The 72,089-nt window shown below is 39.7% G+C and overlaps 2 protein-coding genes across 2 annotated transcripts; both read left to right on the forward strand.

Annotated features, from left to right (window-relative positions):
- Window positions 1-3,865: 3,865 nt before the first annotated feature.
- LOC116790534 (diencephalon/mesencephalon homeobox protein 1-B-like) lies at window positions 3,866-6,312 on the forward strand (the record flags this gene model as incomplete). The annotated part of the gene is made up of 2 exons (XM_032695593.1): window positions 3,866-4,129; window positions 4,218-6,312. Coding segments are annotated over 2 exons (1,206 nt in total), but the record flags the coding sequence as incomplete, so codon positions are not given.
- Window positions 6,313-8,538: 2,226 nt separating this feature from the next.
- On the forward strand, window positions 8,539-32,480 carry BMS1 (BMS1 ribosome biogenesis factor). Its single transcript, XM_032695149.1, has 23 exons — window positions 8,539-8,631; window positions 9,060-9,302; window positions 9,667-9,857; window positions 11,240-11,319; window positions 12,843-13,031; window positions 13,527-13,669; window positions 14,912-15,033; window positions 15,554-15,750; window positions 16,454-16,590; window positions 17,145-17,998; window positions 18,775-18,876; window positions 19,807-19,964; window positions 20,495-20,576; window positions 21,499-21,575; window positions 22,596-22,778; window positions 24,309-24,497; window positions 25,140-25,320; window positions 25,842-25,900; window positions 28,218-28,340; window positions 29,368-29,515; window positions 30,398-30,573; window positions 31,082-31,243; window positions 31,954-32,480. Exons 2-23 carry the CDS (start codon window positions 9,127-9,129, stop codon window positions 32,188-32,190), a joined length of 3,966 nt encoding a protein of 1,321 aa, XP_032551040.1. The 5' UTR covers window positions 8,539-8,631; window positions 9,060-9,126; the 3' UTR covers window positions 32,191-32,480.
- Window positions 32,481-72,089: the final 39,609 nt, after the last annotated feature.

Raw genomic sequence — 72,089 nt, forward strand, 5'->3', positions numbered from 1 at the left:
TTTTACTGCCAAGCCCATAATTAAAGCAGTGGTAAGTAATGGGCTGCAAAAGGTGTACCAAAAGATAATTAAAGATGCACTGCAGATAAGCAGAGCATGAGCATCCTTTTTATGAGGTGTTAATGTCTGAAGACCAACTAGTGAAATAGAGCTTGCCTCCTTCAGGATGAAAGTTCTGCTCCAACATCAATAGCATTGTACTGCCCTAGAAAATGTTTGATGTAGGAATTTCTTAAAGGGTGTTTGTCCTAAGACTCCCCAGGCAGGCGCCTGTGACAGCCCATGCTGCACTGGGTAATTCGGCATCCCATTCATGCTAGCAGGATTTTGGGGTCACCTTTGCAACTCCTCACTCAAGAAGGGCTGCTCTGGAGGGAGAGAAGTGAGGTTCTCCCAATGCCCTGGATTAAATAGATGCAACCCTTTTTTTTGAGAAGCATTTTAAAGAGTAATGTGACTAGTCATTGTATGACAATGATGTTGTCTCTCCTAAATGCACTTTACATGCATATCTTCCATTTCTGTTCTATTTTGAGTATATTCCACATGTGATTTGGACTCCTCTGCAGATGTACTTATACCACAACTGGCATAAAGGAACTTTGACAGAGTGGGTTTCCACACTTGGACTCTACTTCAATCTATAGCAAAATGCCATGGATTTTTGTGGAATTCTGAAGACAATCTATGAACTAAAGAGATACTGGTTTTGTTAAGCATGCTGCTTTGGGTATTCCTGCTTCTTTCCCCACACTCATCCCATTCCCATATTTGTGAAATGAATCAAAAATAGGTGGCAGAATACTGTTTTTCCAATAGAGTTTAGAGAGGAGATGTGAGAGCTCACAAACAGTTGTTTTGATTATCACTGACATGCAGCAGCTCAACGATGCCAAGGGAACTCGGGCAGCAAGAGCTGGTCAGTGTTGTTGCCTGGATTAGTGTTTGCGGCAGAAATTAGCTCTTGTGTTAGGCCAAGTCCATATGTCTCAGCAGAAGAGGGGTAAGAGGAGGGGGAGGAAAAGATTGCTATCTTCTTTCCTGGAATGTCACTTAATAACAAAACTCGCAATCTCTTTCAATTAGCATTGCAAAGAAAATCTTTGAAAATGAAGGGTGCAAAGAGGCTGCCTGGCAGAATGCCTGAAACAATAACTCCGGGAAGTGTGAACTGCTCTCTCCATAGCTAGAGGATGTTAACAAAAGCCTAGTCTATTTAACCCGAGCTAATAGTGGTGGACAGTCACTATTAGCAAGCAGTGCAAGTCGGTGCAAGCCTCTGCTGGCTCCTTCTTATCTCTTCTGCACTGGTTGTGTCTATAAGGTGTGTATGTGTGAGTGGGAGGAGATGATTTCCCTGTTCTTTTGAGATCGGTATTGCAGGCTGCCTGCAGGGGCAGCTTTGTGTTGTAGTTATTTCTATGACATGATGTTTTCTGCTGTGAAAATTGAAAATCCAGAAAGAAAACTGAAGATATTTGTTCTAGTTTTCCTTGTGGTCAGACTGAATGAGTGAAGTCTCTGTGTACCCTAGAAATATCCTTGGTATCCTTGATCCAGTTTATCAGGAACCCCATGGACAGTTCTACTAGAATTGCAGAGAGATGGAAAAGTCATATGCAATTCCATACTTTATTGTGCCAATTCAAATCGAGGCTCCCCCATTCTCTCTTACCCTCTGCTTCTCCATCCCATGCTGGTGCTTGTCAAAAACTATGCTGGCCAAAAAGAAAACCGTTGTTTTTTTTTTTTTCTTTATGCAATGGGCAGCTCTGTGAGCTCTTGGCTCATTTCTAGGCAAGTGTACACTGGAGATGGTATGTACAGGACTGTGTGCAAAGCCATGTGGAGGCTTAAAGACAGGTAGAGTTGAACTCTGCATGTTCAGAAAAAGAAGCAATAGCTGAAGTTGGCTTTGCTGTAGAGAAGACTGTCAAAAAAACTATGCCTCCAAGCTTTATGTCTGCTTGTTGTGTCTCAGCCTTTGTCTACATATGTCTCTCAATAATAAAAGTGAAATAAAGCCAAAGGACTAGTAGCACATCTTGACTCCACCTACAACTGCTGAACCACTTTGTCACCTGACACTTTTTTCCTTTCTCTCACATAACAATGCTCACTTAAATACAAATTTTACCTTCTATATGGACAGGAAAAACTCCAAACTATCCTGGAACTCTGGAGGAGAAAAGAAATTTTGTGGGATATATCTGTGCTATGACAGTTCAGGCTTATGGGGATACTATGGTAGAAGAAGGGGGAGAAGTACTGAGAAATTGCTTCAAGCTGTTGTTTCCAGATGTTTTGGACTACTTGGTGCTATCATCCCTCTAGAATTCTCACTGTCTTCACATGTACTTCTGCTTGAAAATATTATTAAGGTAAAGTGATTTCTGAGGGCATTTACCTTGCCTTATGGACAGAGTTGCTAAAGGAATCCAGTCTCTGAAGTACTAGATTGACAGGGGCTGGCTGTCATCCCTATCTGCAAGGTCATTAATTTTTTGTTGTGAAGCACTGCGGTGGTGTGGGTAATGTTAAAACCCTTGTGCAGCTCAACCCGAAGTGGCTGCATGGATGGTGGATACACTGGTCCCTGCAGAATGCAAACAGTATGTAACAGCTCACAGACTTTGTCCCTGTACCCTTTAACTTCAGAGCAAGCTGGACCGGGTCCCAAATCTGAAAAATGAATGGGGACATGGTGAGATGAAAAACACATGAAGTAATGATGTTGCTGTTCTTGAACACCCTCAGTGATAACCATTAATGGCCTCATTTGACAAATTATTACACTGACTGATTTGCTGCTGTTCTGACATCTAATCCTTTGCAGCGTTGCAACTGTTGCTCTCTGTAAGTCCTTTATGTCACTCTTGGCTCTCTTAAACAATATTTCTGGACTCTCTTGTAGATTAATATGTCCGTCATGATTTCACCTTGGGCTGATAGCACAGACCTTGCTTGTTCTGTACCTGACTTGGATGAGCAGAGCTGTCTGGAGAGAAAAAAAAAAGCTGCCATAGGAAAGGAAAACCTTGTGCTGAGCTCTACAGCATGCACTTGGGAAGGAGCCTGCTCCATCTCCCCTGGGTGACCCCCGAGGGTGCTGGTGGAGGGCTTTGTCCTTTATTGTGAACAGCGGGTGTTAATGTAATGTCTAGTAAAGCCACCAGCATTTTATTTACTGCAGTTAAGTCGATGAGAAATGTCCCATGGATGGAAATAGGAGCAGGGTAACCAAACGGGGAAGACAAGGACTTGTCACTCGGGTGTAGTAAGAGCTGGGATGGTTTCCCGTTGGGAGAAGGGCAGTGTGGAGGTCTCCCTGCATCTGGAGGAGTACTGGGTTTCCAGCAGAGCTCCGGGCCCACGGTACAGAGAGAAGGAGAGCACTCTTAGAGAGCTGAAGCAAAGGTTCTTTCATTGAATTATCCACTCTCCATTTGAATTAAAGAAAGGTGGATGGGCTGGTGGTGGCAGCGGGGGCTTCGCTGGGAGACGCTTTGGCTCCTTGTATGGGGCGAGCCCTTATTATGTGTATTTTGGTGATGGGATGACAATGGAGGTGTGGGAGACGGCTCTGAGTCACCCTCGGAGCCCCGGCGGCCCCGGCCCATTGGCGGGGCCGGGGTGGGTGGGTGGGGGTCGCTCAGGGCCGGGGTGAAGGACTCATAAGGCGCGGAGCGGCCAGAGGCGCCCCACCGCCCGCACACGTCGGCCCCATGGAGCTCGCCAGCCTGACCCCCGCCAGCCCCGGACCTGCCGGTGAGCAGCCCTGGGGCGCGCAGAGCGGGCGGGCGGGCGGCCATGGGCTTGGTAGCGGTGTTGGTGGTGGTGTTGGTGGCTGTGTTTGTGTCGGTGACTGTGTCGGTGCCGGGGCCGTTGGGGCAGAGATCCGCCGCCCGGCCCCGCTGACCGCCTCTCCCCGCTGTCTCCCCCAGGAGAGCCCCGGGCGCGCCCCGCCGGTCCCGGCGCGGGGCGAGAAGGAGGGCGGCGCAAGAGAACCACGTTCAGCAAGGCACAGCTGGAGCTGCTGGTCCGCGCCTTCGAGAAGGAGCCATACCCCGGCATCGCCCTGCGGGAGCAGCTCTCCGACCTCACTGAGATCCCCGAATCCCGGATCCAGGTGAGAGGGGCGGGCCGGGAGGACGGGCGGGCGGGCAGCGGGGTGGCTTCCCGGTGGTCCGGGCACTTAGTCTCTGCCGGTCCCGCAGGTGTGGTTCCAGAACAGGAGAGCCCGGCAGCTGAACCACAAGAAGAGCGAAGCCGCCGCCTACCCCAGGCCGGGCAAGGCAAAGCCGGCCCGGTGCGGCGGCCAGGAGCGGCCACGGGCGCCGCAGGGTCCTGGAGCGGAGCGGAGCCTCCTGTGCCCGCAGCCAGGCCTGCCAGGAGGGAGCCAGAACTTCTGCGGACAGCCGCCGTCTTACTCGGGACAGCCGTACTCAAGGCTCGACATGCATTTCAGGAGCTTGGATAACACTTTTGGAGCTCAGGGTCAGACCCCAGCTCACTTCGGTTTGGACTGCGTGGGAAAAGGGGTCCCACTAGGTGCGGAAAGCATGGGGAGTCCCCCTCAGTTCTCGCTCCCTGTGCAGCAGGCACAGGACTATCCGCACCTGAAGAAATCTTTCCCTGAAAACTATTACTCAGATGCGGATGTTTTCCAGACTTGTATAGAAGATCACCAGTACCTGGCAGCTAAAGAGAACATGTACAGGAGGCCTCTCTTTAACTACATCAGTGCTAACCAGGGCCTGGGTGTTGAGAACTATTCATGTATCAAGTCAAACACTTCTCCCTTTGCAAAGGGCTTTGCTTTCAGTTATGGTGAAGGGGAACCTAAGCTTGAGCCGGAGCAGATGAGGCACAGTTCACCTCTGCTTGAGGCTAGTAATGCTAGTCCTCCTTTGATACTTCCAAAACATGAAGGGGGGTATCAAGGGACACTTGCCACTCCAGCCACATCATATGGGCAGCAGGTGCTGGAGACAGTAAATGACTACAACTCTCATTGGCTGGGGATGAGAAATGAAATTTTGGGAACAGGGTTAGATTCGCTGTTTGAGAATGAGCAAAATGCAGAGCAAGGTGAGCAAAAAAGTTTCCTTTTTGCTTTTGGTAGCCAGAGTTCAACCTGTCATTTGAGTCACACATGAAACTGGCATGCTTGCCTGATGAAGAATTAATGTGATTTTTTGTTCAATTGGCAGTGTTGTCCTAAGTGACTAGAGGTTTTGCAGGTCTAAGTGTGGAGTGCTTGCTCTGAGTTTTGTGCCCTGTCTGGAAGGGAAAGAAAGATAAGCCACATAAGTAAGGGCTACAGGAGAATAAACTGCCAAATGTGTCCCATCCCAGGGGAACTGTCACTAAGCTGCTTGCAGTATTCCTGCACATTTGGTTATTGGCAGCCTCATGTTAACTTGCATGCACAGACTGATCTTCACAAGTACGTCAATACTGAAGATTTTTCTGTGTTCAGACTGTGCTGGATTAATTCTGCCAGGAGGATTGGGACTATGGTGTTGCTTTTGTGGCCTTACTGCACTGAGTTTTGTTTCTATTCTGGTCATAATTCACTTACTCTAACTTAAGAAATCTGTAGAAAACAGACTTATTTATAGCTTTTAGTGGAGAAAGCATTAACACGAGAAGGGGACAAGCATGGGAGAAACAGCATTGGTGGTGGCAGGGGATGGCTCACTGGGTGTGTTTGCATTTTAGGTGTGCTCCTGATAGAGAACACAGATGTTTTTTCCTGGATACTTAATGTGTAGTGTTTTCATTTAAAAATGACCACACGTGTAGCCTTTTAAAGGGCAATATTTTTGTGACTTCCTTTTGTATAATTTGTTTGCAGGTTGTATTCTTTTTTTTTTCTTGGTTGTTTTCAAATTGTAATTTTCTATTTGCCAAATGAAGGTTTTCTACCTTCATGAACTTGTAGCATTGCACTCAGAGGAAAGAAAAAAAATTAATTTCATCTTTGCATTTGCACATTGAGCCTGGTTTTAGAACTCTCAAGATCCATGGCTGTCTAGAAGACCACTGTAATCATGGAAGTGTTCTTCATATGTGTCTCGGGAGACTGCCATGTTTACATGTTAAAGCAATATCAGACCTACAATGCTGAAAACTCTACAGTAAATCCTTTTTTTGTGTTTAAAACGTGGCTCTTTTATATTTTAAGTATGCCTAGATCTAAATACATATGTTATTAACTTAATTACTTTGTTTATAGAACAAAAGAAACAATCAAAATAAAACTTAACCACAGACCGTTATTTTATTAATAAAGTTGATATCCCTGAAGAAGCTGTCTATGGAGATGTGTATACAAGAAGTCCAGAAAATTAGGTCTGACTTTTGTCAGTAGTTTTTAGCTGTGCCTGTAACTTTTCTGCCTTGACCTGAAGGAATGTGACACACTCATGTATCACAAAAGAACCATGGCTTCAGACAATAGCTGCAAGGCACAAGAAGTTGCATCTGAGAGCAAAGGCTAAAGAGGTGTTTATATTTATGATTGTATATATGACTCCTTTAGTAAACTTTTTGAAAAAAAATTTCATTAAGACTCATTTCTTTATTTACATATACCTCTCCCTCATAAGACCTTCTTAATGAGAAGGCACAGACAGAAAAGTAGTAATTTTACCCATGAAAAAGACAAGAAAGTGGTGCTCAAAAGTGTGTAGCAAAACAGTCTTACTTCATGAAGAGTGAGCTAAAGAGGAAGAGAAAAAAGGACATCTGAAAGAATAATACACACCATTAACCAACAAGGCTGGGATTTGGTTCCTCCCTGGGGTCAGTGGGCACCTGGCAGGTAGCACAGGGTCTTGCCATGGTATCCTCCCTGCTGATCTCAGTGTGTGGTAACCAGCACCCTCTTATCTCATGGGGTCTCAAGCGAGGAATGGCAAGGTCACTGTTACAGGTCTCAGGTGAGGCTGGTCCCTGCAGTGCATCCAGCTGTTTCCCTGTCACTCTGTAGGCATCTTCTGTCAAAGCTGCACTGAGGCAGCTGTGGTAGGTGTTTGGTGTTGAGCTGTCAATCCTGGCTGCTCTAATAATACTGGGTATTCCATTATAACCCCTTCATCTGGTATTCACCTTCCCTTATCAGGAAACCCACATTTCTAACGCTGAAGTCAAATACACTCTGAACACTTCCTGTGAGCAAGTACTACAACAAAAAAAAAATCATTTTTCATCACAGAGCTACCTACTGCTCAGAGTAGAGCTCTTCTGTAAACTACTGGTTTTCTTTATTTTGTTACAAGTTGCTTTTAACACACCTATCCAGCATACATTTCACAAAGAAGAAAAATCTGTGCAGAGTCATTGGATGCAATACTCTTGTGATGTTCCTGTATACTTTCTCTCCTTGCTGTGAGGTAGAGAATGCCAGAACAGAAATTATATACTTATTCAACACATAGGAGGCACTTTCACAACAGTGGTATCAGTACCTTCCCCTGGACTTGCATGTCAACAGCATCTCTGCTGTCATGTTAGTACATGATGCTAAGAAGAGATGGGGCAGGAACCAGGTGTGTTCAGTATTGGACTACTCTTCTGCCTGCAAACCACTCCTGTTTATATGAGAAGAGAGGATTTTGCATGCTAAATATTGAAAACTGTATATTGCCATGTGGCAAATCACCCCAAAGGAGAAGGCTCTTCACTTCATTAAGCAGGGTCTGTACCTATAACTCTCTTCAGGGGGACTCACCTTCAGGCATGGGCACAGACCTGAGATAAAACAATGACCCACTTCTCACCCAGGGTACCTTGCCCCGGCATGTCTGGTCCTGTCCCTGTGGGTGGGGGGCTTAACGCCTGCAAAAAATCCCCATCCAAGTGTGTTAGTGACAGGATGAGAGAATGCAAGCTGCGCTGGGAGAGGTTTAGGTTGGACATAAGGAAGAATTCCTTGGCAGAAGGCATGATAAGGCACAGGCATGGGCTGCCCAGGGAGGTGTGGATGCCACCCATGTTTATACCAATTTAAGGACAGACTGAACGTGGCACTGAGTGCCCTGGTCAAGGTTGTCAAGGTGGTGTTCGGTCACAGGCTGGACTCCAAGACCTCAGAGCTCTCTTCCGTCCAGCCTGGATGTTTCTGTGATTCTGTGGCTGCGTTCGAGTTCACCGCACTTAAAAGCTTTTCATAGGCTTTTACCCTCTGACCTGTTTGCCCTCCCACGGTCCTTGGCAAGGATCCATTTTTTTATCTTTTTCACACGCATTGCTGGGGCCACACCAGCCGCTTCAGACGGGGGCTGCCCCGAAACCCGGGGAGGCAGCGGACGAGGCTCCCGCGCCTCGGTGCTGTGGGGCCGGCCCCGCCGGGCAGCTACCAGGGGCTTGCGGGGACGTCATTTATTCACAAACACGGGAAGAGGGGCCGCTTCCCGTGGCTGGTTCCCTGCTCCCTGTTCCCGGCTCCCGGGGCCGGAGGGACACCGCGTGCGCCGGCAATAGCGCTCCGCCGCCGCCGCGCCCGGAACTCGGCGCGCAGCCGCTGTTTCCGGGGGAGCTCTGGAACGGGCCGGTCGGTGCGAGCACACGTGGAGCGGGCGGCGGGACCGGAGCGGACCCGGCCCGGGCTGACCCCACAGCGGTGTGAGTGCGACGGCATTGCACAGCGGGTGGGACACCACTGCACAGCGGTGGAGGGGGGACGCCATTGCCCGGGGGTGTGGGTGGGACAGCACTGCACAGGGCAGGTGTGCGGTGGCGGCTCGTGGGCAGCGGCCCCGTGGGAGGACCCTGTGCCGCCCTCAGGGCCCGCGGTGTGCCCGGCATCCCCGTGCCGCGGGTACGGGCCGTGCCCCTCGCCCGCCGCCCCGCCGGGGCACTGCGGCCTGCCCGGAGCCCCGCGGCCCCGGCGCGCAGGGCCCCGGTGCTGCCGTGCGCTCTCAAGGCCGCGCAGTGCGAGAACGAGCTCCTTTCCCGAGCTGGCCAGGTGATGGTGGCACGGTGAGCCCTTCTCCCGCAGGTGTGTTTTGTGTGTGTGCTCTGTGTGCTCACTGCCTGCTCTTCTGTGCCAGCTAAGCCCGGAACCACACAGAGGAAATCTGCGTCTTATCGGTTGTAAACAACTGCTGGAAGAGTGAGATGGAGGAAAAAGAGAAGAAGAAGCATCGTGCGAAGCACAGCGGGCCAAAGGCAGAGAAGAAAAGGAAGCGTTATCTCAACAACCTGGGAATAGGAGATGAGGAGGATGCACGGAAGAGAAACCCCAAAGCCTTTACGGTGCAGTCTGCTGTGCGGATGGCCAGGACCTTCCATCGGTAGGAAGTGGGAATTGGTTATAGAGCATGCAGGGTCAGCTGGATGGACAGGTGTCGGCTGGGGTTACTTTGTTGCTTTGTCTGGAAGGCATTCTAATTCTAATTCACCAGGTTGTCTTGTAGTCTATGCCTGTGTCAGAAGTGTGATGCTTTCTGCATCTGTGTTACACGGTACAGCTGTGTTGATCAGTGATAAAAAAAAAGTATAGCTCCTTAGACTCCATGGGAGTTCCACATACATATTAGTATCTGGGCTGAGGGTGAACCTTTGTTTCCAAGATTTTGCAAATACTGAAGGCTTCCAAAGAATAAACATTGCTGTTTATTACGTTCCTCTATTTATTTATTACAAATTTCTTCTCAGAACTCAGGATTTGAAGACTAAAAAACATCACATTCCTGTGGTTGATCGCACTCCTTTGGAGCCACCTCCGGTGGTCGTGGTTGTAGTCGGCCCTCCCAAGGTTGGGAAGAGCACTGTGATAAAATGTCTCATTAAGAACTTCACAAGGCAAAAGCTGGTTGAAATCCGGGGTCCTGTTACAATTGTTTCAGGTGAGAACAAAGAAATGGAAGTGCATATTTTGTGCTCCTTATTTGTCTTGCTTTTAGAGCTAGGATGTGTCCATGTTCTCGTAATTTTTGGTCATTTTGAAAAAATCATTTGGATGTGTGATCAGGCATACTTACAGTAGATGAAGAGTGAGATTTAGGCTTTGGGGGATTTGTCACTCTAAGCTTGATTTTCATTCTGCTGGAATCCCAATTCTCTTTTGGATTTTTTTGTTTCTGCCTTTCTGACCTTTTTCCCCATTTCTTCCACCCCCCAAACCTTTCAGAACTTTGCCTTTTCTAGTGGGTTCTGTTTTCCAACTGTTTTTCTCTGGCTTCATTTTAGCTCTAAACATGTTTCATACTCTTTCAGTTTCGCTGTCCTTGTGTACCTTTCTTTCTTAAGCTAAGGAATACTTTGCCTAACCAGTTCCACTTACATTTCTCCACCTCACCCCTTGGTCAGTTCCTTCTCCTTTTTGTTAAGTTTTCAGTCCCAGTTTCCATTTGTCTTGGTTTGTTCCCTTCATGTGTTTCCCTAAATGTTTCCAAGGGGATCACTGAGGTTCTGTGCACAGCACTCAAGACATAAATTTGTAAGGGAGATTTTGCTGGAAGACAGATAACTGTATGTTTGGTGCAGGTAGACTCTTCAGAGACTTTTAACTAACGAGTCTTGTTTTTGCAAGGAATGATTGACAAAAATGGGAAAGAAAAAATGGAAAGAAAATTCGTGTTTTGTTTGATTTCCTAATTGGTCTACTGGATCTCAAGTGTTGAATCTTTCAGTTGAAAAGATAAAGAAATAACCCATGATACCTGTTGTCTGTAGTTGCTTAAAGTTGTTACTAATGTTGTCTTAAGTTCAATTACCTGACTTAAGTTAGTCAAGCCAAGTTACCAGTGGGTACTTTTTTTCTCATTTGAATACATGTTAATAAATTTTTTGGTGTGTTAATCCTCTCTTTTTTTTTAAAAGCTAGAACAGAGTGTATTTTTTCCTAATAATATCAAAAGAGAAAAAATATATGGTAAAATAAAATTCACAGTGTTAACTGGGGCAAAAGACAAAAGAAGCAGAGGGTTTTTTTTTCCCCCAAAGGTAAAAAACCCCAGTCTTTTGCTATTAGCATTGTTTGTGGAAAAGCCCAAACAACTCATTTAAAACCATCTGGTTGAGTACATATTTTCAAACAAAAAATTTTAATTTAGCAAAATTAAAAACTTGTAAAAACACTTCTACAGTGGTGCATGTTGGACAATCTACATGTTAGACAAGAATTTGAGTTCCAGATACCCTTCAGGAATGTGACCTGAAAAGAAAACAGCGTCCTAATTGGTTTGCTCCCTCTCTTTCAGTTTTTGATTCTTAATTCTGTTTTCAGGTAAAAAGCGCAGGCTAACTATTATTGAATGTGGATGTGACATCAACACAATGATTGACCTGGCTAAAGTTGCTGATTTGGTAAGTTAGTATTGTCACGTGATTTTTACTATAATTATGTTGAATATACTACTTTTGAGTGAACTGCACCAATGTCTGATTTCTCTACCTGTTGCTGTCAAAGGCATAACTATTTTTGGTTTCAGAGGAACAGGACTTAAGCTTGTTGACAAACCTGATATTCTGGAACAACCCCTAGGACTTTCCTCATCCTGGGGGTGGGGGAAAATAAAGTGTGTGTGGTGATGGGGAGCATGTGAAAAAAGGGTAATGCAGCTGAACTTCATTGCTAATGCAACTGTTTAACTTTTAATGGAAGATCTTATAATGAGCCAAGGTCATACAGTGACTTTTCATTAAGGGATTTGGTTAAACCATATAAATCTGAAAATTATTTTTAGTCAAGAAGTTTTCAACTAATGTCTAAAGCAATATGTGTTAGTTTTCTAGTTGTTTTTGGTATTTTTATGCACTCTGATGTCCCCAGATTTAAAGATCACTGTGTGGCAAAACAACTGATTTCAGTGGAGTGTGGTCACCATTGTAATTTACTTATAACTTTTGGGTCAGTGAATTACATCAACTGATCTTGGGGATCCAGTGCACGATCCTTAGAATTTTACTTTATGTGTGGATTTGGAGTATATTATTGATAGCTGACCGGGGTTTGGGATCCTTGTCTAAGTATTAACTATATAAATATCTAAATACATGTGCACACTGATGTAGATATTGTTCTGCTTACGTGTTTTCTGCCTGAGTAGGGGAGATGCATTAATGCAAATGCAAAATTTTTCTGTTAGTAGATGTGACGGATGTTTGAGGTTCTGTGTGCACATGGTGATGCTGAGACTCTATTTGGCTTTGTTGCTGGGGGGCTGAGATTACACAGTTGCTTGAAGATCTCTGTCGTCAGTTCCCCTGTGTTTTAAGTTCTTTATTGTTGAGACCGTGATACAACTTTGCTTCCATTTTCATGATTGTTGGTTGCTGTTTTCCTGTGTCAGTGCATTTTAGTGATGCCTAACAGTAATTGCAAGGTGTGAAATTAATTTGTCTCATTTTACCAAAAGAGCCTAAAGGGCATTGGTGCATCCAAGACACAGGTATAAGAATTTTGTTAATTTTCAAAGATGATCCTGAATATATTGGAAGATACTCAATTTTGCATATTTTAAATTTACAAGGCAAACACTTCTTCAGATCTTATTACAGTACTGTATGTTATTGCATTCCTAGAGCAGCCATATTCTTCTATATTTTTTTTCAGAGACAATGAGCAAATCAAGTCTATATAAAGGAGATTTGATTGCCTGGGAGAAGAGATTTGATTTCCTAAGCCTCATTAACTTCTAAAGCAGCTAAGATCCATACTTTAATTAAAAACCAAAGTGAGTTTTCAGGTTATATAAAAATAAAATACAAAACCTTTTGCAAGATTTTGGTTCCCAAGAATCTTATGACTTTAAAGGTGTGGTCTTTGAAATTAGCTCATGTGGGCCCCATGGCATTTCTATAGTGAAATGTGGATGTTGTGTTTTCAGGTTCTAATGCTTATTGATGCCAGCTTTGGATTTGAGATGGAAACATTTGAATTCCTGAACATTTGTCAGGTACATGGATTTCCCAAAATTATGGGAGTTCTTACCCACTTGGATACATTCAAGAACAACAAACAGTTAAAGAAGACTAAGAAGAAGTTAAAGCACAGATTCTGGACTGAAGTGTACCCGGTATGACATTTAACATTAATTTTTTAATATATTTTGCTTTATGGAAGTTTAATTAAAAACGGGGCAATACTTAAGGGTTTATTATGTTCTTACATCTTTTAAATAATACTGTAAGTGAACAATGTGGATATTGTATCAGATTATGTCATCTTTCTTCTATTTGCAGAAATATTTGTGTGATTATTCTTTATCCCAGTGTGGTAAGCTACTAAACTTGCTGCTAGTGAAAGGTCTTTTATGCAGGTGCTGTGCAAGGAGGATCTGCTTGTAGGTCTGTACGAGGTCTTCTGGATGTGAATGGTTTTCCCCTGAGATTTAGGGGGCAGTTTTCCTGTTGAAGTAAACTAGTCAGTTTGATCCCTAGAACCAGTTGTAACCTGCAATATCCAACTATGATCCAACTATGATTTACAAATTAGAATTTTTTTTTTTTTTTTTAGTTTATTAGTTATTAAATAGATGTTTAACGTTTTTATGCCTTTTTGATGTGTTTAGGGTGCTAAGTTGTTTTATTTGTCTGGGATGGTTCACGGAGAATATCAAAAGCAGGAAATTCACAACTTGGGGCGTTTTATCTCGGTTATGAAATTCCGACCTCTTACTTGGCAGACGTCTCACCCGTATGTTCTCGCAGACAGGTGTGTCCTTTTCTCCTTTTCTCTCTCTTCTTCAACCTCAGTGCAGGTAGCACCTGCTGTTTGAAAAAGCTGTAATATCAGACCTCAGCTCTGTGGGTGAATGGGTGTTTAGTGTTACCTGGGTGGCTTTGGGAAGTGAAAGCCTCCTCTGCAGGTTTGTGCCATTAGTTTTAGCCATTCAGTTTTCACTTGTGTCAGACCATGTATATATCTCTGGGATATTGTAAATACTTTTGAAACACAAAACCAAAAATTAAAATAATCCTACGTGTTGATCCTATGTGGAAAAGGAACAGCATTCCGGCAATTAAACAACAGCTGGTGAATTAGTCCTCCGAGTTTCCTGGAGTATCCCTTCTACTTCATCTCCATGTCTGGTGTTTGATTCACAGTCTCTTTGGAATGTGAAACTAATCTTTGATGGTGGCTGTGGCTATTTGGGACATTACCTCACCTTTCATGTTTTATTACCAGAATGCTTAGAATTATGACTAAACTCCCACAAGAATCCAAGGTGCCTAGAATGAGCCTCTTTCAAAGCTGTAATTCTTTCGGAAAAATTGTCATGAAAAGGTCCTGCAAAATGCACAAAGCAAAGTGAGGGAAAACATACAAAAAAAAATTCGGTGGTTTTTCAGTAACATTGTTTTAGGCTGTGTAACTGTTACAGTTATAATGATTGTTGGATCAGTTTACAGCTGATCTGCAACCAGGACGCCTGTCCCATTCTCTTCGGTGACTGTGTGTTTGTGTTGCCTCCCTTTTGCAATGTTGGAAGGAGTTTCCCCCTCATCTGCCTGCAAACAGCCATTTTCTGTGGTAGCTTTTGTGTTGTTCACTGCCATTATTAGGGAAAAGAAGATATTGTGTAGCTGCAGGGAATGTGACATTCAGCTGTTTGACCTCTAATGATAGAATTAATTTGAGGAGAGCTGTGTGTGCAAAGTATATAAACAGTAGTTAAAATATGCTAAGAAAGCAGTGTGTGTTTAGTGAAATGTCAATAAATCTTCTGGAATATGTTGTTGAACGTGATCATACAACTTTTAAAATACAATTTTAGAAAGCTTTCGGAAGACCTTTTTCTGTGGATTTTTTTTTTTTCTTACGATTATTCTATTTTGATTACTGGAGTCTGGAGAGCATGCAGTGGCAGCAGTTCTCTTTTCTTGAATTACCTTTTTTCAAAAGTTACTGTTGCAACTGCTGGATATTTTAACTTTCATTTTTGATGTTGGGTAGAATGGAAGAGTTGACAAACCCAGAAGATGTTCGAATCAATCCCAAATGTGACAGGAAGATATCACTTTATGGATACTTGAGAGGAGCACACCTGAAAAACAAAAGTCAAATTCATATGCCAGGTAATTTATCAGATTCTTAAACTCTTTCTATACTGAATAACAACATGAAATTATTTGTATCTTTAAACTGTATATTGTAAAATATGTTTTCCACATTTCCAAATATGTTATGCTCTTGGAAATAATTTTTCATAATACAGGTTTTTGTGAAAATAAGTCTTATAATTAGCTTTGCTTTTAATTGTGCAGTTTTGTTGCAGTGTTTAATACAATATTTACAGTGTTCAAAGCTTTTCAGAAAAGTGAGTTGCTGGTTTTCTCATTTAAAAACAAACAAACCCAAAGCTTGGCAGGATTCTGGTGAATTTACGTATGCTTCGCTAAGTTCAGTAGTAGGACAGAAGAGTTGGATGTTTGGTACAGAGCTTGCTATTGATAAGTTACTGAATGCCACAAAGTTTCTGTTTTGGTTTGTTGGTTTTTGTTTGTTTGTTTCTTTAATCTCTTCTTGGTGAGTTGCACACTTTTCAGAATTAAAACTTTGTGCAAACCTTGTCGCTTCCTTTGTCTGTTGCCCCAGGTGTTGGAGACTTTACTGTGAGTGATGTGAGTTTCCTACCAGACCCCTGTGCTCTCCCTGAGCAGCAGAAGAAACGTTCTTTAAATGAGAAAGAAAAACTCGTCTATGCCCCTCTTTCAGGAGTTGGGGGCATTGTATATGATAAAGATGCTGTTTATATTGACCTTGGTGGAAGCCATGCTCATGAAAAAGAAGAGGTAAGAGAACGCTGGTGGTGACTTGAATTCTTGTGCAAAATGTAGTTTTTATCCTTAGAGTCAAATTAAATGTTTAAAAATAAGCTGCTTTAAAATAATCAATCCTTATCTATCCATAGTGGGTAATTACTTTTTTTCTCCTCCAAGGATTTCAGAGAAGGGATATTTCAGTTATCTGCTATTGTGCAAAACATTTGGAAGATCGGTTAATAATAAGTACTAAAGTTTGTGTAATTACTTTCCAAACATTGACATAAGATATATGAAAACTCCTGGTACTGGGGTATTATCACCCAGGGCATGGTGATTGTGGGAGAACACTTACAGGATTTGACTGGTCAAAGGGAGAGATGGAAAACATTTGCCTACCAACAAATTGAATTCAGCTTTTTTTTTTCCCTGTGTTCTGCTAAATGTTAAATACCTTTGGGTCTGTGATAATGTGTGCTTGCTGTATTTACTGTAGTGGTTGCATACTGTAAAGGAGAGTCCCTGTTTAATTTTTCTTGGTTTGGTATTGTATATATTCTTGAAATGTGAAGCAGAGAAGGGAGACCTTGCTAGTCTGAGAAAATGTTTATATAAAATGCTCTGCATTCTTTTTTTGCATATGCATATTTCTGCTGGCAGATACACTCATAGCTGTTTTTTAGACATTTGTTTATCCATTTTAATTGAGAAGTAAAAAATCTTGGCTTTCCAGGAGGAAGTGAGACCAAATCACGAACTTGTTCAGAGCCTCATCTCCACACATTCAGCCATTGATGTTAAGATGGCATCAAGCAAGGTCTCTCTCTTCATGGACTCCAGACCCTTAGGTTCAGAAGATGTAGGACAAGAGTAAGTTTTGAATGCTGAGCAGTGTTTGAGTGTGAACGAATCTCTAATTTCAGGCTCTAGTTTAGGAAAAATTCTCAATAGAGCATAGTTAATAGAATGGCATATTGTCTAATTCTTCCTCTTCTGAGATTACTCATATGCTACATGTGTATTTTGAGATAGAAATAATTGGTACTAGAAAATTTTACAAGCAATGTAGTCCTGCCTTCCAAGAATTTCTTGCTGATATAGCCCAAGTAGCATATTTCTGTTTTTCTTCAGAGTTTTAGAGAATATCAGTCATAATCTTCAGTAAAATTGATTGTATAACCTATTTTCATTCCATGGAAAATGAAGAAATTTCCTGGAATTATTTATGGCTACAGCACAGGGTGTATTCTTGAATTAAGAGGCACTCTTACTTAAAGAACACCATTGCTTTTCTGAATGTTCTCCATCACCTCACTTTGTCTGAAAAAAAAATAAAAAATTGTACAATTATTTAAAAATATTATCTCATTAAAATTTTGTTGTACTTTACCATCTGACTCCAAATGTGATCTTTGGGAAAACAGGTTTGTGATGCCAAAAGAAGAGAGGCAGCTTGATTTGAAGACCGGAAGAATACGTCGGAAGGCCGTATTTGAAGAAGAGGAGAAAGAAAATGATGATGCAGTAAGTGAGGAGGAAGATGACCAAGAAGAAGAAGAAGAAGCAGCAATGTCTGAGGATGGAAGTGACGGTGATGATGAAAATGATACTGAGGAGGAAAGGGAGAGAGAGCTGTTAAGGGAAGAGATGACCATTAGGAGAGCCAAACGTATGAAAACAGAGGTGCCCAAGGAAGAAGCTGTGAATGAACTGCCAGCATTTGCAGACAGTGATGATGATCTTGAGATGAGTTCTGAAGAAGAAGGTAGAACTGCCCCTGAAGACAGTGAGGTAGAGGAAGATGATGATGATGATGATGATGATGAAGAGGAGGATGAGGAGGAGGATGATGAACAAAGGACTTGCAAAGATGAAAGCTCAGATAGTGAATTTGAGGCTGCAAAAAAAAGAGCTGAATCCAAGCAGTATGATATAAATAGTGGACATACAGAAACAAAATCACAGACCTTGGATCACAGTCTGAAAAGAAAAGCAGTGCTCACTACAGATTCGGGAAACTGCACAGCAGAAGAGGCATCAGAATCTGAGGTTGAAAACTCTTCCCTTGATGAGGGTGATGGTGAAGGAGGATCACATGATGAATTAGAAGTTGAAGAGTCAAATAGCGATGGGTTTCAGCGCAGTCAAGCAAAGAAAGCTCATAATGTTAGACAGACTAAACTTAAAGCTGTAGAAGCTGAGGATGATGATGTGGAGAACCTCCTGAGAGAGGAAGAGGAGTATGAAGAAAAAATAGATCTTTCTGCTGACACAATAGGTACACTATAAATGTTCAATTTTTACAGTCCATTTTTAATTGTATCAGTTGGAATTAGTTATTAAATACTATATAATCTTGGCTCTCATATATATGTATTTATAGTTGTTAAGTGGCAAACGTCGAGTTAGGAAAGCTGGGAATATCTGCTAGTAAGCCTTTCACTTGTAATGTAGTGTGCAGGTCTGAGATTTCCTTCCTCTAAAACAGAGGTGATTCATTTTATAAACTTCATTGATTTTGCATATACTTCTCGTTATAGCTATGTGTGTAAAACAAATTAGGATGGTCTGTTACATGTAGAAAGACTAAAATATTCTTGAGGGAGTGTTACTAAAATGCCTTAACAACTCACTGAACACTGGAACAGGTTGCCCAGAGAAGTTGTGGAATCTTTATCTTTGGAGATACTCAAAAGCCATCTTGACATAGTGCTGAGCAACCTGCTGTAGGTGACACTGCTTGAGCAGTGGGGCTGGAGAAGATGACCTCCACAAGTCCCTTCCAGTCTCAACCATTCTGTGAAGAAGATGTGTATCATCATAGACATAATAAAATCTGTTGCTATTGCCAATAAATTCTTAAATTTTTGTCCTAAAATTAGGACTTGTCATAAAAAAAAATCAGTGATCTAATTTGTTAGCCACAATTTATGTTTCTGTGTATATATGGAGTATGAGAAAAAGAAACTGTGGGTTGTGTGTACACTCCCTAAACCTTTTGTCATATCCTTATTTAAATTATTTTTGTAGCTCCTAATTCTTGTTTTTATTCAGGTGCACTTAAGTGGAAAGAGGACCTTACACAGAAGGCAGCTGAGGCCTTTCTAAGACAGCAACGTTCAACCCCCAATCTTCGTAAACTTGTATATGGAACAGGTACAAATCTGTTTGGAAACTTGTCTTCATATATGGTTACTTTTTAGCTAGTTTTCAAGTCTGAATATTTGAGCACTGTCTTTTGGTGGGAGGCTTGAGGAGAGTTAATTGACTTTTTAATTGTAGAACTAGTAATTGAAATAGACAGTTTTTTACTTTTCCAATAAAAACCATTTTGAGCTCATTTTCCAGACTATTCAGTTATTACTCATGTTTTCTGCTACAGTTATTTCAGTTTTACAGTTATTTCTGCTACAGAAGTTTGATCATTTATGTAATTGTCTGATAGATACTGTGCAAATCCATTGTGGTAATTGTGTTTCATAAAGGGATATTGTTTGTTGGCTGTTTTCAGGAATTTCGGTCTCACAGTGACTGGAATATTCTCTTAGACATGACTTAGTATTATCATATCACTAATGAGGTGTTTGCCAAGGAAAAAAATAGCTAGCTGGCTTAAAAGGAAGAGAAAATGACTGTTTATGTAATTTTTCCAGTTTAATGCACAACTTTTCCTGTCACTGTATGAGTGTACAAACCTCATTATGCAAAACCTTGTAGATCACAATGAGAATTTGGCTTTTTTAAACCTTCCCTGGTACAGGAGTGGGAAGATTTTCTGACAGATTCTTGATTTACAGACAAGCTTAATGTCCTTCCTCTTCGCAGATAATTTTGGTATTGTTCCTATTTATGATATTGAACAAACATCCTGTGTTGACTTACTAGGCAATGTTTTTTTCAGATGATTCCAATTATGCAAATAACTGGATCAGTGTACCTTTTATAATTAAAACTATTTTTAGTTTGTATCTTTTATTTCCTCAAACTACTGCAGGTATTGTGAAACATAAGACAGAAGAGAAGTGGTTAAAGGATGTAATGCATGTGCTGTGGGGGAAACCATCACAGCTTATATGTTTGATTTAGTTGTAGAGGATGAGGACCACGAGAGCGAGGATGCAGACGATGAACTTGGAGGTTTGTTTCGTGTCAGCCGTCCAGACAAAGAATCCAAACAGAAGGCTAATGCTCTTGACTGCTCCAAATTTCTGGTAGAAAAGCCGCAAGATTGGGATTTAGAAGAGGTAATACCATTGGATAATTGTTTCTGCATATCCTGTGGTGGTTATGTCCTGGCTGTATTTCATGAAGTACTGCTGAGTTGTCACTGAAACAGACCTATGGGAGCTATGCCCAGAGTATTTTATATTCTGCTATTTGCTGTCATTAGAAGTAACAGATTCCAAGGTCTGTGCTTACAGGAGTGGAAAGTTACAATAAATCAATTCAGTGCTTGGCTGTCCTGAATATCATAGTTTGCTGTGTATTTACCAAAAAGTAAAAAGCAGAGGAATCCTGAGTGAAAATTCAGTGTAGGGTAGAGACCTTGTTAGTGTAAAGACCTTTGTGCAAGAGTTAAGTTGGCTTCATGTTCCTGCTTTTGCTGAGGCATTGTGTAGTTTTGGTAATGGTATCTTGGTGTGGAGCTGCATGTGAGACTATCAGATTGTCTCAGGGGTGGTGTCTCTGATGGGGAAGTGGGGAATGTATTGGAGAAGGTTTCAGTTGATGACAAGCTGTAGCTGTGCAAGGCAATGACAGTGTTATTTTGCAGGTTATGAGCAGTATTCGCGACTGCTTTGTTACTGGAAAGTGGGAAGATGATAAAGATGCAGCAAAACTGTTGGAGGAAGATGGTATGTATAAGACTTCTAAAACTGATTCATAAATACAGGATTTTTAAGGAAAGTATGACTTTTTACTTAGGTATGTAGAGTATTTTGCCTTAGTGATATACTTGCAAATTTCTTTCAAACTATTGTATAAATTATTACACAGATACTAATATAATTATACATTGCTGTAAATCTCTGTATAAACAAGTGGTAAGTACCACATTCTGAAAATTTACTTTCTGAAAAATAGAGTATATAATTTCAATTATGAAATGGAGTCCTTGGTCAACACTTGGATATGCCAACTTTGAATTATGTGTCTGAGTTAAGCAATTCATCCTCCATGTATATTTTATTCTTTTGGATGTTCATGGTAGAAATAAAAAAATTTTTCTTTAATGGGAAGACAAACTTGCCATTCACGTTTGGCTGAAAAGTGAGATCTATCTTTAGATGTTTTATAGGTGGGGTTTTTTTGTTTTGTTTTTTAAATTAGGAAATATTTAGAAAATTTTAATAATGTGGCTGTATCTTCCATGCAACATAATTGTAATTAGACAGGTTTTTGTAAGCATTTGTTTTTAACCTAAGAATTGTCAGCTATATTAATTTTTTTTTTTTTAAATAGGAGCTCAGCTGCTGGTGTCTCGTGTCATTAGAGTGCTAACTAATGTGCTGTGTGGTCCTTTGGGATGATCAAAACTTTATTTACATTTTTTAAATCATAGAAGTATTGAAAGGAAACAGGAGGAGGCACTGGAGTTCAGCTGAGAGCTTTCAGCTGAAGCTCTAGAGAGGGCAGAACAGACTTATAAAACTGCTGATGGGAAGAAAAAATATGTGTACTGAAACTAATATACCGAGCATTACTGAGAAATGGTTTGGAACAACAAAACAGAATGGCTAACTAACAGTCAGATGTCTTGGGTGCTTATTGTTGCAGAAGAACTGTATGGAGACTTTGAAGATCTTGAAACCGGTGTTGTGCACAAAGGAAAGGGTGCTGCTGAAGGAGATGAGGTCTGACTGCATTTTTATGTTCTTTAGCAACACACACGTGTATGAGTTTCTGATCAAGTGATAGGCATCCTATGTAATAAATTCAGTTTTCGTAGAATCAGTAGGAAAGAAATCGGTGGTAACAAGGAAGAAAAGATGAGTATTACCAACTTCGGAACTTATAAATATCTAGAATGGCAAGTTTCTAGTCTGAGTCTGAATTTTTGCTTAAAGTTAATTATGTAGGAGAAGTCACCTCACTTATTTAACAGTAGGTGTCAGGCTTAATCAAGAGCTGGATGATCCGGAGGCATGAGAGAAGTATTTTAAAACCAAATGTAATCATAACTGTTTGTACTATGTCATTTCATCTGATGCAGAAGATTATAGCACTCTCTTTAAACACAAAATTGTGGGAACTTGACACAATTTCCTAGTCATTCCTCTTATCTGCATAAAGGAGGCTGATGGAAGCAATTTTATACTGTGGCTTGGATATCTTCCAAGAACAGAGCTGTAGTTGTCTGTGAAAATACAAACTGAAAAATCAATTTTTTTTTGGACTGAGCAGGTTGATGGCTTTGCATTTCATTGTAAAATTAAGGGTAATGGCATAATTTTGGCAGTTTTCAAACGGTCTGTGAACAGACTTCCTCCTCTCTGGCCTCTAGAGTGCTGCCTTCCAGCACAGTGTTACTCAATGCTATCAACAATTATTTTTTTTTTCTCTTGCACTGTGTATGCTTATATTAGCTGTACAATAAGAGGTAGGTCAGTTCTAGGGTCTGTTCCCTTATGTAAAATGAATGTTAAGTCAAAAAATTTTTCTTAGTGAAAAGGGATACAATTAGATCATGAGATCTTTTGGTCACTGCTGAAGTTACATCTTCTTGTATGACTAGCTTACTAATTTCTGTCTCAAATGGAAATATTTTTCAAGTGTCTAATAATTTGCATTATGAAGAAGTATTGCTTAATTGTGTATTAATGGGTTGTTTTCTCTGAACCATTTTACATGTTTGACAATTTACTGTTGTTTAGTCTGGAAGTGAAGAAGAGGAAGAAGACGAAAAAATGTCCAAACCAGAACCTGAGGAGGAGGAAAAGAGAAAGGAGCGCATGGACAAGAAACGGAAACTGAAAGAAATGTTTGATGCAGAGTACGATGAAGGGGATGCCACATACTTTGATGATCTTAAAGAAGAAATGCATAAACAAGCACAGGTACAAGGTGTTAACTTGACAATTTATGTGGCTGTATGTCTTCAAAAATACCCCAGAGAGTTTGCCCTCCAAAGCTTTTTTCGTAGAGGCACATGTGACGCTACTTCAGAAAGTACACACAAAGAAATACTTGCTAGTGATTTTTTATGTTTGAACTTTTTGATTCTGTTAGCTGGAAAGAAAAGCCAAACAACTGAAAGCTTAATTTAAACTGAGGGCAGTAGTTAAATCACTGAATAAGCCAGGATGTGTCATCTAAACTTTATCTACTTTAAAAGTTTGCAACTAAAAAAGAAAAGGCATCCTTTTATGTGTAGGAAGGTGAAAATCTTTCCAGTACTAATTTGTGCCATGTATTTTCCTTGTATTATTTTTAGTGTGATTTTTTGCAATGTTATTAGTGGATAAGTAAGTTCTGTGTAACAGTCTTTTTCCTCCAACTGTCAAGTTATTTTGAGGAAAAAATAATTATGACTATTACTCTGTTCGTGTGGTAGAAGTTGTCAATGTAACTGCATCCAGAATTTGAGGTGTTGATGTTGTTCCAGGCCTTTCTTTTTTTAGATGAGAACTTGCAACCTTAAAAGTAGCTTCTTTCTTTGACTGACTTGGAAGAACATTGCCTTCTATTGCTAATAGCTTCAGTGTCTTCTCTGCTGGCAAAATTTTGCCCTAAATAGTCATTAAATGTATTGTTACCTTCTTGCATTAGCCTCTGTCATAAGTGATCATATGAGCTCTGGTATGCTGATTTACTAAAAGCACTGAAAGCATAAATAAGGACATTCCAGTAGAAAAATAAAAGAATTTACAACTGTTCACTTGAGGTCTGTTACAGAAATACATATCAGCAATACTCCTGCTGTGAGATGGAAGGGCAAGGATCTCAAAACTGAGGATGTGCAAAGGCTTCTAGAAAAATAAACTTGAACCAAATTTGTGCTGTACCTCAATACCTTGAAAAGGGAAATAAGTAGTTATTTTGCTGAAATATGGTGTCTTATTGGTATCTGGGCATCAGAAGCTAGAACCTCCTTGTTATTCACAATACCTACATTTGTGTGGTACAGAAGAGCTTTTGACGATGCACAGTGTGAGGGTGCACAAAAATATTTTTAAGCTGCTGAGTAAGGTAGGAGCCCAGCCTCCTCATAAAGTGACACCCTAAAGATGAGGACATGATCTTTAAAAGGTACTTGGGCTCCTAAATAAAAAATGTACCTTTGGCAGCTGTATTTTTAAAACCCAAAGTCATCGTTATGAAAGGTATAACAGAAGTCACTCAATCATTTGCTTCTCTTGGGTACTGTCTTTCAAGTAGACTAACAGGCCCACTTGGGATTTCAAATTGGAAGGAATTCATGGTGGCAGAGATCTTGCTCTGAATAAAAAGTCACAAAACGTATCAGATCTTTCCCAAAAAGATTTATATAAATGTTAGCATGTTTTAAATAGAACTGGCACTTCATGAACAAGTTGTTAATACTGGAATTTTGTGAAACACATGGTGACTTTCTCTTTGTCACATAGCTTAATCGAGCAGAATTTGAAGATCAAGATGATGAGACCAGAGTGCAGTATGAGGGCTTCCGGCCCGGGATGTATGTTCGAATAGAGATTGAGAATGTGCCTTGTGAATTTGTCCTGAATTTTGACCCTCATTATCCTATTATCCTGGGTGGTTTAGGCAACAGTGAAGGAAATGTCGGATATGTGCAGGTATGTAGCCAAAGATGTGAGTGCATTTTGTGTCAAAACAGGTGTGCTTCAGAGTGTCTGGAGTTAACTATTTTCTCTTTAATAAAAATACAGTAAACCCTGAGAGAAACTTTCATCTGTGTCTCTCAAATAGGGGATTTGCTTTTGACACAGACTGTAACTCTACAGTAGCAGATACTGGATTTTTACAGGCTTAATTGGATAGCCGGAAAGGATTACTGTTGTTTAATGTTAATCTGTGGAGGTGTCTCAGGACTAAGGTCTGATACTGTGATTAATGTTCATCTGCAGAGGTGTCTCAGGACTGATACTGTGATTGCTAAATTGCAAACATAAATTGTACCCTGAGCTTCATGGTCTGTATATAAGTGACTATAGAAAAGTTACTAGGATATTTATAGATCCATTTTTTTAATACAGTAATTCCTTATATGCATACAATTGTGACTTCGAAGTGAGTGAAAAACTGATTAATCTTTCCAGTCAACCCAATGATAGTGAGAATGTTTGAAGATAGAAAGCTTACTGAATAAAAAATTCTAGTGTAGATAGAAGTTGCTTTCAGTCATTGCTGGAAATGAAGGCTTGAATCTCAGAATTCATGTTGCCATCATGTAATAGGATTGTTCCTCTTCTAATTAGTTGCGCCTGAAGAAGCACCGATGGTATAAGAAGATACTGAAGACTCGCGATCCCTTAATCCTCTCATTGGGGTGGAGGCGCTTCCAGACGATCCCCATGTTCTACATTGAGGATCACAATGGGCGTCACCGGCTCCTGAAGTACACACCACAACACATGCACTGCGGGGCAGCCTTCTGGGGTGAGGGCTTTCTGGAGTTACTACCCTGTGTCACTTAATCACTGTACATGTCTCAAGCTTGCAGGATGTATCAGGAAATACAGCCAGTAGCTTTTGGAATAGGAAGTCTTTAAATTTCCCCATGGAACATAAAGTGACACCAAATAGTATGGGAATGTAGGCAGTTGCCTAATATTTGTGAGTTATTTCAATGATTTGTGAATTATTTGGCTTTTAATCAAATTCTGAGCGTTCTCCTAAGTTGTATCATATCAGAGAGGATCCTGAATTGTTGGCTGTGTGCAGGGAAACACTTGCTCACATTCAGGGCCCAGCCATTACATGAGTAACTTCGTGTTAACCATTCCTTTAACTTTCATGGGACTTTGTATGTAAGTAATACTTTGAATGCTTTAAACTTTTCTTTGGTTGTATTTATTGAGAATTTTTGACACGTTTTTCTAAGTTTTCTGACTTTAAATAGAGGCTAGATGTTGTGTAATAAAGCTTTTCAGAGGTTTTTTAATTTAATTTTCTTGCAGGGCCCATCACTCCTCAGGGGACAGGATTTTTGGCAGTTCAGTCTGTCAGTGGCACAACGGTATGTTTGTTATTACAAAATCCTGGTTACTGCTTTCACTGGGTATTTGGGTAAAATACATAGATTTGGGGAAGAAGGTTTACATATGGTAGAGCAGTGTAGTTGTAGGAACTGAGAAAGGTGTATTGTGATAAGATGGGACACTGTATGGAGAGGGGTTTTTTAAACAATTTTCATCTGCTACACTAAAAGAAATATTGCTTTATTATTTTCTGTGGAAGGATTTATACCTACTTGATTTTCAGGTATACTGTTGAAAAAGTTTGTCCTCAGTGGGATTTCTCTGCATCCTGTGAAAATGTTTGTAGATACCTGAATAAAGCTTGTGAGGGACTTCTTAAGAGACCATATACTCAATAGATCAAGAGCTAATGGCCTCAAACTGGAAGAGGGTAGGTTTGGATTAGAATTTAGGAAGAAATCATTTAGTCTGAGGGTGCTGAGACACTGGCACAGGTTGCCCAGAGAAGGTGTGGCTGCCCCATCCCCAGAAGTGTTCAAGGCCAGGTTGGACAGGGCCCTGAGCAACTTGATCTCATGGAAGGTGTCCCTGCCCATGGCAGAGGTGTTGAAACTAGATGATCTTTAAAGTCCCTTCAAACCCAAACCATTCTGTAATTCCAATTTAAATAATGTTAAAGCAGTATTTGCCAGGTGCAATCTTTGTTGCATATATGTTACTCAAAGGTAGATTTATGTTTGCAGGCAATGTATAATGAAAGCTTTGCATGGCATTGTAATGATCTTGACAGTAATCAGAGTGGTGATTATTATCTCCTTCCTAAAATATGCCTTGTCCTGTTGCACAGCCATTACATGTATTAAAAGGCTGTTTTCAGCATGTGTCCGCAGCATCATCTAGTGACTTAGAGCAGTGCATAAAGCACTTCCCCTTTGAGACTTTCTGTCTGAGTAAGATTCTGTTTCATAAAGAGAACTCAGTGAGATAGATAACAAGGATTCTTAGATTGCTTCCAAGGTAATTAGAATGGCAGTTCTGAAAATCTCATTAGTGAATGATAGGAATGTTATGTCAGCAGCACCTCAACTAGTCAGTACTAGTCAATTTACATTTTTCATGCTGCTGTACTCCTGTAAAGGTTAGAAATTCTGAACTCTTAAAAGCAGTTAAATGTGGAGTGCAGGTCCCCCCCAACATCCTTATCTCTAAACTGGAGAGATACTCATTTGAGGGGTGGACTATTTAGTTGATGAGGAGTTGGTTTAATGGCTGTATCTGGAGGGTAGTGGTCAACAGCTCAGTTTCCTGATATACATCAGTGACAAATGGTGTCCCTCAGGGGTCTGTGCTGGGACCAGCACTGTTTGATGTCTCCATCAGTGACGTAGACAGAGGGATTGAGTGCACCCTCAGCGAGGTTGCAGCCAACAGCAAACTGAGTGGTACAGTTGACATGCCAAAGGGATAGAATGCCATCCAGAGGGACCTTGAGAAGTGGTCCTATGGGAACCTTGTAAGGTTCAACAAGACCAAGTGCAAGGTCCTGCACCTGAGCTGGGGCAACTCCCAGTGTCAATTCAGTCTGGGGGATGAAGGAATTGAGAGCAGCCCTGCTGAGAAGGACTTGAGGGTGTTGGTGGATAAAAAGCTGGTCATGAGCTGTCAATGTGCACTTGCAGCCCAGAAGGCCAACTGCATCCTGGGCCCCATCAAAAGCAGCATGACCAAAAGGCCAAGGGAGGTGATTCTCCCCTTCTATTGTGCTCTCATAAGACTCCACTTGGAGCACTGCATCCAGCTTTGGGGCCCCCAGCACAGGAAAGACAGGGACTTGTTGGAGTGAGTCTGGAGGGGGGCCACCAAGATGACTGGAGGGATGGAGTACCTCTCCTCTGAGGAAAGGCTGAGAGAATTGAGGTTGTTTGTCACAAAGAAGAGAAGGCTCTGGGGAGACCTCATTGCAGTACCTAAAAGGGGCTTATAAGAAAGATGGGGGTAAACTTCTTAGCAGGGTCTGTTGTGACAGACAAGGGGGAATGGCTTTAAACTAAGAGGGTTGATTTATACTAGATCCAGGGAAGAAGTTTTTTATAACAAGGGTGGTTAAACATTGGAATAGGTTCACCAGAGAGGTGGTGGACACTCCATTGCTGGAAACATTCAGAGGATTGGAAGGGCTCTGAGCAACCTGATTTAGTGGAAGATGTCCCTGCTCATTGCAGAGCTACGTGACCTTTAAAGATTATCTAGGTGACCTTCCAATCCCAACTATTTTATGATTTTGTGATCTAAATGGTTTCTTCACTTTGTGATAAATATACACTCAGCAGTGTCTTTCATCTCTGCATGTTTCAGCCTGACTTCCGGATTGCTGCCACAGGAGTTGTGCTTGATTTAGATAAATCCATAACTATTGTAAAGAAATTAAAACTAACCGGTTTTCCATTCAAAATTTATAAGAACACTTGTTTTATTAAGGTAGGTATGTAGGTATGTATACTGCAAAACCACATGTACTGATGTTAGAAAGGAATGAAACTGGGATTGTCTTTCCTGAGGCAGAAGTTCTGCATTATTGTTGCATGCTGTTCTGGATTTCAGTAGCCCTTCAGTGTGGTCTCTAAAGATACTGATCATTAGCTAAGCAATATGAATTATTATGAACCAAACAAAAATTCTTCAACAGTCACCTGGTTCACATTCAGTGTGATTTTTTTTTTTTTCCTTCCCAACCCCTACTTCCTTCCTAAAACCCACTGATTAGCTTCCCAGAGTGGCAGATACCTCTGGAGGATGTGAACCTGTCCCTGGCATCATTCAGGCAGTTTGATCCCACTAAATTTCAGCTCTGGAATCAAAGATGATTTCTAGCAGTGCTTAAGACTTCTCAGTTACAGTTACGAAAGTGTTTGGGTAGGAAGTGTTGCAGAAATGAATGTTCATTGACCTTCCAGCTGTCCTTGGGCTTTCAGGCTCAGGAAGAAGTTAGGTTATTCTTTGTTTGGGGCAGCAAGTAAGTAAGCAGTGACCCCAACAGTGAAACACTCAAGGATTCACACTAGGCATAGACAGATTTTTTCCTTGATTTCCTTGTGATTTTTGAAAAAAACACAAAGCTTGGAGAGCTGTATTGTATTAGAGTCTCACAGCTAGCAACTTCAGGCAGCTTGCTTGCTTTTAAGGTATTCTGTGTTCCAGCAAGTTACTATAAGGAAGAACTGTAAAGCTTCTCCTAGAAGTGTTCTGGTTTAGAATTTTAGGTATATGTATTTAATGCTTAGAAACCTTGCCTGTGATATGTGACTCTAAGTAGATTACTTCCAGTACCTTACTTTAAAGTCAGCTCGGTGTGTTTTTGGTATGATCAGCACTCTTAATCTTAAAGACAATGTTATGTTCCTGTTTCTTTATAAGATATGCTTGTAGGACTTAGTTTTTGTGGCCTATGTTGGTCACAGAGAAAAACTTAGCCTCTTGAATGATGGTGGGTAATTCACATTTTCAGGGGATGTTTAACTCTCAGTTGGAAGTGGCTAAATTTGAAGGAGCAGCGATCCGTACTGTGAGTGGTATCCGAGGACAGATCAAAAAGGCCCTCCGAACTCCTGTGGGTGCTTTCAGAGCAACATTTGAAGACAAGTTGCTGATGAGTGGTAAGTTGCACTTTCCATGTAAGTTATCACACAACTTTCATCCTTCTTCACAGGTTGGAAAGCCGTGTCTCACAATTCTGGAATCTGATAATTAAGATGTGAATTCAGAGAATGGGAAATATCTGGTGACATGCAGAATGAAATTAAAAAGAAATGTGTTTTATGTTGGATTTCCTTCTGTTACACTCAGAAGTCATATAGTATGCAGATGAAAAGGTTTGAGTTGAAGACATATATCTTCAAGTGTTTTAGTATTTTACACAGCATGATGTGCCTTTCTCCTTGAACATGATGAATTGAAATTAGTGGTGCAAGTGCTAGAAGGACATTTTTCTGAGAAATCCAAAGACTGGCATTGTAGCTGCAGTTAACTTTTTACTGTAATCTTTTGGGGAAACTATGCAGGGGATAGTTATCTCCTCTGTTTGCTGAGGATCACAGTGATGTTCAGAATATGAGTTCATGCTTATTTGGGTTTATGTGACCTGTTTTCCTAAACCCGTCAAAATTACGGATAGTGGAAAATAAAAGCAAATTAGCTCTTTTATAGGCAGAGGAAAAGAAAATTGTTTTTTGTCAAGAACTGAACAGGCACATATACATATATGAACTCTCTTACTAGTTCTTGAATATGAATAGTGAATAGGATGGTATTCAGCTGCCTGCTCTTCAGGAGTATGTGCTGCTCATGCCTTTATGGGGTTTTGCAGAATCCAACTGTACAAATAGTTGCATTGCTTTTACCAAAAGTTGAAAACATTTGGTATATATACCAAACCATATACTAGCACGTGGTCTAGGTATCTGTTCTATTCAGGCAATCTTTGTGTGGATGTGATGAACTGTTGCTTTAGAGCCAAGTAATGTTTCCTTTTCTTTCAGATATTGTCTTTGTGAGGACTTGGTATCCTGTTTCTATCCCAACGTTTTATAACCCTGTAACATCCTTGCTGAAGCCAGCAGGTGAGAAAGATACTTGGAGTGGAATGAAGACAACAGGCCAGCTGAGGTATGAGCGAGGCATCAAACTGAAACAAAACAAGGATTCTCTCTATAAGGTATATGTCTGTTTTGTTTTGTTTGGGTTTTTTTTTAACTAGTGATCGTAGTCAAATTTGCACTGTGTCTCAGACCTGTGCAAACTGAGAGCAGTGTAAAGGCATTTTCATACATATGCATGTGTGATTTCATATTTTTATCCACGAGGCACAGTCCTGGCATGAGATGGGAATAAAACAGTGGAGAGCAGATTGTTGTGGGTCAATGAAAGTTTATCAAGTAATCTGCAGAGTAGAAGTCTTCTCCAGAAGCTTACTGAGTCTTTTGCCATAGTAATTGGAGTGAACATACCATTCACAAATCAGTGCAAGGGTGTTGGAAAATGGGGTTTGGTTTTGGTTTGGGGTTTGTTTATTTGTTTTGGTGGTTTGTTTGTTTCTTTTGAGAGGTGCTGTTTCTTTCTGGTTTGTGGTGTTTTGTGGGTTTTTTCCCCTTGAAAGATGGAAATTAAAATAAAAGCTTTTAAGGATCAACAGTCTTATATATGTTCTATATTCATTCTTTTAGCCTATTGTGAGGGAGAAGAGGCATTTCAATAAGCTCCACATTCCTAAAGCACTGCAGAAGGCACTGCCTTTTAAGAACAAGCCTAAGAATCTTGAGAAGAAAGGCAAGGCTCCAAAAGACCAGTGGAGACCAGCTGTTATCAGGGAGCCTCATGAAAAGAAGGTAATTATCACTTATTCTGAAACAAGGACTCATGAAGGGCAAATGTGTTGTTTAAAACATTTCTAACTTTTGTTTGGCACTTGAATCTACTGCTAGTGCTAAAGATATATATGCTCCTCGTGAAAAACTATCACCTGCAATTTGTTCTGTTCCTGTTTGGCACACAGTATGTATATGGAACTGTCACTGAGTGGATGGTGTCTATTTTTTAGAGTAGCCGGTCACCTGAAGCCTAAATATGACTTTTGTCCTTGTCACAGCACTTGCAAGGTATTTCACTTGGATTTAGTGCTCTCATATTATGGGTGACACAAATTGGCAGCTGCAGTTTTTTATTTGACTTGTCATTGCCATGTATTATTAACACAGACAGGATTTGAAGCAAATACTCTGCTTTGAAAATTGAGAATTAGAGTGCTTGCAAAGGCAAGAAGATTCAAACTGCAGTTTAAGTGTTCTACAGTAGCAATTAGGCATAGCCTTTTAAAAGGTATCTAACCAAAATCACGGTTCACAAAAATTAAAGCTCTTATTAACTTCCTAACAAGATAACTAATTAAACCATTTTGGAAACTGGGTAACAGGTGCAGAGATGATTAGGAACTTGCCTTGAATCTCTGTTTCATTATATATGTCTCTGCTGAGGTTAAACTGTTTCTTACTCACCAAACTGATCTGTGTGTATATTGATTGTCTATTTTCTATTTTAGATATCAGCCCTACTCAGTGCTTTGAGTACAGTGAATAATTACAAGATAAGTAAAGCCAAAATAAAACATCGGGAACAGCTTAAAGAATATCTCAAAGTTAAGCAGAAGGAGGATGAACAGAAATTCAAGAGGCAAAAGGAGGCTAAGAAAAAAGTCTATCGCATACTGGGACAAAGGGAGAAAAAGAGGCAGAAGTCAAGCTTGAAAGGATCCAGCAAGAGAGAGAAGAGTATGTAAAATTTCATCAGATTTCAGGCCAAATGAGGAAATAGAGTAGCTGTGCAATTTTCTGTTGAAGAAACAGAAAGGCCTTGGACTACACTAGATGTGCTTTCAAGACAAGGAAGAACTGCAAATATGACCTTGTTCACACTCTTGAATACATTTGGCAATGTATATAAATAAGATGTAGAAGTATGGATTGTGGGTTTTATACATGAATATTCTGGAGGACTTTGTATTTCAGAGTATTTCTATGCATACTGCATATTCTATCTAGCCAATAAAGTATTTTAATGTCAATTACAGAATATTGCTTGTTTATGTTTTGTCTTAGTACTAGTGGACTTCTGTGGGAGAATGTCTCCAAATATGTTCCTGTTTTGGCAGTACTTTAAGCCGTTTTGCCCTTGGCAAATCTTTTATTAAAAGGTGTGAAGATAACTGTTACTGGGTAGGAGTTTTGGAAATTCTCTATCTTTGATGTGCTAGCAAATGCCCTCACAGTAGCTCGCTCCTGAGCTTAGATCACCAGGTCCTGCATGAAAGCATCTCAGTTTTTTCCACTTCTCACTAGGTATTCAGCAGATCTTCAAAAAGTGTTCCATCCAGATCTTCTGTTACTTGGCCAGTTTTAGCACACTGAGACTGTCAGTAGATCCCTCAATGACTGCAGCTTTCTGGACAAACAATATCAGACCTTTCTTAATTGTGTGTAGCTACTCTCTCATTTTCTGTGGGGGTAGCACAGACAGAGTAATTTGCTTCCTTTGGGAACATCTTCCTATGTCCAGCCAACTTGGTTTGATAATACAGTATTAGACTTAAGATGAATGAAGAGAAGTAGTAGTTGGTTTCAATCCTGTTAACTGAGAGTTGAAGTCTTTTTTTGCATGACAGAAAGCTTTAAACAGTCATTCTATTGGAAGAGCAGAGGAATTTATCTTTTATGCCCTATGTGGTATCAAGAAGTTACTGTAATGTACCTATTTTTAATACTTCATCCTCAAACAGGCAGTGGGTCAGATAACATCAGTAATTTCTTGGTCCCCTTCCTGAATGAGTTTACTCGTTGTCATCAAGCTGAAATTCATTATTATTACACTGCAGTAATATGTGCTATCTCAGATGTAAGATCCCATGTGGTGTCAGGCTGCCTCACACAAAAGCTTTTGGTTGAATGGGTTTGTAGACTTTTTTTGTGATCATTTAGTATTTTGGGTTTTTCTTAATTAATCTCATAATGTTCTGTGTACTGATATTGAAATTCTAATGCATCCAACTTTGTCTATATGATATTAGGCTGACACCCGACTCAAATTAATTTGTCAGTAATTTTTTTTTCCCCGTGAGATTCAGATGAGGTCATGTGAATATGAAAACGTGATTTATGTTTGAATAATTGAAGAGTCTCCGCTGAATAGACAACTGCTGTCTTCAGAGATTTACAACAAAGCTGTTGGCATTTTGCCCCACAGAGGAGCACAGGATGGTTCACCATGACTTTGTTCAGCAGGGTTGTTTCCTCTACTGTCATAGTGTGCTAGGCTAGGTTGTATCTAAACCATCAGAGAAGTGTTTGCTATTAATTCCACTTTTATGCTATTGTGAGCAAACTTCCACCTGAGCTGCTATTTGCATCTTCCATGTATTCACATGTGACAAGTTTTTATGAGTGCCTGAGAAGTTGCCACTGCATATTTACTGTATATATGTAATGAAAAATAATTTAGATCTAGTTTGTCCAGAGACAAAACTGGGGAGATGGTGGACTTCAGTCTTGTTTTCACTGTGGAGAGAACTACTCAGCAAACAAAGCGTGAAAATGCTTCACCTCCAAAGACTCTACAAGATACTTGTTCTGGATTATACTTATTTTTGGTTTTTTTGTACTGCTTAGGTAACCTCATTCAATTGGAGAGAAAATTTTGTGATTTCCCATCAGTGGGATAGGGAGCCCTGACCAGGGCCCCCGTATCTGCTGACTGCTCCTGGTTCAGGGATGTGCAGTCTGCAGGGAAGTGCACCCCTGTGCTTTTGGCTTGCTTTTAGCATGGACTCTTTCAGCCGTGCCCCCCAGGACCAGGCAGGGCAGTGGTTAGTGCTCAGGGGGCCGTGCTGGGCTGAGCACTCAACACCCCCTGACTGTTGTGGGGAGAGCGAGGGCCTTGCACTGCCCGAGGAACACCCAAAGCTACTCCAACCCCCAGTGCCTGCACCCTGTCCACAGAAACGTGTTTTGTACCACTAGGCCTTGAGCAGAGGGGAGGTCAGTGCCTGCCCCACATCCCATATCCCTGCTGGCTAGGAAAACAGGAATAATATTTACTGCTCCTCTTCAGCTCCTAAACTAGCCTGGGTTATCGGAGGGAATCGCTGGCAACAGTCCTGCACTGGCAGGTGGTGAAATAAGGGGCTGAACTGTTCTTATCTTGGATAAACCCAGTCAGCGCTGCGGGAGGTGCAAATAATTAGCAGTCGTGTTTGTGATTAAGCCTGAGGCAAACATGAAAACCTGTAACAAAAGCAAAGTCTTTTGTACAGTGATTTCCATGTTAAAGTTAAAAAAAAAAAGTAATCTGCTGGTAGAAAGTACCATACAGGTCACCGATGTGGGGTAATACAAAATGAACTGTATGCCAAAGTATTTCACCTAGAATAATATGCTGACTAATTGCCTGTGAGCAAGGGGATTTCAACAGTAGCAGTTCACCCTATAAGGCTGCAGAAACCTGTAACTTGGAAGAGAAACTGAAATTGCGAAAGAATAGGCATTAGAATTAAAAATAGAGAGATGTGAGGGGTTGATGGGCAGCCAAGAGGGCAGTTCAGTTGCTGATGTTACCCTCTATCTGTGCAAGGGGTTAGCAAAGGCTAATGCCAGGTGAAGGGTAACTGAGCACTGGCTTTGAAATAAAACCTTTACTAGGAGGCATAAAGCTAGATGAAGAGTATTTTCCATTTTGGGCTAACTACCCAGATTCACTTTACCAGGATTAGACCTCATTCCTCCTAACTCAGTGCTGATTCAGTATGATTTCAAGCTGGAATTGGTGATACATGTACTGGAGCAGATGCAGTCTCTGCCCTGTCCTAGAGGCTGGGTCATGGTGTGGGTGTCTGTCAAATGCACAGTCCAGCAGTTTGCAATGTGTCTGTTGGGCATCCTCATACCCTGGCTCCAGTTGCTCACTGTGTGTTTGGGTCACGTTGTCAGGTCACCTTGTTCTTCAGCTGTGGCAGAAAACTTCTCTCCGACTGACTTAAGAAGTGATATAAAATACACGTGAAGGTAACTGTATAGCTGTGGGAGGAGACAGAAGTCATACCAAGGCTAACCAGCTTTAAGAGAATTATTTTATACTGTTTGCTATTTTTAAATGGAATTACATCTTTGTAATGGTTTGCAAATAAAAACTCTATTCACATTGTATATCAAACTAAGTTAATGTGATATTGTGTCATGGCTATTGGATTCAATTGATATAATTAAAATAAATATGTTAGACTATCAAAATACTTTTGTGCTGTGTGTAATGCAGTGTTGCTTGCTTATACAAATCTAAGGCCAGACTTCATCACTCAGACTAGGCTATGTCTGTGCTAGGTGATGCAGCTAAGTACAGAGGTCCTGTTTTTTCCACAGCCACTGTTGACCCACAGCTCTAAGTGAGTCCATTGGCATCAGCACATGTTCATTGCCACTTCACATCAGGACTGTAATTTGTTCCTGGCCACCAACAAACTGCAAAGAGTCTCAGGATGTTGTAGCATTGGCACAAACTAATGCAATTAGACATATTAGATATGGGTTTCTCCGCAACCAATTTTAAACAGCGTCCTTGCTGTAACTTTAAAGGTCAGTCTTGATGGGGTCTCAAATTCACAAACACCAAGCTTAATTTGTTGTCTATTTTAATGTATTGTCCTGAAGTTATTGGGTTTTGAGAACACAGAATCTATTAAGAAGCTTAATAGAGCAGCTCATTCCAATTATAAGAAATGTATTGGTGGAGAAAATGGAAATGCATGGAAGATCAATGTATTAAGCAGTTGCTTGAATGGAGGAAATAGAGGAAATAGATGAAAATTAACTCTCTTTAGTACAAAAAAAATATTTGCTTCTATACAGTACTAAAAATGTTGGGTTGCTTATATTGTAGGGGATGATAAAGCATTTCTATGTTGACTGTGTAAAATCAGATAAAGAACTATCCTCAACTTTTTCTTTCATTCATTTCCTGCAAGGTGTTGCTGGGTATAATTGGATTTGTTTTGTCTTCAATTTTTTTTTTTTTCTTCCCTCTGGGTTTTGTTTTCCTCTTTTGGACGTTCCTAAATTCCTACAGTAGAAGACTGTTGTGTTGAAAACTTACTGGGCAGCAAGACAATTTAGCAGTGAACCTGAGATGGGTCATGTGTGACGATGCGGCCTGGAGCAACTGGCTCTTTGGCTTTGAATTTCTGTTGTTAAGTGCCAGGTTTCCAGAGTGCAAAATCAGGGTTTCAGAGTATGGCCTAAGGATGTGGGCATTTGGATAGTGATCCCAAGTGAATGCTGCCAGTTTACTTTAGTCAGTGTCTAAAGGAAAAAGCACAGGGGAGATACTTTTGACTCGGATCAATTCTCTGCTCCAGTTTACCATGTAGCACAGCTTGGTGTGTCAGCTGCTTTGGCAAAAACTCATGGAGGCAGGAAAGGGGGAAAATTCTTGAGCTAGTTTTTGGTTTTACTACCTCATTAAACTGGCTGTAGTCCCTCTTGCTCAGTACAGTTACCACTGAAACACACATGTTTGAAGAATGCTATTGTAATTATTTTTTGCTTAGTATTAAGGACAGGTTTCATAGAAACTATGAAACAAACCTATGTTACATAGAAATTAAATATTAAAAGCTAGTTGAATTATTTACAGTATTATTTGTTTACTAATTTCACCTCTTCTGGTATAAACAGGTTGCCATTTACGCCTCATTTTAAATTATCTGTGGATAATATCTGTGAAGGAGTTCTGAGGGTTTTTTTAAATAGGAGATGATCATAGCCTGAATGTAAGCAAAACTAGGTAAAGACCGGCTAACTCAAAAGTTAACTCAAACACAAATTATATATTTGCAGTAGGTTTTCACTTTGAATTGTCTGAACAAATATTTGTCTTGTTTCCCCATGAGAAGAAAAATGCCAAGAAAAACAAAACTATGTTATAGGAATTCTCTTTTATGCTCAAGTTTTCAGCTTCTGTTTTTAGTGTTGTATGCTCTTTCAAAAATTATCAAGAGAGGCTGCAAATTTTACAAGACTGCAGACTGCTGAAGATTCAGAGGTCTTTGGATCATGTGATAGTTTCTAGGGCACATTGTTCATTACAGACAGTAATCAACACAGGGAACAAGACGGATTATTGAGGATCTTGATAGATGACTCCGTGTTCTGACACTGGTCACAGATTGAAAAGAAAGATTGAGATCTTTATTCCTGAAAATAATAAAACCCCAACTTTGAGAGGATTGCTTGAATGATTTAAATGAAAAACACTTTTTTGGAAGAGGATTAATTTCCAGCCTACTGGAATGTGTGCATTTTTAAATTATTTAATCCAAATTTTCCTGCTTGTTCATCTGTTTCCAACATTCATTGTTTAAGTGATTTTAAAAAATCTAATTGTCAATAAGTTGTTTATCCCAGAACTATATAAAGAAATTTAATTCACTTGGATTTACAAAAAGGCTTTTCACAAAGTTCATTACAAAAGACTCTTCAGGAAACAAACAGATCATGAGTTTAGCCCTCCTCTGCCCATGATGCTCCATCTGTCTAGACTGTATCTATTCTAGACACGTAATAACCTTTGCTCATATTCAGGAAGGAACAGACTTTAAAAAATTACTCCCAGAGTTGAACTGCATATGTTTTTGGGTAGTTTTATATTCTATAAGTTGTCCTTTCTGAAAAAAATGTGGTAAAAACATATGTAGATGTGTCAGGAAGATTAAAAACAAATAATTTGTATTGCAGAATTCCATTTACAAATACTGGACATTGTGCTGCTTTTGACCCTACTTGTGTTGGAGCTTTTGGTTAATGGGGGCTGGTCCCTCAGGACAGTGTGTTTTCAGACAAGTAACATCTGCTATGTCTCTTCTGTCTCCTGAGAGGTGGTCTCTGCAAAGCCCACAAAAGTCAGAGCTTGGCTTAAAAGGCACCTTTCCATAATGCAAAACTGTTTTCTACAGTTTCAGCATCAGTGTTTAGGAAGGAACAGCAAACAGCTGATCACTGAGTTTTGCCTTGCCCTGACTGGGAGAACATAAAACCGTTTTCACCTGTGCCAATTTGGTAGCACACAGAGATGAGAGAGAGCCCTCCTCCCACCTGCCCTGCAGAGGTGGTGAGTGGTCCTAGTGTCTTCCTTGCAGATGGGCAGGAACAAGGTCTGGTGAGGCCATAACTGTACTGGTACCTCCCAAAGCCTCAGCCCTGCTCTGACTTTACCACCTTGTCTTGTACTTGGACAGTTACTTATGAAACAGTTACAACCTGAGGGCTGTAAAGCAGATGCTCCAATATCCTTGAGTGTGCCAGAGCCTTTACCACACTTCCAGGTTGCTAGTCTGATTGGGCTAGACTCAGAGATGGAAAAAATACATGATACACTGGTTGAGGTGGGGTTTTTTTAATCTTTCTGTTGAAGAACTTGCTCTTGCTGTTTACACCAGCAGCAAGACTTCTTTTCAATTCTGGCTGTTCCCAAAATATGGGAAGTAACTCTGTGAAGAGGTCAGCAGTAAATTAATTGCTTCCTCACCCACAGAAGCAGACGTTTGCAGCTGCCTGTATCAGATCATCATTCCTGATCCTTGTTATTAATTCTGCCTGAGATAATTATGCTATAAAATATTATTTTGCTGAGATATTAATGAGTCCTGTAGGGTTCTTATACTGCAAAGGGGAATGCTCATGTTTTGGGGGAGAAAAGTGAGGAGGGCTAATGGCCAGACCTCAGAGAATTATTGCTGCTTTGGAAGCTAAATCCGAAGGACCTACTTTTCTCCCAAGAGTCAGGTTTTAATTCTGTCATTCACTTTTTTTTGCTGTTAGCTCAGTTTTCCTTTCTGTGAGTCTGATGTTGGAGTATATCTGCATGCACAAATCTGCATTGTCATGACTCTGCTTTGCCTCACTTGCACTCCTAACACAGGGCTGCAGGGCAGGAGGTGCTGCTCAGCTCTGTCACTGCAGGCAGATGCTAATGAGGATGAGGCACTGACATGCACTGTGGTGCTTGCCTACCTCCACATCTGTTGTGAAGTTTTATGCACTTTTGCAAAGTGCTTTAGGAGCTGTGGATGAGAGCTGGTCACTCTTGGAGGGACAGCATGAAGGCCATAACTGACCTACCAGTGGCATTGCCAAACTGTAACAGCAGGTGTAGAAAAGCACAAATCCTTGGGCAGTGTAGGCAAGCCTTGTCCTAAGCTGAAGCAATTCTAAGTTCAGATATTTGAAAGGTCCCATGGTACTTTATAAACCCTGTAGAGCACTCTCCAAAATCTGAAACTCTGTCTCCTCTTGCTTTGAAGCCAAGAACACTTAGAGCTAATTCTCTCTTCTTTGCCCTTGCCATTGACCTCATTTATGGAGATGAAAGAAGGAAAAACAATTAGCTCACCGGGAAATTCTATTATGTGGAAGGGAGGTGGATGTTTGATCAATACTCTTGGGTTATGGTCTCAGCTGGAAGGGCAGATTTTTGTCTCCCAGATGGAGTGATGCCTGTTAGTCCCTGGGGCTTTGCAAGTGGGAAAGATGGTGATCCAGCCTTTCACTTCTGGAAAACTAAAATATGCCAATTTAATCCTCTCAACAAGTGAACTGAAACATATATTGGAAACAATTCATCCTGTTGTTTTAAGGGTAAAAGGCCTCATTAGGGAAAGGTGCCTTTATTTAACCATGCCTAATTGTGTAAAGCAGAACCCACCCCAACCTTTTGCTCTCCTAGCCCAGAAGTGGTTTCTCTTTGACTTTCACAGGATCAAGTAACTTAATCCATTCAAACCTGTAAGCCATTCTCTGAGATCCTTCCTTGCTCCTTCACCTTGCTGACATGAGTGGGGCCCTGGTGTGTGGTGTACACTGGACAGGAGAACACCCCGTGTCACGCTGAGTGCAGCTTGTGCAATGGGCTTTCAGCTGGGACTCCAAAGCAAACTCTCTGCTAAACCAGAGCAGGTGAAGCAGACCTGGCTGCTCTTGAGTGTTAATGTTCTCATTGGAACAAATAAGCATATATTAGGAGAGGCAAGGATAAGTGGACTTTTGCCTTTGAAGCATGATTCGAATCAGTGGTTTTTCCTAACCACTACAGAAAAGTATTAGTTTATCTCATTTAAGGTGTGTTATTATGTAAAGACAGATATGTCAATATTTGGGAGTTCAAGGTTTAATTTCTAGTGAGAGAGGTGTTGATAAGCTTTAGAGGGATAAGTATGGATAATTTGCTGTAAACTTAAAGGCTTAAACTAGCGCTATAATGGTTGGGAATTGTTGCACATCTGCTAATGTGCTCTAACATACACTTAATATTTTCATGCTACAACTTGCCTTTTGGAATGGATAATTTACCATACTTAGTAAAGCAATTAGTCTGCTGAACCTCCTATTTTTCTTCCAGCCATAGCTAATACGGAGAGTTGGTATATTTTGCATTTTTATTCTACCTCCACTCTAAGAGTCTCAATGGGTTTTACTTGTGTAAGTGTAAGAAGCCTCTAAGCTACTTTGATAGCAGAGAGATCATAAATTATCTCTTTTTGCCAAGGTGGGAAACAGAGCAATGGCATGAGAATGTTCTTTAGTGTTCCTGGTACTGGATTTAGAACATCGTAGCTGAGTCACAAAGCAGTAATTCCATACATAGTCTTTATCCTGTAAGTTAAAATGTGGGGTATTTTTTTAAAAAAATGATTTAACTTCATTTTCACAGGTTTTATTCCAGTTCATGTATCCTTTTTATTTTTTCCCCCCCATATTCTAGGGAATTTTCTAGGGTTCTGTGATCTAACAGATGAGACACAGGCTTTTCTGATTAAGGAGAGTGATAACTGATTTGCTACACCTTGTTTTGCAGGTGTTTCAGTATCAAAGCTGCTCAGTGTCAGGTGGCTGAAGTTGGTTCATATAAAGGTTGAACAGAGTCAGGAGAGCTGCTGCACTTGGAAGATGGTGATGGAACTAGGTAAGCAGGAATGGTCTGTTGCACTACTGATTCGTTACTGTTGCTGGAAATCTTAAAAGCCACTGGCTAATATAAGGAAAAGACTTTCTAAGCCAAGTATGTTGTTGTTTTAATGAATTTTCTATCTATACTTGCTATGTGCAGTGCAAGGGGATGAATGGGCTGGGCTGATTTTTTTTTTTTTTGAATAGTGCTGCTTGCTTAGCACTCTGGTCTAGTATGGGGTCAGCTGGTTGTTGTGTCCCTGGGGGTGGCAAGGGCTGGAGCAGCAGGTACTGTGTGCTGTGTCTCTGTAAGCCCTCCTCAAGAAGTCTCGGCTCAGGCTTGCAGCCTCTGTCCATTTTTTTCAGCCCTTGCCCCTGGAGTTTTTTGCTGTCAGTTTTAAAGAAGATAGATAGCAATGCCTGTGTGCAACAATAGTGGTGATTTGTTCCTGCTAAAAGTGAGGTTTCTGTTGGGAATCCGGTCTTAACCCTGGTATGATTTCCCTCTGCTCATCAATGTAGATTAAGCATGTGACCTCTCCTGCTCTACAGTTGATTACTTCATTATTGTTTGGACTTTAAAAATTATCTGTCACTAAATATAGCAACAGATCTTTCCCTGGGTGGTTTCTGGAGTAGGAAATTTGTCTGTTTACATTTAAGAAGTTCTGCTTCTTGGTCAGATGATACAGCACAAGATGCTCTCAACCCAGCAACAGCAGGGCTTTCTAAATGTGCTCTGGGCATGTGTGGGCATGCTTTTCTTCATGGTCTGGCCCCAACTGTGACTGGGAAATGGAGGTGAGCTGTTATGCAAACTGGCTCAACATGGGGGGAAAAAGAAGTGGTCCATAAAGGTTATAGTGTTCAGCTGTGAGGGTACAATGACCACCCTCTCTTCTTTTCTTGTGGGGAATTGATGCTCAGTGCATCAGTTGCTGTATGCAGTGATGTTAACACAGCAAGGAGAAGCTGATCTGGGCAGAAGCCTGTACATTGTTTTGGAGTGTAGGTGGTCACTATGGATAACATCAAGGAGGAGTACAGATGCCTTCAATGAGCAAAATGGGCATGAGAAAGTAGTTATGGTCATGGGCTGCAGTGCAGTGACAGGAGCACTGGTCAGTAAGCAGGCTAAAATGGTGTATGAGTTCTTACAGTGCTGAGCTGCAAATAAAGGTCTGATCCAGCCAAGCAGCCGTTCTGCAAGACTGTTTCTAGGAAATGTGGGTGACCTTGGAAACAGAAGGGCTCTCTCTCTCCAAGAGGGCTGCTCAGAAAGCCTTGCAGTATTGCAGAAGAGGCATTTTGCAATGCACCAGGTGGTGGGGACCAGCACAGGCTGCAATCAGGACAATCTGGAATACCAGGTGGCATGCTGAAGCCTGGTGCCAGCACAGGCTTGCTATCGTTCTCATCAAATAATTCATTGGTGATCTTGCTAATTTGAAATCCAATCTGTGTTTTGTATTGACTTAAATATCTTCTGCCAAATGAGTGGTAGTGTGAAAATCTAGCATTAATTGTTTGTCAAGATACAGCTGAAGTAACAGTCAAAATGAGTATGACTCACTTGAAAGAAATGGTTTTCACCTTTATTTCCCCTCTTCCTCCCTCCGTGTTTACCCCATCACCCTTGAGAGCTAAGCAAAGGTGCTGCTCAGGCTGCTGGAGCTACTGAAATACTCTGAGTAGCAGATGACAGGTTTCCCGTCACTGCTGCATTTCTGGTGCTCTGGATCTTTTACTGGATGTTTATAGTGGCATTTCACAATGCAGTGAGATTCAGTGACCTTTTGATGGGTCACCAGCATGGGATTTATTCTTGCTTTTCTCACAGTTGTGAAGCAAAAGCTGCTGGCACAGTTTGCAGGTAAGACTGCACTGCAGATGAATTTGATGTGATGGGACTGCTGCAGTCCAAATGTACAGAAGTCTCTAAAGCCAGGTAACTTCTCAAGTCTGGCTTGTGATATGGCAAAACAAGGTGAGATGTTTTTGGGTGCTTATTTTCAATGAGTCGAGTATTGTGTCTTCTTGCTACAACATTTTGAATCTATTTCAGGGGAAAATAAATAACTTTAAAAATGTGGGTCTATCTATGGCAGAAGTAGCACTGAATAGAAACAGTGTGAAGAAAAGAGTAGTGTTTGCAAGCTGTCAGAGAAACTTTCCTCCTGATTGATCCTCTGGGTTAGCAGAATGTGACAACCTATAGCAACAAAAGTGAACAAGCATGGAATAAAATACAAGGTCTGATTAAGAATTTATTAAGTTGAACTCCAAAACCTCAGAAGGGTATTTGTGTTGGGATTTTTTTTTTCTTAGCAGTGTTTCTAAACAATCTGGAGTGAATTAGGCCCCTACAATTGGAAATTTAATTTGGAGTCATCTTTAAATGAACTCTAAAAGCATTAGACTCTGCTTGGCCAGGATCTCTGCTTTGGGCTTAAGCCCAGCATGTCATCTCCAAATCAATTCCAAGGTCCCTTTCCAGCCCAAGCTACTATTGATTATTTCTCTTTCCTTTTAACAAAAAGTCATCTCCACAGTGATCACATTATATATCTTCGTCAGTAAATCAGTGGAGGCAATTTCAGGCCGAAGGAAGCTGCTGCACGAGGAAGCACCGTGGCTTGTCTTTGGTGTGTGTGCCTGGGCTGGCTCTGCACTCCCAGCCAGGACACATCTCGGGCTCGTGGGGCTGCAGCTCCTCAGGAGTCGTGCAAAAAGCAGCGTGTACGTGTCTTAGGTATCTGCCCTTCTCTGTCTTGAGTCTTGGAAGCACTTTTACCTTTTGATTCACTTTGGAAGTGGAGTACAATCCTGGAGAAAGGGAACTGCAGTTCAGTGGGTTTTGCTTCTGATGAGCTGGTGCATATCAGAGGTGTTGTGGGGAAGCGTTGTGTCACCTCTGTAGTGACAGGCTGTGACACACGTGGCAGGAATTCTCACTTTTGACCCAGCTGTGGTTGTTCCTCTGTTGTATTTTGACAGAAGATTGAGAATGTAAAATGGTGCTACAATAGGGTTGGAAGACTAAAGGTGTTTGTGTAGTATGAGTTTTTATAGGCTTAATTCAAATTTTTTAAGCAACAGTTTGGTGTTGGGGTTTTTTTTCCAGGTGAAAATACTTATTTTTAGTGTAAGTTGTCATTGGAATCCTGTGTGAAAATAACTGTAAATAAGGGATTGATGTGAATACACTTTGAGTCAAGGCATATGAAATTAGAATAAATCTCTTAAAATAAAGGCCAGGTGGCAATACAAGCCGGAGCAATGATGCCTTGTGTGCTACTAACTTTGTTAGTGCAGTTACCAATAATTACCACATCCTTAAATGACCATATTGTGTTCAGTAGTGTCAGTAAGGTCAACTCACAGTCATAGGATGAAAGGGGACACTCCAATAACTCTTAATGTGCATCAAAATGAGAAGATTGATATTGACAAGGTGACCTCAGCTCCAAAGGGGCAGTTTATTTTGAATGCCTGTAGTTTTTTTTTGTTTATGATTGACAACCTCCGTGGTATGATTACTTTCTTTCTTTCTTTTTTACCTTGTCTTGAAGGAGCATGACAGTTCATACTAGCTATTCCATATAACACAGCTATAGTGCAAGTAAGTAAAGACTTTATGCAGAGAGTTGCTGCACCCCAGTGCCCACTGTCCCCCAAGTGCCCTTTGTTGGTTCTCTGGATGACCCCGGCTCTGTGTTAATGTCTGGCATGCAGTTCCGCAATTAAAATGTGGCCTGACATCAGTTCCGAATTTGTCACTCCTTCAATTTTTCATGTCCACCCAATTCATTCTCTTGTCCTCTTAACCTTCTCTGTGTCAGATAACTGTGTGTTTTATGCTTCAGTTGCCATCAGCGGAAAATTTGCTGCAATTTACTTTATCATTTATCATATTTTTCTCTTTTTATGTTGAGTTTTTTACTTAATTGATATTCTGTAAATTTTGGAACCACCAACACTCTTCTGTCTACTCCATAATGTTTTTACTCCCAAGTAAAGTGATTAAAAATTATGCTAAAGTTTTGGAGGAAGAACTGCATATTCTCCTTCTTTGCCTGCAAGACACCCAGGTACATGCAAATTCGTAAGCTTAGGTAAATGTAGGCCTTGAATACTGTTCTCTGATTATACCAGGCAATTAAAAGTTCAGGCTTAGCAAACGCTGCTGCTGTCAGCAGAACAAGAAAGCATTTTAAATAAACACAGTGAACATCTCTAGGATTTGACTGTTTGACAGTGTTGGATATGAAGGGGAGGTTATGCTATTATTGCTTAAGTAATCAATGCAACTGTTCTGAGACACATGCAGGAGAAAAAGAAGTTTTGAGGTGCAGCAAACTTGTGAGAAAACACAACTTTCAGTAGAGGGCTCTTTAACCTCAGCTTCCTTGGATGTTAAGAATACTTGTACTGCATTTCCTCCTGCAGAACATGGTGTTGCAACTGTAGAAAACACTATGCACTGGGTAAAATAAATTGTACAAACAGAAGGATACACCCTTTCACCCTGCCCACCTCCCCAAGCCTCTTGGTTTGTTATAACACAGTGTAAGATACATCGTAAGAGTCAAGGATGAGTATTTCTTTTTTTTGTCTGTTTTACAAATGTGATGCAGCTCTGAAGCCATTTCTGGTGCAGGACTTGCTGCATTTGCCTTATAGGAGTGAATGGCAGAGGGACGCTTGTTAGGAGGAAAATCTAGAATATGGCTGCAGAGCAGTAACTGTTCTCAGAGATGGGAAAGGTGAGGAGGTGACTTGGCAGACCTGGAGCTGTCAGAACAGGCAGATAGACCTTCTATATTTGTTTTTTTCTGCTCTCTTCTTTATCTGTTTGATGTCACACCAAAACTGGTGATCCCTGAGCAGGAGCAAAGGGTGACTGGTGTTTCTTGTCTGAGTGTTGGGGTTTTGCTACCTCATGTGGTATAGGAAATGCTGTGGCTTATATTTGTTTTTTCATAAGCACCCATGTTGCTGTGCGTCCAAGTCCATGAAAATTTGGAATGAATATTGCTAATAGTAAATAGCAGGCAAATGTAATTCTTTTGTCTTGGTATGTAATAATACTGTTAATTTTTAAAATTTTTTTTTTTAATATCCAGGGAATATTTTGCCTTACTGAAGCTTTTATGTCAGGAAGAAAAAGGTACTTTTTAAACTAACTTTTACTGTCTTCTCTGACTTCCTATTAGTCAAATCACTGGTGAATCACTGGGATGAAAACAGGAAACAAAAGCCAAGGAAAAAAATCTTGATACTTTGACTAACTTAAAAAAATAAGTTATTAAATTGTGAATTTGTAATATTTTTACATTGGTTTATTTTTTTTCTTAGATATTAAGATTTATTCTCCCTGGAGTGTAATAAATCTGAGGTGGAAACAGGCCAGTGTAGGTTCATCTGTTGCCTCTGGAAAATGGCATTTGCAGAGCAGTGGTTGGCCTGGAGACTCAACTCCTGTGTCGGTTAAGAAGTGTGAGAGCAGAGCTAAGTCAGGGACTCTAAAGTGAGCCACCTGCCTAGCAGAGTGGAAGTATTTTTTGTCAAATACTTTGAGAAATGGCTCTGACTCCAGTGAGGGATTTTGACTGAGTAGGTTGACATTGCTGAGCCCAGTAATGTTATGTGCTATCCCTGTGTAAGGAACTCTTCATATTTACCTTGACAATAAAGGTTTCCTAAAATATTTTTTAAACTGATGTCTGTCATAAACCATTTTTTAACCCCAACACCCTGCGTGATCTCTGTTGGAGCTTTTTAATTTGGACATTGAAGCAGTTTGTTTCCATGTGTTCCGATTTTCAGTGGACTCCTGTTCTGCTCTCTGGCTTTTGAGCAAAACCCTGGTTAAGCATCTGGGCTTGCCTGGGGACTCTTTTTCTGTGTAACAGACTGGAAGCCTTAACCAGTTTTACACATTCCCTAAAAAATGCTTGAGAGCTGGATTGCAGCTGGTTTATTACTGATTGTTACTTTGCTAGATTTTTGTGTGAACTGTTTTAAATCTTCTTCCTAAATTATCTCCATTATAAATTTTAGCACAAATAAATGTGATACAACTAAAATCCATGGTGTGCTGTAGGGCACAGTATTAAGCATTGCTTATGATATTCAGTCATGTTGGTGATAACACATAATTTCTGCTAAAAGATGTTTACTCTTAGCAGTATTTCATTAATGAAAAGAAATTAAGATGTTGAATCTCCTCTTCTGTTATGAAGTCTTCTGTTGGAAGTGCAAGAAAAGGACCCCAAGAGGCAAAGGGCCTGTATTTTCAGTGCAGTTGTTCAGTAATTGCTACAGTCTTACTGTGATGTCAGACTGCTTTCTTGATCTGAGGACAGAGAGGAGGAGTGCGATGACAAGGCAAATGTGTTCTCTTTCTCCCTTCTGTGTTAAGAAAGGGGGGAAATTTTGTTGACATACTTAATTTTTTTTTTTTTTTTTTTTGGCTTGAATTGGTAGCTGAAGTCTCAAAGGTCTGCTTCCCTGCTACCCACCCTGCAGCTGGAAGCAGTAGGCTGTCTGGTCACTGAGTGTACACACAGTAGGTAAGCAGCATTAGTTTGCTTGTTGCTGCTCCTAACCTCTAACCTCCTGTCAGGATGTTGTGAACAGCAAAAAGGACCCATTGGAGGTCACTTACAAATGCTGGTTTAAGCTCCTACACGGAAGAATTTAAGCTAATTACTCTTGTATTGAACAAGGTGCTCTTTGCCAAGTAACGTAATAAAGCGGTGCCTTATTGAAGGGAGGAAAGGACAGGACATCAGGAAGGAAATCAGGTTTGTACACACTTAAGCAGGCTGCTTCTTTCCCCGGGTACCACTGTTATGTGAATCTTCCTTCTCTGGTGTCAGAGGAGGCATCAGGCAGTTGCTGCCCATCCTGCAGCAGGGGATACTGGCATCCCAGGATTCCCAGAGGCTCCTCGGCCATTGCTACATGTGGGGTGTTATTAAACCACCAAGAGAGGCCAGCTTCTGCTGCACAACCCTCAGCAGGGTTGGAGCTCTTACCTGTAACAGACAGAATGTTATGGGTCCTTTTGTGGCTCCTGTTTCCTGGTCCTGTGATCCAGCCTTCAAGGCAACAAGAGAAGACAGGCTGGTTTCTTGCTGTGAGATGAATGAGCCAGTTTTTATTCCATGATGTGTAACTTTATATATTAAGCTTGTTGCTGTTTTTTGTTTTGCTTACTCCGGTTTCATGCTTCACAAGTATCTGCCTGTTGAAGTGTGTCCCTGGTCAGCTGGATTACAGGGGGCAACTTCTTGTTCTGTGTTCTGGGAAGGAATCTCATGCCAAAGGCAGGAAGGGCAGCTGAGCCTGGCTTATGCCACAGGCAAGCAAGCCCTTGGTTGTGGGGCTCTCCTGGTTTCTACCTTGTGACGTTTCCTCTCACTGGCTTCAGTCACTGTACCAGGATGCTGTGTGTTTTACTTACTATGGTTTAATTTTTTCATGTTACTGGAGAAGTGGTAGAGATTTACATAATTTGGCAAATACTACTGAAGTAATATAGGACTGGAGAATTTCCCTTGTCTAAAACATGCTGGTGGTTACACTGAAGATAGTAAAAAGCATGCTATCCATCAGTTCTAGCATCTTCTTAATGTGCTTCTCTTCTTATTGAGACAGGGGGTTTAACCTTTCTGGCTTGTTGGAAAAGCCAAGACTGATTTCTTTCAACAAAGTTCATGCAAATATAGGCAGGAAAGATAGGAAAAGTATAAAACACTTTACGTTCATTTGCACAAAAAATAATTGCAATATTTCAGTCTTTAGAAACTCCATTATAATTTACTTGATTGCAGAAATAAAATTTATCTCTTCTAAACATATTCTTTCTTCTCACAGTTTTTCAATAATTTTGTATGGAGTAAGGTTGTGTGTTGGCGATGAATATTACAAAAGGAATGGAAAAAAGGTTTGTGCTTATACTGCTAACCAAATATGAGATTTCTAAAAATTCATAGTTTAAGTACATTATATGTGTAATTGTTCCTGAATGGTATAAAAAAAATAATGGTTTTTCATTTAGCTGAGCAATCAGATGTTACTGGACTGGAGCTAAAAAGCCCTGTAACAAGGGTATTCTCCTCATGCTGCTGGATTTAAGCTAATGTTTTGTAGGTGTTGAAGCTGATGATGTGTCTCTAGAGAAGGGGGCTTCAAACCACAAGGTTTTTGCCTTTGATCTTAAGGTGCACAGGGCTAACCTGTTCTGAGTGTGTGTGCTGTCACAGTGCTGAGACACCCAGCTTTGAGCTGTGCTTGCCAAGGCATAGCTCATCACTGTCTGAGGGAATTCCTGTCCACTGAGGATGTGGACATCTGGGCTCTGTTACACCACAGCAGGACATTTCACTTTTTTCTGCATAGTAAAATTGTAGTTGAAAAATGCTTTTTGGTTTTACATTTTTATTTTCATTGTGGCAAACTCGACACCGCACACAAGAACTGTGGTAAACACCATTTAATGCAGCTAGATGTCAGGTACAACAGGGAATGCTGGTATTGGGTAACTCTTTTGATGAAGAATCTAGGCTGTAACAAATGTTTTGATTATTGAATTCTTTAGCTTTGCAAATTTATGTAGAAAGGGGAAAGAAAACACAAACGTGCTTTCATTTTTTCATTTGCAGCAAATTAGATTAATGTATCCTAATAGTTAGGGGTAGCTTCTGAGAAATATTAAATACAATATTTTTTTATTTTTAAATATAGATATTACTAAAAATTAGTCATTGTCTAAATATCATAGCTGGGATATTTTCCTTCATTTTCAGAAGACACCTGAGGTTTCATTTTCAAGCTTATGTTTCAAAACTGATAAAACTCAGAGGGTTTTTCTTGCAGCAGTATTAATTTCACTTATGAAGAAAGCCAAGAGATCAAATATTGACCTGACTCAGGGAAAATATTGACAGTATAACTAGAAATTTTACTGTTTAAGGTGCAGGTTGAGAACAGAAATCTCTTACCCAGGGTACACTGACAGTGTAGAGGCAGCTTGAAGCTGATGTGAAGGGACAGGTTGTCAGGCTGGAGAAAGACTCTGGAAAACCAGAAGGGAAGAGGATGTAGAATGCCTTTCTAAATTGTATTAGGCTTTGGGATCTGTCTCTGTTTTGTAATGTATAGCACAGTGATTTATAGTCTTGTAATAAGGGAGTATTTAAAGGATTAATAATCCTCTTCCCCTTTCAAACTTTAAGCCACCTATGTTGCTTTCAGAAGCCAACACATGACCTGTTGCGTGTACAGTTTTTTATATTTCATTGATTTCCTTAAATATGCTTGATATTGTGAACAGCGAAATCTTAGACAATTTTGTGACTTATTGAGCTTGTGTGTTAAAATACTTGATTATTTCTACCTTTTTTTTTTTATTAAAAAAAAATGTCACTCTTCCACTTTCTTCTGCAGTACTGACAATTGGCAATTTTGTGTTGCTTTGAAATGGTCTTAAAAAGAAAGTAATAGGCATCTCTTCCAAAAAGACCAAGTAGGAGGCAATGGTAGTTTCTGCTTGTCATTTGTCCTTGTAAAAGATTAAGCAGGAAGTGAACAACCTTGGGCATCAGTTGTGATGCTACAGAAACAGCATCAGGTAAGGAGGGCTTCCTAGCCCGGTGGAAGTGGAAATGCCTGAAAACAGGATGATCAGGATGCTATTCCTTTCTTGGCCAGTATGTCTAGAGCAATCTTGCTTCTTGGATTTCTTTCTCATTTACTCTCTGCCTGTTCATATTCTGCTCCACACTGTGCATGTGTGGCACCCTGCAAAACAGGTCCTGTGTTTTCCCTTCTCTTTCCACTTTATCTTTTCAGAAGGGCTGAGACATCTTCTGTCTTATTTGCTACTAAACTGAAAGCAACCTAAAATGACTAACAGTACTGTGTGAGTATTGCATTACAAGATTTTTCGACTGCCAATTACTTGTAGTGTGTAGTGCAGTAATTATTAAGTAAAACTGATCTGCCTGGGGTCAAAAAGCCAGGAATAGAGCACATCTCTCCTGACTCCTGATCCAGTGATGCAGCTGCTAATTCACACAATTTCTGCTTGGGTTCATTAAAAACCTTCTCCCACAGCTCTGCCTCCCTCAGCAGCCAAAAATTCTCCTTTTAATAGAAGAAAGGAGCTTCCTTTGGGACTGTAATTCCCCCCACAGTGAAAAACTTATCCAGCTGAGAGTATGCACTACCTTTTGAAGTATTGGTAGCCTTTCTGACCTGAGAAACGAGAGGGGAACTAAACTCGTATATCTAAGCTTGGAAAGCACATCTAATACAGTCAGGGCATGTGTGCTAGACACTTTTCCTTTCATGTCTGAGTGCTGTAGATAATGCTTTAAAAGTTCTCTGAGATGAAAACTTGATTTACTATAACAAAGATGATATTCATTCCCCTTCCTCAGCCAATTAAACTCTTAAATAGAACTACGGAATGGGAAAATGAATCAGGTGTGTGCGTGGTTTTGGTGATACTTTTAATTATTTGTTTGCATCTTGTTTCTGTAATGTGGTGGTTTTGTTGTGGTATTTATTTTTAATTTTGAGGACAGCAGGGATCATTTTGGTCTAATCTGCTGTAGAAGTCTGGTACAGACCTTCATTCTGTGATTTCTTCATTGAGCCTATAATATGTACATGAACGTATTTTTTAGGTGGATATCCATTCTTGATCTATTTAAATTAGTCCCATATGAGGGCTAACTTACCTTTTCACATGCCAAGTTGTTCCAACTCTTGAATAGCTTTAACTCTAATGGCTAAGAAACGAAGGTGTACGTACCTTCAGAAGAGAGCAAACAAACTTCACTACAATCAGGATGCTCAGAACATGAGCTAGCATGCCATTTGGTGGCAAACTAGATTATACTTATATCTCACTTCAGGTAATGAACCAGTTCAGAATGACTTAAATTAGAATTTCATTATATTAATTCACTGCCAAGCTTGCAATGCTTCAAAAATAATTTTGGGGAGAGTTGGGGCTATTGGGAAGTTGTTTCATCAAACATTGTTATTCACAGAAGATGAATCCTGTATGTTTCTGGATGAAGCCCTATGCATCTTTTTAAAACAGTATTTAAAAATGTTTAAAATAGATCTTTTTCCAGTGTAACGTATTAGTTATGCAAACATAGAGAAGACTCAGACTTAGTGTTCTCAATTATGTATAACAATGCTTACAGTGGAAACTGATGTTAGATGTATTTAGCTTGACTTTGGATCATCTTATACCACTTGGGACTTTGATTTTATATTCTGTGACCTTCTCTAAAGCTTTAATTTCAAGTAAAAACCAGTCACTTACATATTATAAAATCTTATGTGGATGCTTTTCCTTACTCTTTGGGATCAAAAGAAAAATTTCCTTTTTCTATGAGTTCTCAGTGTAATGCTTTGAAAAGCTGTGATAGCAACTTAGTGTTATGAGCTAAATAAAACTAAATAACTAGGACTTTCTGCTGTGAGATTAAATTGGTACTGTTGTATGGCATGCACAAGACATCACAAGAGTTCGTAGTTGTAAGTGGCCAAGAAGTGAGAAAAAGGAAAGGGGAAAGAAGAGTAAATGTCCTAATTTCTGAAGGTGTTTGAGCTATTGGAGACAGTAGTACTGTGACATACTGTTCTTCCCCTCTGTTCCAGGAGCAAAGCCAGTACTTGCAGGAGAACAGGAAATTTGGCAGTTGCAGATGTGTCTCTTCATTAGTGAGCTGTGTCTATTAAACTTTGTCTCACCTACCTGAGAGAGTACCGGAATGGGGGAGTTCATCAGAAGTTAAGGACTATTTTTTATATATATATATATATATATGTTTTTATTTCTCTATTACCTCAAAGGTGCTTCACTACTTTGCCATTTGACTTCATAACACAAATTTTTAAGGAATTTTGATTTTACAAAAGGATAGTCCTTTGAAAAGTCATCTTCATGTAGGCTGCCAAGATATGTATTGCTGCCATGCTTTGCTTGAGTGTGGCTTTTTTTTTTTTTATATCTACACAGATACCTATAACTAGATAGATATAGCTATATAAAATCAAACAATATATAGTTGCTCACAGACAGAGAATGATGTTTATACAGCAATGTATCACACATTTTATCAGTGAAAAGGAGAAAGTGAGGTGATCCTACCTCCAGGCTCTACTCTTTTCATGAAGGGAACTGTCAGTCACTTTTTGATCCCTCCTGTCTAATTATGCCAAAGAGTTTGTATCCCATTTCTGCCAGTGAAAGAATGAAAACTGTTAGTTTTTCTATAAATATATACGCATTAAAAAAGAAACAGCCTAACTTATGAGTTTTATTTTCTCGTTTTCTTCTTCTTCTTCCTTGAAATGTTTAGAGATTTCTATCAATCTCTGTTCTGAGGTGTTAAACATTGAACATCAGTAAGTATAGAACACTAGGCCTCAAAATTTTTCAAAAATAAAATAACCATATGGACAATGTAATTAGTCTCATTTTAAAGATCAGAAAGTTGTAGCTTAACGATTATGGATTTTACCTAAAGTTATAGGGAATGCTGACTGAGCCTGGAACCAAATGCAGGTCTTATGTGTCCTGTTCTAATGCCTTAACTATGAAACTATGCTTACTTTTAATTGACTGTTCACCTACTTGTACAATACATTGTGGTTTGAGTAACATGATTGTTGTGTGTGTACATAGTTTTTAACACTGTACAGTAAAAGGTCGGGAAAGGCTCATCAGAAAATGTCTGTGTAGGGGGGAGGAAGATGAGAAGAGACATCTCTGTCTGTTGCAATGATGCAGCACCTAGGATGATGTGCATTACTTGGAAAAAGAATCCATTAAGAATAGCAAGCTTGAAAGCCAAAACAAATAACAGGATATATGAAGGATTAGTTGGATAGAGCATCTGTTATTAATACTGAACAGTACTCTTTGAAAACAAATGTGAAGCATTAGCACGGTGGTGAGAATTAATTTTAATGCTTTTCCATGAACAAAGTATGAATTATAGTCATGCTCTTCTTTATTTAGAAGTAATGTTTTCATTTCTTGCTTTATCTGAAGTCTGAATGCAAATTTAATTCTAAGTGGTGAAGTGATGCCTGGCATCCTGGCTCTTCCTGATCCTCTAGAGCACAGCACTTCTGGTACAGCTCAGCAGATCTCTTCTTTTAGGGGGAATTAACTACATGCTTGATCAAGCAAAGGCAGGCTGGCTAATGTTCATTTATTGAGTGATAAGCAATAGAAAATTAGCAAGAAACTGTGCACGTTTTGAGGGATTTATTGATCCAGTTTCCCTGCAAAACTGTTTTCTCCATGAAAGCAACCTACCTGCTCTCAGGACCCAAGGCACACTTGAAGTATAATTGAGTCTGGCAATCATGATAAATACAGAATGTTTTCAGGAGTTGTTGTCAGGTGGCACCAAAGGACAAATGCACCATATTATGACTACTGCTTTTCCGTAGCAGACTGGGATTTGAAGGATTTCTGGAGTACTTTTCTTTAAAATCTGCAATAACGGTCCATTCCTTTTCAGTTAGAATTCATTTGACAGCTGACAGTGATAGTTGTGGATACCACTGTTTATAACTGTAGTGAACACTGAAGGTTCACTACATTTTGTACTGAGGTCTGTGCCATTTTCCCTTGAGTACGAACACAAGTTTACCAACTTGGAATCATGTAACTTCATCAACTTGTGACCATGTTCAGAAAGGTTCAAGCATAGCTGTACACAATAGAGATGTTTGTTGCTACAGTCTGTACTCAGATGACTCTTTATTCAGCTTTATTCAAGCAACAACTGTTTCATAGACCCCAATGAATAAGCATATTTTATAAGTATTCTTGAGTATATTTATTATTTATAAATACAAGCTGTGCTATATATTGAATACACTGCAATACTTCTAGCCTTTTTATCTGTTTTGGACATGCAGTGAGAGGGTGAAAGGATATATCTCAGCAGGAACACTAGAGATTGGCTTTCATTTTTTACTTTGTCAAGAACCTTGGTTGCTTCCCTTCCTTTCTTTCTCAGTTATGTTTAGACTAAAAAACTGGCACTAAGGAGGAAAGGTACCTTTCTGTGTGCTAATACTGACTAAGGAGTGACAGGAACTTATGTAATTTACAACATAAGACTTTTCTGCTAAAAAAGAAAAAAACTAATAAAAAGCCACCTTTCTGCTTAACTTTATGTCTTGCATTATTGAAAATGCACTTGTAGATTGCATATTTGCTCAAGTCTCTGGCTGTCCTTCTGTGAAGTAAGCAGCAATTCTAACTTGTTAACTTGCAAGTGGAAAGGTCACTTGTCTGTTTCTGATTAGATGGCAGGTAAATGGGAAAGATGGATTGTTGGTGTGTGACAGGAAAGACCAAGAAGCATGTCTTAGCTGCTCATAGGCAGGCAGATATGTATGCAGAGTTACTGACTATATTGCCTGGGTTTAGGCTTATTGCTTCTGGTTCTTGCATTGTGGTGAATTCTCTGTTGCATTGAAGTCCTTGGCTATATGAACCTAACTGAATTTGATATTGTATCTGACAAAATTAATTCAAATAGTTTTAAGTCATATTTAATATGAGCAACTACATAGAAAATATAATGTTCTTCATGATCTAAAAATTCTTTTCTGAAGAGAGAAAATCCCTAAAGGACTGATTTTAAAGTATCATAAATACCTCCTGAGGTTCTCTCTTTCCAATGTGTCATTCCAAGCAGTATGTTTCCTGGTTCCAATTGTCTTGTGGCAAGGTGCAGTGTTTGCATTACCCTGGTGCCTGAGGTCCTGAGTTAGGCTTTTGCTGAACCTTGCCCAGAACCTTTTACATGGCATTGTAGTCTTTGCGAGTCCTACTGTGGCTGGATTAATGGCATGGTGAGGAAAGTTTGTCCATTAATTATTCATTTATTGTTTGTTTCTTATGTAAGTAATTTGGGCATATGACTTGAAAGACTTCATGAGGATGTATGTATGAGTGCTCTATTAGTTAAAACTCTATTAGTTAAAATCTAGGCTGGCTCAAGCCTAGATATGCATATTGCACCTATGACCAGATTTTCTTAAGCAAAAGCACTAATGTTTTCTGGTGCTCTGTAGAGCAGAGAGCAGGTAGTAGTAGAAAATTAGTCCCTTTTCTAGCACAATTGTGTTACACTTGGAGCTTTTTGAAGGTGAGACTGTATAACTAATTTTTCAAAGCAGAAGTCACCACTATTGTTTCCCTAATGTTCCCTTTAAGTGTGCGTGTCCCCTTCAGTAGTTTGGGATTTTTTTGACACTGTTTACAGGGCTTGTTCCTGTAAATCTTAATGTTTCCACTGACTTCACTAGGGTGCTCTGCATGGGAGCTTTGTAGAATTGCACCCTTTATATCTGTTGAATTATAAATGAAGCAAATTGAAAATAGCATTCTTGCTTTTAAGCATTTCTCACACACTAATTTTTCCCTTTGGCTACTACTTGTGGTTAATTTTGCCATCAATTAAGAAATAAATGCAGACAGCTACTGTCAGATCACTTATACGAAGAGGGATGTAAAAGCTGATTATTTCAGGATACGTGTAGCAATTCAGCTAGTGTGCTCATGTTTTATATTGTAATGACTAGAACAAAGTTATTATAAAGACATGTAAAGAAAGATAGAGTTATTTGAAACAGGAAATTATTCTAAGAGGGTTGTGTGTTACTTTCTGAACTTCTCCATATTGTTCTATTGTTCAGTGTTTATCGTCTTGAAATCCTAAGAAGTGTTTCCCTGTAAATGTTTCTCCTTGTGAATATGTTTGAATAAACTTGGTTTATCTGCACCTCAGCTTTTGGTGCATGGACTTAACAGCCCACATAGACCTGACTAGATATTTTTATCACTGCATAGATTTTGATTGAGTCTCGAAGAACGAGGGATTTGAATCAGCAGGACAAAGTACATCTTTAATTTTCTATTCCCTAACTTAAAATTTTTCAAGCAAAAACCTGAAAGCTTCTTTTTAAGTAACACATGCAGAGGGCAGTTGAGTGTGCTTGTGCAAGATTTTTGTGAGGCAAAGCCACTACTTTCCCAGCTGGGATCTGCTTTCAAAATATAAATATATCAGAGGCACACAAGAAAGCATTTCTTGTTTGACAGCAGTAGCAAGCAGGGGGTCTCAGACCATTTGCTGGTGAACAAGATTACATATCATAAAGCTGTCATGAGTTGGCACTAATTTGACAGTTTGTTGGCTCAAGAGACTCCAGCACTGTGAATGCAAGGGATAGAAATGTCTCTGTGATGCCATGAGGTTCATGTGGAGGGCATTGATGAATGGCAGACAAATTGGATTCTTAAGTAAAGTTGTCTTGTGTTGGGGATGGGGGAAACATGTTAAACCTGACAAATTTTGGTTGCAAAATGTGTAATGGAAGACAATGGAAGAATGACGATTCCTTAGAAGTTGAAATATCTGGATTTTTGTTATTCTGTATCCCTTTGGTGGGCCAATTTTAAATACTTTAATCTTGAATTAGTCTGCATACTTTCTACCACTTTACAGAACTTGGAGTCTTTTATACCAGTAAAGCTTATTGGCAATAAGCTGATAAGTTTGGGCAATATGCAGGCTGTGTCTCAGAATATTCTCTGTCTCAGAATAAATGAAGAGAGAGGGATTGTCCAGGAAAGGAAGTACATGAATGGAGATTAAGGAGTCTATTCGGGGGAAAAAATGAATGGCTAGACAACAAGGGGGGAAAATAAGAGAGGAAAAAACAATGTTCATGGACAAACCTTTAAAAAACAAAACTTTTTTTTTTTTTTGAACTGTGTTTTCAAGAAATATCACTAGAATATTTCAAAAGCCATTTTACCATGCTTTCCTGACCATTAGTGAGATAACCACTAAAATATTTGCTAATGTATTTGTTGCACTTTACTGCAAAGTGCCTCATTCATGTTACTCTTGGGCTTATTCTCAGCCTTGCTTACTAATCCGTATGGAATACTAGGAACATTCAATGTGAATTTCTCATTCTTTTTAAGGTGCATACAGAACTGGAGCTTATTTTTGAAAACAAACAATCCCAAACAAGCTCAAAAAAAATTCTGTAGTTTTTGTGCACCTTAACTGAAGTTAATCGGGTGATATTTTCACAAATAACATTTTCTTTGTGATCCACACACCTGAAATTGTGTGTAGTATAAACTTAACATGGCTGGAGACTTATATCTAGTAAGCACTGGAGATAGTGCTCATTCACAATTTGGTCATTTTTCTTTGCATGTATTGATTTTATTTGTTATTATTTTTTTTCGTTAGTTGTTCAGCCAGACAAGCAATAAATGAAACTATCTGTTTTTAAAGAGATGATATTTGTATTTGTTTTCTACTGTCTTCATGCTGTGCTATTTGGTACATAATTTGCCTTCAACCACTGAACAAATAATCAGTCTGTTCTGCATTGTGGTCTGCTTTAAATTAAATATTGACCGGATATGCTGGTTTAAGAGCATAAGGTTGCTCTGAGAACAAAACAATTTCATTTACACACTAAAACTCACTCTCACATAGTTTAAGGCACCTGCATAGAGTGTAATAACATATATGGACTTATTTTTGGCACAAGTATTGCATGTACACCCTAAACAGGTTTGTCAGGCAACGTAATTCTAAGCTAAGACATAGGTTTAGGTATGGGAGTTGTTCTAGTCACCATATCTTGATAAAATATTTATTTTCATCTCTTAGAGAATTATCTAGAATTATTGGTGAGCTATTTCAAGGTCAATGACTGTGCTCACTTTCAAACACAGTCAGTGTGAGCAACTGAATTTCTATAGTAAATCCATATGTTATTTTAAGAGTGGTGATGTAACTGAAGCAAATGGAAAAATTGCTGAGTGACTGGAGAGGTCTAATGCAGATGCAGGGAAAGTTCACCTCCACTGAAGCTGCAGAATCTTCTCTCCTAACAGCCTGAAATTGCATAAAAAATGCAGACTGTGAGGTTTTTAAGACAAAAAAGATGAAGGAAGCTTAAAAAAAAATCTATTTAATCAGGTTTAGGAGCAAAGTATTTTGCCCAGTTTTATCTGTCCATATCTATTCATAATGAAATGGAGACTACTTAGGCTAGTCTCAGGAAACCAAGCTTGGGGTACAGTCACTGGGACCTCTCAATCCTTAGGAAGATTGCTTTTCAAAGTGTTGGGGAGTTACAGATCTCTGTGGGTGAAGGTCTCAGCCTGACACTTGAATTGGAAGGAAACCTCCAGCCCAGGCACGTGTGTGGGTTGCCTACATTCATCAGGAAAGTTACATGCAGTTGTTATTGATTTTTCTGTTGCTTTCAGTGTCTGATTTGCTGCCATGAGGAACACAAAAAGGGAAAGTGTTTGTGCCTGTTCAGTGCCTAAGAAAATCTGTGTCAAAGGTGTGTTGAGTTGCTACCAAGATGAAGAAATAATGGAAGTTAAAAATCAATATTTTGCTTAATTTAAATTCCCTCAGCTTCCTCTGATTCACTGAAGTGAAGGAAGGGACTGCTCTCCCACCCAGGGTGGTTGCTCACTTAAACTTTTCCCATACTTTTCTCATCAGTCTTCAGTGGGTGCTTGGTTTAGCTAATCATAAGGTGAAGTTAGCAGTTACAATACAACTATTTAGTAATGCTATAGGCATTAATTTATGATTTGGTGTGTGTAAATAATTATTAGAAAAAGGCTAAAATGTAACCTGTATTCTGAGGCACTTGAACTCCTTCCAGAGCAAAGGAAAAACACGGAGCAGAGCCTCTTTCTGTTCTTGCTAGAGAGAGATGTACCTAATCTTAAAAACAATTTTGGTTCAAATGTCTCTAGGTTTAAAGTTGAACAACAAAACCTCCAGCCTGTAATAATAAAACAGTTCAGGACTATGAGTTCCAAGAGAAAAGACAGAAGTTATATTAATTTTTCCTAAGAGAGCCCTGAAAAGCATTGATTGATTTTTTTTTTTTTTTTAAATTTTATTTTTTCTTATTATTTTTTTTAGTCACACTACAGGATGTCTCGGGCCAAAATTATTTTACTAAGAAAAATCACTGATTATGTCAAGTGAAACAATAGGTGTAAACTACCACTGGCAGGCTGCTGCTTATTTGCCCACGTGCTTGTATCTCCTTGTTTGTCTGTGTTGTAAAATAGTTGAGCTTCAAATGGAAAACCACAGTAGTTTCTAGGCAACAGCTTAAGTAAACATGGCTACATGCTGACAATTGGTCACTTGGTAGTAATAGGATATGAATGACACCCTGTGGAAAATGCTCTGTTATTTAGTTAGCTAAATGTTGCAGACAATGCATGGGAAGTGACATTCCTTTGGAAACAATTAAAGACAAAAATCCTCTTTACTCCTGAAAGGTGCAGGGCTTGGATCAGGAGTGTTTGCCACCTTCACAAGCCTGGCTTTGGGCTCTACCTTGTGCAACCAGATACTGAAACTGCTTCCAGGTGGAGACAGTTAATTTAACACCATCTGTTTGTTCAAGTATCAAGCTTCAATGTCCAGTTTTGAAAGCTGTCCCTGTCTTGTATGTGGGCATACAGGTCACAGCCCCAGTGCCTTTGTGAGAGGAGATACACAATTGCTGAGAACAAATTGAGAGATGAGGATTCAAATACATGTTGCTTTGGCCCTTCTTTTCCTACGAGGAAAATTTAGAGTCCAAACTTTTCCATGCTAACTTAGAGAAGAGACCTTGGTTTCTCAGCAAGACACACAAAATTCAACAGATGGAGATGGGTGCTTACTGAGCAACTCTATGAAGGTACTTAGTAAACCAAATGAGCGACACAAACAAACAGTAAAACTTGTTTCTCTCCCAGAAGATGCCCAATCCACATTTTTTTAACTGGGAATCCTGCAGTGATTTAAAACAAACAAAATAACAACGACAAAAAAACCCCACTAACATAATGAAATATGTTAGTTAACAGTTTTCTTTTGCGAAACAGGATTGACTAGTGGTGTCCACAATACGCAGGTTAGTGGTGTTGTTGTTCTCCTTGCCTCTCTTTGACAAGGACTCTGCCCCCATCCTCCCTGTAGCTGTGCCCTGTGTGACTAGAGGCTGTTTTGTGTGGAGGTATTACCTGTCTCTCCTGTTGAAGTTGGTCTGTTTCCTAGGGACTTCAAAAGGGTCTCTCAGGATTCAAATAGAGTAAATTGAAAAGGAAGGGAAACACTCTCCTATGCTGTAGGAGAAAATCTGTCCTTCTGGTGATGAGTCTCATAAAGTCACTTCTGAATATAAAGTATGAAGAACAAGAGTTTTTTTCTTTCCTGGGTGAGTGCTCTCATCACTAGGATTGGCTTGTAAAAGAATGAATGAGCATGTCACTGGGGTTGAAGTTGATAGTAAACCTTTCTCATATTAAGGAGTTAAGCTTGTTCAGTGTACTGTGGGAATGCCTGCTAGAGCACCCCTCTGTTAAAATATGTGGAAGTAATTTGCTTTATGTTTGCTAACAAGATACAGATGCAAAGTTCTGTATTCTTCAGTCTTTCTCACCTGCCTGACATGCATGTGCAGAAGCCAAGCTCTAGGCAGATGGGGAATTTGAAATGTTGTAAACTAACCTATAGGAGGAATTTAGGCAGTAAGTGAACATGATTCTATGATTATAATTTTGGCTTAGGTTCCTACACTGCAGTAACTCCAGCTTCCAAAACAAAAAATCACTCTTGGGTCTCAGACTTAGTTTGTTTTGTACTTCACTTTCCTGTGCACAAAAGATGCAGATTTCATGGTGGTCAAAGCCATGCTAGAAGGAATGTGTGATAAGTATGAACATTTTGGCTGAAGAATTTTAATGATAGATGGGAACGGATTTTACATCTTATCTATAATGGTAAATCTTTGTAAAGTTCGGAGACAATAGGGAAAGGTTAATTCTGTTGTGTCCATCTAATTGAAACCAAAAATGAAGTCATAGAATGACAGCAGTAGCAACACATCATTACAATAACTTGCAACACAACTTTAAGTTATATTTGTTACCTGGTTCCTTTGTGATTGAGTAAAATCTTCACTGGCTCAGAGGTGCAGTTAGTGTTTAGAAGGAACAAGGAATTATGCCATTATTAGAAAAAAAAAATGCATGGGTGGGGCATCAGAAGGAAGCAATTTTTTTAATCTACTGATTATATTCTCCTCCACTTGTCAGCACGTAAACATGCAGCTCACTGCCCCCCCTCGCTGTTCCTAGTTAGTCAGCTCTGCTTGCATCTGTGCTTGGTGTTAAATGTCTATTATGGCTGTTATCTTCTCTTAGGCTGCACAGGATCAAACCTTGAAAGTTCAAGGCATTCCATCTGCCTTCTGTTAATTACCAATTTTATTCCTTGTGATTCTGCTTCCTTCTAGGGGAAGTTTTTTAATATTGGTTCTAAAAGACAATTTTCTCTAGTAAGATATGTAAGCACAAGGCATGTATTGATCTTTTCATGACCTTTTCTAGTAATATCGTATAAGATGTACTGCTGCCTTCAAAGAACAGAGTGCATCTTCTTGATATCACAGAAGATTAAATATTGCAGTGTGAAATGTGTAGTTCATTTAAAGGCATGTAAATAAAATATTCTTTATAGCACTTAAGAAGTTTAGACAAAGATCTGGGAGTGGGAAATAAAGGAAACATCATAAATATGAAAAAAACCCCAAACAAATCCAGCTGTGACAAACCAATAAAACAATCCAACCAAAGCCTCAACCCCCATCATTTATAGCACAGTTTTAAATAATTGTGCTTGCTGATAAAATCCAACAGTAATGCTAATAAGTTGAGTAGGATTACAAATACTGTACTACCAAAAATACATGCATATTTTTACTTATTACCCCCAGCTCTCTCGTAAGATAACCAGACACAGGCAAGGGAAATGGCAGGCTAATGTCACTCATTAAGTCTCCTGGGTTGCAGTTCAGGGTGTTCTGTAAAGGCAGCACGAACCCCTCTCTCTATCTTCTCCCCACACCTAATTGCTTTATTTCTATTACTGATGACTTCCCTGTGCCAATGTTCAGTAGTGAATGGTATATGACAAGACAACTGTGGCCTTACAGCAGAATTGGAAGCTCCCTGTGGGAAGCTAGGGATGTGCCTGTGCTGTGGATTTGCTGACGTGCTCTGCTGTGTGTTGGCGATGCTCCAGAACTAGACCAAAACTGTGGGTTGTTGCAGGAGCACTGTGTTCATCCCAGAAATCTGGTCTGAGCAGCTGAGCACTTTGCCCAGCAACTATCATCTGAATTTCTTTGCTTTAGCAATGATGCAGCTCATCTTTCTGCTTGGATTTGTTAACTCCAATCACACAAGTGTTATAGATGCAGCTAGGCAGGAGCAAAGAGTAGATTTAAGATTTGTAATTCTCCCCCATGTCTGTTCTTCCTTGCTCTTTGCACCTGATTTTCATGTTTTTCCAACGACCAGCTGAATGGATGAATTCAAAACTTGGAGCAGTGATCCAGCAGGGAAGGTATAGTTCCTTAGAGACAGGTCTGGACTTTAAGAGTGTTCTGTGAAAACTCAAATCTCCATGTGTGCAGGAAGGGAGGGGATAGCACCTTCAGAAGAGGAAACCTCTAAACACAATTTGCATTCTACTGCACTACTTCTAATCACACCCTGCAATGTGTTAAGCCCTTAGAAAGCCAAGTGTTGTCTTACCCTGATTTGCATCTGGTTTCTCTTCAGGCTATTGACCAGAAAAAATGCTAAAATTTTTCACATGATGAAATACATGCAGAGCCTCAGCACTTTGAGCTGCCTCTGAAAATAAACTAGGGAGAGCTGTCTTGGTGAGCAGAACTACTTGCACAATAGTCACTGCTGAAGATATAGATCTAATTAGGATGTAGTCGTAATTAGAATGCATTGAAAAAGTTGACCATATGGTGATAAAGATGGATAAATTGTGAAACCTTCTTGCCTAGTATAGAAAAACACACTGGGTTATTTATTTTTTTTTTTTTAAACAATCTTTAGGGATTCATGGCTGCCAAAGACCTTTTTTGATTAGAAACCTGAGAAAGTATCACATTTTAAAGCTGAGGACATGCAGTACTTTGGAACAGAGCGGCTGCTGCCTGACCTGGAATAGATGTGCTCTGTTACAAAGCAAAGTTGAGGAAATTGTAGAAAGGTTAGTTTTTGTTTTGTTTCTAAGAGTTGCTGTAACTGTCTGCACCTAACAACACAGAACCTGGAACCAGTTTAGGTACAATCATGATAAAGCTCCCCCACACTACCCATGCACATGTAAGTATTTAAAAGAAAAATATTTTAAAGGAACCACAACTTTGGAATTCTGATTTTCAGTTATTTTGCACCTACCGCACCCCTTCATCTTTCAATGTGAGTTATCTGCTTTGAAAAGTCACAGGGTATGTGTGAGTATATTCATGTCCACAATGTTTTGCTTCTCTTAAAGCAGAAGTAGCAGTGCAGTGAAACCTTGATTAATGTAAAGATTAATGCAAGGGTTTCCTAGAAATTATTATTTCTGTTATCTGATCTAGGATGAGTCCTAATTTTCTTGAGACACAGCTATAAATAGTCCAATAAAAAATAATAGCCAGAAATACACAGAGAGGAATTACAGTATTTCACGTTTGCCACTGGAGAGCTGGAAGCAACTTCTGACAGACTGATTTTGTCCCCTCAGCTGCCTGCTGGCTGTTAGCTTTGAGAGTACCCTTGTTACAGAAAATGTGGGTAACTGTCCTGAGACTGAGTTCATTTACTGCACTCATTAAACTGAAGTAGAAAAGTTGCACTGTACAGGCTATTAAAGAGGCTTATGTCAGATCTTCTGCTTGGTTGTCTTGATCTCAAAGGACAGAAAGGAGCAATACAAGTGAAAACCAGCATTTGGTTTTTGTATCGTTCTTAGTATCTATGAGATAGAGACATAATTTTTCTGGTTGTAAAGATATTGTCATGTCAGGGCAAGCTTTAGATGGTTGCTTAAGTTAGTCTCATAGTCTCTGTGTGAAATAATGGTATTTTAATCAGAATAATTTTCCTGACAAGCAAAACAAAGGGCTAATGTTCAGTTGAAGTGCCCCATCATCATGCCCAGGATCCCCACAGAATGGCTGTGATGTGAACAAAACTGATTGATTGCTCAAGAGTTGTAAGTGAGCACCCAAGTGCTCATTCATAACCCAGGTGCTTGTCTAGTGTGATTTGCTTGTCTTCCCCCTGCCACCCTCCCTTCTTTCAGTACTTTAACTTTTATTAGATATTTGATGCAACTACAAAAAGCAATAATTTCCAATTATTCATTGTAGGTTTGGGGATATTTTATACAAGTATCCAGTATTTGTGAAGATAAATATACCAGTTAACTTTATAAAATTGTTTTTGGCTGTCCTTCTGCATTACTAATAACATTTTAAAAAAAAGAGAAATGTTAATTGCCTAATTTGCCCTACCTCTAGACTTGCTGGACTCATGATTAGAATTGTCATTTTCATTCACTTTGCTAGTCTATTTTACTTTGAGTCTCCTGGGATAGTACAATGCTTATGTATCTTGCTTTTCATTCCTTTAATGACACACTTGAAGGAAATGGAAATATAGCCCATGCATTTACATTTTGTAAAATCATTCTCCCTGTTCTTCTTCTAAAACAATCATAAACATGACTGAACTATTTGAGTTTCCTTCTGTAATAAATTAAGAAAAATAAGTATCTGGCAAAGACCTAAATTCATCTCTTCAAATTCACCTCTTCATACTCACTTCAATGACATTATTTCAGGGATGACAGTGATGTCCCTAGAAATTCACATGACGGTTCGGTTATGGAATTTTTTCTAATATATTCTCTTTAGACCTGTATTAGTCTTGTTTCAAATACATGTATGAATAAAATTCTGTTATTAAATATAGACTAGCATTTAAAATAAATATTTAACCACTTGATTATTCATTTTAATGCCAGACAAGTTTCTAAAAATCCTTTCTAATGTCATTGCTTAAACTCTAGCCAAGAACAGACAGTATCAGCCTTTTGATTAATGTCTCTGAGAGTCCTTCAAAGGTTTCCTTTCTCTTGCCAAAAAACTGAGGAAAATATATGATGACAATAATTCAAAACCTTCTGTGGTCTAGATAGCTTAGGCAAACATTTAATTTGTAATGCAGACAGGATAGCTGATGCACAGTTAATCTTGTTTGTGGACATGAGCTGTTGCTTGAGTTTTGGCTTTCTGTAGGTGCTTATGCACTTACTCTGCTCTACTCTGAGTTGTTCTCACCTCCCAGTAGCCTTCACTTGCTTTATACTCATGGATCCTTTTCTTATTTAATATATCTGTGAATAAATGGAGAATGTAAGATAATGTGAGTTTCTGGAGAAGAGATCTGTACCATGAGTGTGTATACATACATACCATGGGTATAGGCTTCCAGATACATCTGAGTGTGGAACAGTGCAGACTCACGACCTGACATTAGCAGTCTGCTTTGAATGTTGAAGTTAGTTGATATTTGCAAACTATGTTGTACATTATATTGCTTTGAAGGCTTCCCTTTTTCCTGCACGTCCTCAATTGAGTTCAAAGGACTTCTACTAAAGGGTAAATACATTTTTCATTGAAAACTTCAGATACTCCTGACTCGGAAAACAAGCAGGAATATAATGATGAGGAGACCTGCCATTAACTTATTTGCCAGGTACACAACCCAAAGCTAAACTCTTCTGCCAAGGAGATGGTTTTTGTAGGAACATAGGTCCTGTGTTCAGCAGTTTTACTTAGATTAATTTAAAACTTATTGTTAATCACAACTGGCTTGACTGAGTCAAGTCTTTTATGCCAACCTTTTCCTTGTAGCTTTCTCAGTTCTTGTCCTGTTAAAACATACAAATAAATAAACAAAAAAAGCAAAGAAACCCCTTTTGTTCCAATTCACTTCTTGTACCTTACTGAAGATGCAAGAAAGGGTTGCTTTTTCTGTTTTTATGTGCTGCAGAAACTGTTTTTTCTGTGAGGAAACTGAACTTTAAAAGAATTGGAGGCTGCTGCTTAATAATGGAGTTGTAGTTTATGGAGAGGAGTTGATTAATGGAAATGATCCGTCTCAGCTCACTCAACCTTTCCATTATGAAACTTTTTATTAAATGCTTGTAATGTTGATTGATAGTAAATATTGGGTCTCTGTTCGCTGATTCGATGCCAGGCTGCAGCATGGGATTTCTCCTGCAGCAGGCAATTAACAGGAAAAGTCCAGCTCCTTTTCAATTATTTTAACCTGTCAGTCTCTGATTCACCACATTGCACTTCAAATTATCTCGCCTCTCTGAAATTTTAGTGAAGATAAACAAGCTCCTGTCTGAAAAATTTCAATAGAGCTCTTAAACATTATACTCCCTTTTGGTACCAGTGATTCTCCTTTTAGCCCTGGGGACAAAACCAAGTGATGGTCCTATGATTTCAACAAGAGAGGTTCCCGGTACCATTTGAAATTCAAAGGTCCTATAAATGCCTTTAGGAAGATGACAAAGCTGATATCAGATGCCAAACAGCCCTGTAGCTGTAGAAAAAAAGAGGGTGCTAAGGAAAACAAGGTGGAGAACACTGTGCTTTGAAAGGGCCCTCAAAGATTTTAGCCTTTTCCTAAAGAAGTTGAGAAATCTGAGAAGGTCTGCGCTTTTGAGTCATGGGCGGTGGTGCACTGACTGTGCAGAAGAGAGAAGTTTTTTCATGGGTTTTGAAGATGCTAGTGTGCTAATCAACAAATTCTGTGATTTTTCTATGTACATTCAAAATAAGGAAAATCGGGTGTAATTAGTATTGAAATTCTAGTTACTCTATTTACTACTTATCTGTATGTAGAGGAATAATGACTACCAAGTCTGGTCTATTGCAGATTTGCCAGATGATGGTTAGAGATGGTTTATTTTCTGACTGAAAATAAAAGAATGAAGCCATTTTTGGGGGAGGGGGTGTGAATGGGAATAGCAGGACCTAAAACGTTTCACAAGAACATCATATTTTTCAAAATACTTCACATAGCTGAAATGTTTTCCCTGGATTCATTTACTTTTAAATGTGTCTAGTTTCATATTCATATAGTCATATATTCAGCGGTTCATATTGGATTATTTAAAAAAACATAAGATAAATACGTTTAAGTAGATTGAATTTAAATTATCCATGACAATTTTAATTTCTTTCTTATGTTTTTGTTTCCAATTTCTCAAAATTTGACTCCAATAACCCACAGAGTTGGTTGAAAAATGAAAGTTCCTCTCAGAAGCAGCTTACTTGACAACAACACAGCTATCTAGATCAACTTTGTTTTGGTGAATATTGAGAATTAGAGCTGAATTAATATGTTAAAGAGTTCAAGGCAACCACTTGCTTTCCAAAGATACTCTTTATTGACTATTGCCCTACTGACCTGTTCTGTGGCAGGAAAAATGAGTGACCATTTGCAGTAAAATATGGTGAAAATACCTGCAATCCTCCTGTTCAATTTCCCTTGGCCTTCTCGCTAAGACTGTGCTTTCATGCTACATTAATTCTGAACTTAATTGAGTGCTGTCATCACTGTGCCATTTCACTGCAGGGATTGAGCCTGGAAAAAAGAAAAGCTTTATTGATGGAGTAGGGGAACGTGTTGGCAATTACTTCTTGAAATGAAGAAGTATGCTTCTGTAACAAGTATGCCCATGTGCTACCTGATCAGACTAATTGGGAAAGTTGAAGTAAAAGCAACTAAAACAATCTCGTATTGTTAATTCAGCCATGCCATTAAGCTCTCAAAGTGTTAACTCACATTACATGTAAAAGCATTTGTAAGGCACATTTCTCTGAATTTCCAGATGCTGTTCTGTCTCTTTTAATATACTAATTGTCAAAATCAAATTGTCGGGTACAGAGTAACACATATATAAAACATGAGCATTTTGGATCCTGAGTTGTGGATTTTGCTTAGGTTTTGTTTTTATTTCTTGTGGTTTGTCATTTTCTTTCTTTATCCTGAGAATGTTTAATCTAAATATGTGTGTGTGTATATATATATATTCTTTCTGAGTGTTGAGAAAGCTGAAGGGTAACTTTAGGCAATGGTTCTCAAAACAATGGTTCCTAACAACAATGGTTCTGTTTGAGAGCAGCTGCGGAGCTTGTTGCAGAAAAGGTTCCTGTCATACCTGGTATGCTCAGTCACCCAGGGGAGCTCTCTGTTCATTCACATGATGCGTTTGTGAACTCCTGGTTGGGAAGTAGGAAGCATTTTATTACCTTGGCTAGCAGGTGCAAATATATATAAGCCTGTCAAATGTGGCAGACTGTTGCTTCTGTGCTACTGTGAACTTCAAAAGTTTCACTTAAATCACATTGAAGCCATGGTGAAACTCCTCTTGTATAACACAGATATCACTTGCCTTCCTTGCCTGTATGTATAATGTGTTACAGGAACCAACATGTCAACAAAGAAGGCCTTTTTGCTGTTGTCTTATTTAAAAAAAAAAAGACTTTCAACAATGAGCTCACATTTTCTAGGGCATAGATTGTTGTCTGTGTTAAAAGGGCATAGTAATTTTCTTTTGATTGCAAAATTTATTGTATCCATTGCTGGGAATTACTAGTTAATAAGTTGGCAAATTGTGCCCTCAATGCAGATAAGTAAGCAAGTGTCATTTTGGTTTTCTAGAATAGTCTGAAATGTAAGAATTTGTTATTTTTTGTAACTACTTGAAAAGCTGCATATTTTAGTAAGTCACTAATGTTAGCATGCCTTTTAAAAGATATCTTTTGTTTAAGTGAAATTAAAGGTAGTGATGCAGTTTATCTGTTGTTTAGTTTAATATTATTTTATAGGATGGATCTCCTAATCATGATTTAAATGTATATCTCACATGAAGAACTATAGAATATTTTCATTGAAGTACCTATGTTTAATGCACTTACTGTAGTGTATGAGACTGGATATTCTGAAAAAGTTCTGTTCTGAGCAAGAGCAAAATATGTCACCTGATAACATAGATGTGTTTTCACAAGGAGATTCATTTTTATGTATGTATAATATTTTTATCCTGAGCTTACTGACTTATTGCAACCCCTCTAGTTGCACCACCTGCTGACCTATGCCAAACCCATCCCAGAGCTGTGACCAGATCCACCTTCTGGGTAACTCCCCCCAGTTTATATACTGGGCATGATGCTCTGTAGTATGGACTATCCCTTTGGCCAGTTCAGGTCAGCTGTCCAGCTCCTTCCCAGCTTTTTGTGCACCTCCTCACTGGCAGAGCAGGGGAAACTGCAAAGTCCTTGACTGAGGGTCAACACCATTTAGCAACAGCCAAAATGTCAGTGTGTTATTTTCGTACTGAATCCAACACAAAGCGCTGTACCAGCTACTAGGAAGAAAATCAAACCTATTCCAGCCAACACCAGGACAGATTTTTGAGTGTGGTAATTATGGTTTTCCTTAGGCTAATGAGAAAAAATTTAGGGATCAACCAAGCATGGTATTGTAGGTCAGAATACTTAGATGGGTTCCTCTCTGTATTTATTTAGTTATTTCTAAGCTCCTTCCTTTTACTTGGAATAAAACTGCCCCTGACATTATTTCTCATCTACCTTCTATCAAGACAGACCATAACTCCAAAGACTTGCAGTGTTGCCACCTTTGCTACAGCAGAATCCAGCCTGAAATCAATCTCAGTGACAAAAGTAGAGTTTCTGTTGGTGAGTTTCATTTTCTAGTGAGCAAAACTTGCAGAGACAGTGGCTGAAAATTCATCATTGTAGAGCACAGTTTGGTTCCAGAAAGAACAGAATTATTTCTCCATTTCAATTCCAGCTGGAATTTTCAGCAGAGAAGAAACTGTCCCTCTTAGTTACATGAACGCTATCTCCCAGAATAGATTCTGCCAGCCCTTTTTAGGGATTGCAAGTTTTATAGGCTTGGAATAGGTAATTTTTCCTTTCATTTGTACCCAACAGAGCAGAAAATGCTGTAAAGCCATTGAATTAATAGGTTATATAACAGCCTTTGTATGCTTCTTAAACTCTGTTCTCATCCATGGTCATTGAGCATTGCCCGCTTTCTGATTTCTATACACCCTTGGGACATGCACTTCAATCCAAGAGCTTGTAACAGAGAATCCTTTACTGGTAAGACTCATGATACTCTTAAAGAAACAAAAGAAAACAGAATAATACCCCCCATCCTTTTTTCATGGGGAGTACCACTAAAGTTAATTCTGGTTTTGAAGGCAATCTTTCAGCATAGTAGTAGTGCCCAGGGAGGCAATTTTGGGTTTTATAAATTATAAGGAAAAAAAGCCCAAAAAACCCCTCCCCTGGAAACTTTCAGCTTTTTGATGCAGAAAGGTACCAGTAAAAATGTTGTAATATGCTTTTGTTAAGTTCAGGGGGTTTTTCATTATGAAGGGAGATAGACAGAAGGCTTTGCAAATTCTGGTGCGTGGATGTAAAAGCTCTGTGCTCATGTCTCTTGCTCTGAGGAATGCAAACTGATGGGAACTGAGTGTTTTTCTTGGTTTCCCTGATTTCTCTTCAGTTACCAGATTCTCCTCTTTTCTATTATGGTTGTGGGAATACAAGTGTACAAAACAACATTACTGGTCAACAACACAGGCTGTGGTCTTCTTTG

The sequence above is a fragment of the Chiroxiphia lanceolata genome, chromosome 8, assembly GCF_009829145.1.
Source record: "Chiroxiphia lanceolata isolate bChiLan1 chromosome 8, bChiLan1.pri, whole genome shotgun sequence".
NCBI lineage: Eukaryota > Metazoa > Chordata > Aves > Passeriformes > Pipridae > Chiroxiphia > Chiroxiphia lanceolata.

Bases quoted from the DNA above. Each gene is read 5' to 3' on its own strand.
- BMS1 (XM_032695149.1), top strand. From the start codon at position 9,127: ATGGAGGAAAAAGAGAAGAAGAAGCATCGTGCGAAGCACAGCGGGCCA. The intron at 13,032-13,526 runs GTATGACATTTA...TGATGTGTTTAG, and splicing joins TCTGGACTGAAGTGTACCCG to GGTGCTAAGTTGTTTTATTT. The intron at 25,321-25,841 runs GTGAGGGCTTTC...ATTTTCTTGCAG, and splicing joins CTGCGGGGCAGCCTTCTGGG to GGCCCATCACTCCTCAGGGG.